Source organism: Micromys minutus (assembly GCF_963924665.1).
Source record: "Micromys minutus genome assembly, chromosome: 22".
Taxonomy (NCBI): Eukaryota; Metazoa; Chordata; class Mammalia; order Rodentia; family Muridae; genus Micromys; species Micromys minutus.
Genome location: NC_137957.1, coordinates 46,150,321 through 46,215,336, shown reverse-complemented (window position 1 = coordinate 46,215,336; position 65,016 = coordinate 46,150,321). Strand labels below are relative to the sequence as shown.

Genomic DNA, 65,016 nt, shown 5'->3' with positions numbered 1-65,016 from the left:
AGGCCAAACAGTGGGGCTGGACACAGGGACGGTGGCCAAAAAAAGAGTGCTGAGTTTTTGCTACACATGTTTAAGAATGCAGAGAGTAATGTGAACTTAAGGGTTTAGATGCAGATTCTCTAGTCATTGAACACATCCAGGTGAACACGGCACCTAAGATGCGCCGGCGAACCTACAGAGCTCATGGCTAAATTAACCCATACATGAGCTCCCCCTGCCACAGTGAGATGATCCTCACTGAGAAGGAACAGACTGTTCCAAAGCCAGAAGAGGAGGTTGCACAGAAGAAAAAGATATCCCAGAAGAAACTGAAGAAGCAAAAGCTCATGGCACAGGAATAAATCCAACATAAAATAAATGCAGATAAATGTACAAAAGCATATTTATTTATTCTTTGATAACTTAATACAGGTATACAAAGTATTCTGATTTTATGCCCTCCAGCTCCCCATAGATTGCCCCAATATATCCCCATCCAAATTTCATGTCCTTTTAAGAAACCCAGTGAGTCAAATAAGTGTTGCCCATATAGACACAGGTATGGGGTCATCCAGACCCTGGGAAACATTCCCAACCAGCTATCAAGGGCCTCATTAAGGGGTGGGGCTTGGAGAGCACCTCCCCATCTATGCCCATATTTGGGCTAGCTTGGTCTTGTGCAGGTACCCATAGCTGCTGTGAGTTCATGAGCGCTAAGGCTGAGGCATGTCTGGTAGATAACATTTTTACAGCACTCTCCCCATCCTTTGGCTCTTACAGAAAGGGGTTTTGGTAATGTGACAATCGAAACGCTTATTGATCGCCTACTATGTGCCAGGAATCATTCTAGGCACTGGAGATGGACAAATGAGTTAAGTAACGTTTTTACTCGTGGAGCTCGGAGCTTAAATTTGTGAGAAGGAACAGATAAGAACAAAGACATGGTAGAGAAGAATAAATGCTAGAGAGAAAGTTTATACAGGACAAAGGGAGCTTTAAAAGTAGACAGTCAGGGCTGAAGAGATGGCTCAGAGGCTAAGAGCACTGTTTACTCTTCCAGAGGACCCGAGTTCAATTCCTGGCACCCACGTGGCAGCTCACAACTGTCTGTAGCTCCAGTTTCAGAGGACCTGATGCTCTCACACGGACATGCAGGCAGAACACCAACACACACACACACACACAAATCTTAAAAATACAAGTCAAAGAAGACAGTCAAGGAGATAAGGTTAACCAGGCAACAAGAAGGGAACCAGGAAACAAAAGGTCCCTAGGTAGTAAGATACATGGTACAGTGAAGATGCAGAGGCCAGTGTGGCTGCATGAAGTCCTAAGAGGGGTGGGGACAGAAGTGTGACACAATGTGACTTGCACTTTAATGGAGATATGTTGACTTTCGTCCTGAACACAGACAATGGGACGTCACATCTTTAAACAGAAAGGCCAGGTTGGGAGTTATTTCAGTTACCGAGGAGTAAGCAGCTTTGGCCACACCAGAATAGATGGGGGGAGGGGAGAAAGCAAAGTACCATGGGAAGGAAACACCACAAAGGCTTGCTAATACTCTGTGTGGAGGGATGGGTGCTCTAGGTCTTCGAAGGAGAATTATGAGTCTGTAAAGCTCTGGGGATCTGTGGCTTCGCTCCCGGGGGTTCATATCATCTCAGAACAGAGAAGAGACAGCTGACATTCCTGGGAGCTCTTTACACAGGCATTCTGGCCGGGATGTGGGAAACCAGGAAGAATACAGGCTTTCAGAACTCAACCTTATAATTTAGCCCGTGCAACACGAGGGTGTCTGGAGGCATCATGGACAAGCTGCTTGTCTGGGAGAGCCGTGCCTGGCTGCTCATCCACACTCCTCCCCCATTCTACACACTTTAGGAAGAAGGGGTGGAGGGAACGTCCCTTGGATGAATGCTGTGTTGCTACAGAAAGTCAGCAGGATGGAGATCTCTAGAAATCCCAGTGTCTGCAAGGTTTACTTCCATGATGGCTCTGGGCAGGTCCCCTCCCCCCATGGGCGTAACCAAACTCCTTACCTTAGAGAACACTAACTGCCTTTTAAAGTTAAACACATCATAGCCTGTGGTCTGGGAGCCACATACGGTGTGAGGAGCTCCCAGAAACGACGATGAAAGACAATCCTTGAAATCTGGACACAGGAGCTCTGTGAAGCTGTCTGTGAGGCTCTGTGAGGCTCCGTGAGGCTGCGCCTGTCCTCAGGGCCTCACACAAGGCATTAGCTACCCTTTCTTCACAGAGCCTTGCTGTGAAACCAGAATCACGTGGTGCCTCTCCTGCAGTCTCCACAGTGTGGTGAACCAACTCTCATCATCCCCGTTGGCTGATGAAGTCACTGAAATCCAGGGATCCCCAAGTTCATTTATTCCAGAGTTACGGTCTTGACCATTATATCTACTGGCTTTCCTGCAGCACGGTGTGTGATTGTGTGTGTGTGTCATATACGTGTGTGTATACGAGTGCTCAAGTCCGTGTGCTTTCACAGGAAGGCCAGAAGATATTTCAGGTATCCTGCCTTATCGTTCTTCACCTTATCTAAGGAGGCAAGCATCTCTCAGTGAACTCCCCCACTCCCCTGCCCAGTGGTGGCCGTCGTAGATGGGGTTATGCTCTCTTGCAGCCATGCCTGCCCTGCTACGTTGGTCCTGGGAATTGGAACTTACTGCCTTATGCTTGTGTAACAAATGCTCTTATCCACCGGGCCGCCTTCCCAGCTTCAGAATGGCCTTTAACATGGGTTCTGCGGACCAAATGCAGGCCGTGTGCTAGGAAGGCAAGCACTTTATGAACTGTCCCAGGGCTCGACAGGAGAAAAGCTGAGAAGCCTTCCATTCCCAACTCAGCCCTCACATGTAACTCCTAAAAGGAAGAAAGACATCTTAACATCGTTCATTATTTTCACTAACAAACGACTGTTTTCTCTAAGGAACAGATTAACGCCATCATAAAAATGGATTAATATCTTAACAAAAAGGAGCTTTAGAGATGTGCTTTACAGAGACGGTGGCCCTAAAATCCGGAGGGTGCGGGAGGGTTAGGTCCACTACTCGAGGTCACAGAATTTGATGGTAAAGCCGTGGCCTGAAGAGCAGACAGGGCTCTTGCCTTCCGGCCAGAGCTTGGCTGGGTTCCAGCACGCTGCCTGTCTTCTTAACACGGATGATGGAGGAGGTCTCCTCTCACACATTGGTCATCTTAATCACCTTGAACTTAGATGGTTTTTAAGTAAGGTAGTCCTGGACATCTTAGGACAATCATCAGCTAGCTGTCTCTCTGTCCTTCAGGCTGAGGAGTCCTGTGCCTCGTTGAATTAGGAGGATTCTGCCATAACTCCTGCCTCTCAGCCCATCGAGAGGTGTTCCTTTCTGTCTAGAGCAGATGATTTCACCAGAGCACACTCTGGCCTAAATTTAATTGACTCTGTGTCCCCCCCCCCACAATAGCAGGGACTCTCCTGATGGCTTTGCTACCTTCTTTCCTGGCCTTTGGTAGTCAGCAGCCATTCTGCCCAGCTCATCTCTATAGGGCACACACCCTTCCAGTTAAGACAGGTGTCTTGGGCTTACCCCACTTCCTGCTCAGAAATAGCCTTCCTGCTCTCCCACTATGCAAATCCGTTCTCCAAATTATTCCTCACTCTCTACCCTGTGGGCAGCTCAAGATTTGCTTTCCAAGTTCTCTTTACATTTATCTTAGGCGTTGGCCTTTTAAACATTAAAACATGCCCCCTCCCCCTCCCCTGTAACAAAGATCCCGTGATCACAGGCACATAGGTGCCCATTCAGAGGAAGGAGCCTCTAGCAGTGGACAGACATCTCTCTAGCACACAGTGGGCCTTCAGCAAAGTTTTGCCTTTGTAAGGTGCATATAGACTGTCTGTCTTCTTGCAAATACTTATCTCAAGATGGGTATCGAACACGTGACAGCCAAAGTATGTAAGTGGTATTTGAACATGTGAAGATTTCAGTTGTGTTTCTAATGTTTCCTCCTTTAAGCAGATTGAGAGGAAGTTACAGACAGAAGAAACAGCATCCCTTCTTCTGCCAGGCACACATTGGGACTGCAGGAGCCAGGTGCAGGGGGAAAGGGGGGAAGGAGAAAGGCCCATATCACCATTACCAACGGATCTGATCTGATAGTGGGTCCCAGTTTCCCTCTCAGTCATGAATGAAGGCCCACCCATGGGCTTCAGAAGCATCAGCAGAAGGTTCAAAACATGGCTCTGTGTGACCTTGAGGCATTCTGCTGGGACTGAGGCTCAGCCTGTGTCTTTCCTACAAAATGGGCAAACATAATCCCAACCTTTCAAGGCTTTTCCGAGGGTTTCAGAGCCTATACAAGCTGATAAGCTCGAGGCCTGGCATTGTTAAATCTCTTTTCACAAATGTGGAAGTGACAACCTCGACCTGCGTCCCTCCAAGTGTGGGTGCTGGTGGCTTCCCTACACTCAACCCAGAGCCTGCCAGGAACTAGATCTGTGCAAAGACTGTGTGATGCCCAAAAGAAAAGGGAACCAAGCGGATTGGGGGTGTTGCATACAGCTAGGCAAAGAGGGCCCGCGCGGTAACTAGGTTCCCTAGGACAAGTCTGTAGTTTGTACCCAAGGTACTTGGGTTCAGAGTCCTTGGAGCCTAAAAATCCTTGGGAAGAGACATGCCTGGCTGGCCCAGCTACAGGGCGGCCGTAGGGGAGGGGCGTTACCGGGTTAGCGGTGGGCAAGAAGGGTATCTGGTCCCCGTCCGGTCCCCACCTTCCAGAGCCGTTCTCTCCGCGCCCCCTTACGTTCACCCTCCGCCCATGTGGGGATCGCGCTCAGCACCGTGCTCAGGCAGGGGCACCCCCACCCCGCTGACTCTACTCGAGGGTAGCCCCAGCCTTTGGAGGCTCGGCCATCCGGGCAGCCGCGCCCAGCCTCGCCCTGCCGGGCCCCGCCCGCCCTCCGCGGGGTCGCGGCGAAGGGAGGAGGGGCGGCGGCCGGCTTGCGTGGCAGGCGCTCGGGCTGGGCTCGGCCTCCCATCCCGGGAGGCGGGGTCGGCGCCGCGGCGGCGGCGGCGGAGCCAGGCCCCCTCCTCCTTCCGCGGCCGGCCTCCTCCTTCGTCGCCCCACGTTCCCGGCCGCTCCGACGCCGCCGCGCCCGCGTGCCGCCCGCGCAGTCCCCGTGGGAGCCGGAGCCAGCGTCCCGGGCCGCGCGCCCCGCTCGCCCATCCCGCCGAGCCGCCGCCGCCGCCATGCCCTCGGCCAAACAAAGGGGCTCCAAGGGCGGCCACGGAGCCGCGAGCCCCTCGGACAAGGGCGCCCACCCGTCGGGCGGCGCGGATGACGTGGCGAAGAAGCCACCGCCGGCGCCACAGCAGCCGCAGCCGCCCGCGCCGCACCCGCCGCAGCACCCGCAGAACCAGGCGCACCGAGGCGGCCACCGCGGCCGGTCTTCGGCTGCCGCCGCCGCGTCCTCCGCGTCCTGCTCGCGCAGGCTTGGCCGGCTGCTCAACTTTCTCTTCTACCTCTCCCTGGTGGCCGCGGCCGCCTTCTCGGGCTGGTATGTCCATCACGTCCTGGAGGAGGTCCAGCAGGTCCGGCGTGGCCACCAGGACTTCTCCCGTCAGAGGGATGAGCTGGGCCAGGGCTTGCAGGGCGTCGAGCAGAAGGTGGGTACTCCAGCTTTGGCGGGGTCGAGACTCCACTCCTGCCCTCCCTGAAGGGGCCCTGGTCCTTTCCTGTCCAGGCCCCGTGGCAAGAGCTGGGACCCCAGCTCCCTAGTTGCTAGGGCGGTCCCAGACCCGCTTTGTTACTGGTCTCAGAGAGCGTTGGAGCGGACTCTGAGAATGGCCAGACCATCGGGGGAGGGTGGGCCAAGGGCCTGTCACAGGACATTAGCGGTGACCTGTAAGGAAGCCGGCAGGCTCTACGTAGCCCATTCTTTTTGCATTAGGAACTGCTGAGTGGGCAGAGTCGCTGAAAAGGAAGCTGGAAGGGAAATCGGCGCATCTCTGGAAGCCTTTGGTCAGGACTTCACCTTGGCTATGCCAGCGGGAGTTATCCGAGCCAGTTTTTAATAGACTCGGAGCTTTGCAGGGAAGGAAAAGCTAGTGAGCTTAGTCATTTGCTAAGTTCAGATGAAATGGTGTTTATCTTTAGGTCCCCTGTCCTTAGCTGGACCAACGAGCCCATGTGGGCCTTTGAAGTAGCCTACTCCAGCTTTAGGGGAAACACAAGGCCAGAAGTATTAGGTCACATTTATATGGTGTGTAGATGGCTTGCTTACTCAGGTATTTTATTTCCTAACCGAAGAGTTAACTAGAGGGAGGAAGAGCTGGCTGACAGATTTGACTCCATTTTCCAGACCAGAATATTGAGGTTTAGAGACACAAAGTGAGCTGACACAGACCCCAGCTGGCTTGAGTTGTAGATTGTATAAGAAAGTGTGGGCCATTTGTGACAGAGGCTTCCCCAGCTAGCTGTTTGAGGGATGGCAAACTGCTCAGTTTCCACCCTTCTAGCCGAAGGGTAGCCCCCTTCCCTCCTAGGCCTTCTCCATCCTCCACCCACATCCTTGTTCAATGAAACATGGTTGTTGGACAGAAACAAAAAATCCCGCCACTTCTGAGCCCGGAACCACGGCCTCCTTTTCCCAGCATGCAACTTGCCCTGCCAAGTCGCTACTTTTTGTTGAGTGTGCAGCACTAGGAATTTCCTCTCAAGACTGGAAGAGCAACTGGAGTGAGTCAGCCTGTGAAGTGGTGTAGGCCAAGGGAGGTGACTTATCTGGGGGAATCAAGTAGGCGATTCTTCTCTGCCTGCTTCATGTCAGACCATCCTAAGAACATAGACACCCCACGGAAATCTAATCACTAGCGGGGCTCCTCTCTTCCAGCAACTCACTTGCTAATCAGTCATAATATTTTTTGAAGTCTGGTAGTTGCATGGCTGTGTGTGGGCCCTGTGGGGACTGTGGAGGAGAAAAAAGTACAGATCTAGCTTGTAAAACAGCTCCCTAAGTAGGTTTCAGTGGTGGGTAATTTATGCACACTTTGGGAAGAAGGGGCTTGTGACATTTCCCTGGGTTTGCATGTGGGTAGTTAGGACAGGGCCAGCCATTAGAACAATCAAGAGAAGGAATGTCTCCATACAGGAAAGGGGACAATCTCGAACATACCTGAAGGACAGAAGGTAGCCAGCCTAACAGTGACAGAATGACATGAAGGAAATACAGGGGAAGTTGGAAACTGAGGCCCAAAGTGGATGGATCCAGGCTGAAGAACTTGGGTGTTAGTTCCTGTGTTGCCTTTCGGTCTCTCTGTTGGTTTTACCCCTTTACAGCTATATGCAAATCACGTTTCTCTTTGAGCCTGTTTCTCAGTCTCCAAGCTAGAGGAAGGTACAAGATTTGTAAGAACTGGGGTTGAGGGCATTGGGGGTAGATGGGGATAGCTCAGTTGGTGACTGTGTAAAGAGCTGGGCCTGCTAGTCCACACTTGAAATCCCAGTGTTGGGGAGGCAGAGGCATAGGCCGGACCGTATCTCTGGACTTTGCTAGCCAGCCGGTCTAGCCAAATCGGCTCCAGCTCCAATAAGAGACCTTGTGTCAGACCAATAAGTAAATGGGGAGAGAGTCCATGTCTGGTCTTCACAGGTATGTACGTGACAGCCCTGTTGACTGTCACCGATTAGTAGTAGCCCTGGCCTATCCATTGTTCCCCCAGCAAGGCTCCACACTACACAATACATCCACACAAACGTGCACCGTATACACCCGAGCACAAGCTTTGCAAGAAGCCTCATGACTTTAAAGCTGCCGAAATAGTGACCACCCTTGCAAAGATTTAATGATGTTACCAAGTCCAGGGCTTCATTAACAGGGGGAGGGCCCTGGATCAGCCCCTCTTGCCCTGTTCCATCGTCCCAAGGCTGCTTAAGGCAGTAGCAGGAGTAGCCGAAGCTGGTAGGGGCAGCTTGTGAGAGGACCAGTGATTTGTAGGTCTCTACGCTTTCTTGTCTCTCATCTCTGTTCTGAGAAGAGGAGCTAAGGCTTCCTTTAGGTGGTTGGCAACCTCTTCTCTGGGCGTCCTTTAGATGACTTCAGGTCCTGAAATGAGGCATTCTGGGATTTTGATGCTTGGCTCCACAACTCTGTGGAAATGCCCCATTGACTACCAGCCAGTAATCACCCAGCCTGTCCATCCTTATTCCGGCAAGGCTCCAGGAAGGCCGGGATCGGGCTGGGGTCATTATTCCATATCTGGCATTCACGTACCACACAGCGGACATCCCCCACATACCAGGAGGACAGACATCCATCGCGTATTAATTGTTATGAGCTCTCTGTGCATGAAGATGAACAACCTTCCACGCCCTCAGAAGGGGAGACGCTGGGCTCCTTTGGGGATTGGTAATAGTTTCTGATGTGACTCACTTCCCAGCCATTTGTAAAAGGCCAGCCTGGGACTCAATAGGAGTCAGGCCAGGCTTTATCAGGCCTTGCTCTGAATTCCTCTATTCTTCGTCCATTGAGAAAACACTGTGCCATGTTGCAGGTGCCGGGCTCACCCACTCACGCTTCTATTTTCAGTGCTGTGCTTAGAACAGGCATTGTGACCTACTAACCTAGTTTTAGAGGTCACCTCTCTCTAGTGCCTTCTCAGCGTATTCTTTGATGGCTCAGGTTGTATCTGGCCGGTGAGGGAAACTGTCTACTTTCTGGAGGCCCTGAGAACCCCATTCTCATCTACCTGGGAACTTGGGAAGTGAATAGGCTTCTGAGTTCCTAGAGCAGTCAGTGGGCACGTGCTGTGGCATCCTGTCTACGTCCCTGCTCTTCACTTCTCCTCTGGCGTTGAGTGGAAGATGCTGCTCAGAATCCCCGGTCCTCTGAGGGACTGAGGACATAACTCAACCCTGGTGAAGGCAGTAGCTGATGTCCATTGAGCAGCCATCAAGCGTTAGGCACAGTTCAGCACTTGATTTGTTTGAACTCCTTCAGTTCTCACAGAGTATTGGTGAGTCAGGTACTATTTTTTCCTACCTTGTAGCTCAAGGAACCAAGACACAGACAGTATGTAACTCATCCAGGACCAAACAGCAATGAAGCATTAAGCTAGATTTGCCTACCCAGTTTGGCTTCAGAGCCTTGTTCTTTAATCTGTTTCTCTCTCTCTCTCTCTCTCTCTCTCCCTCCCCCCCCCCTCTCTCTGGTAGTGTTGTTTTGTTTTTTCACGTTTTTGCTTTCTTTTTTTCAAGATAGCATTCCATGTAATCCAGGCCAGCCTCAGACTCACTGTGTAGCCTAGGATGACTTTGAACTTCTGATCCTTCTACTTCTCCATCCTGAGTGTTGAGGTTACAGGAATATGCCACCAGACCCGACTTATGAAGTGCTTGGGCTCGAACCTGGGATCTTGTGAATTCGAGGCAAGCAGCCTATTTCATTCTCTTGTCCTGTTTTTAAATGGAGAGACCCCCTCCCTGCCACACAAACTTATTTAATGTGTTTGGGTGTTGTGCCTGCGTCTTTGCGTGTACATGCTTGGTACCTGAGGGACATCAGATCCTATGAAATTAGCGTCACAGACATTGCGAACAGCCGTGTGATTGCTGGGAATTGAACCTGAGGCTTCCGGAAGAGGAGTCAATTCTCTTGACCACTTAGGCATCTCTCCACCCCCGGAAAACTCCTACACTTAGTTTAATCTAGAATGGCTGTCTTCCTCCCTTTTTTGAATTATGTTTAATTGTTGACTGTTAGTGACATCATTTATCTCAGAGAGCACTCCACAGTGGCTTTAGCTGGTAACGACCTCATGGTGTCTTTTGCATATTCCAGAAATAGGTAGCGGAACCTAGGGACTTAGAGAGTCAAGGCTACACTGCTGGGATTCTTACTCTTCTTTCCTTTATTTATTGTCACCAAACGTTATAGGTGTCACATCCACACAGGTTCCTGATCAGCAGGGCTTCTGCGTAGCGTCAGCCCAGCGCGATTGGAGTTGCCCTGCCGAGCCGAGTCAAGAGTTTATGCCTAATGATTGGGTAGCTGCAGAAAGTCACAGTGTGTTCTCAAAGGCCACAGTGTCCCAAGAAATCACCTGGCCCACTGCTCCAGTTTTTAAATGAGGACACTGAAGTCCAGGAAGGACAGTGGCTTGCCAGAGACCACACACCTGGAAATGATCTCTTAGCTTTGTGCCTAGTGACTCCAGGTGTCTCAGGCTCTTTCCTAAGCAAGCGCTAGAAACCCAGCCCAAAACAGCAGAGGGAGGGAAGAAAGGAAGGGCTCTGATTGGCCCAACAGTTCAAGAGTAGACTCCCTCAGATGCAGCTGTATCCAGGGACTGAGTTAGGTCTTCAGAATGTGATCTTGCCTGTTTCAGCTCAGTCTCCTTGTGTGCGGTCTTGGTTGATGAATGGGTTGTTGGTCATGTGCTGGTCTGAGTAGCTCCAGGCCTCCCTCAACCTGTAGCCAGCAATCTCAGTGGGAAAAGGTGTTGGCCACCTATCAGTCTGCCTGGCATTTGTTTATCCATGGCTGAGAGAAGAGGGTTGACAGATGCATCTAGAGGACTGACGCTGACTGGTCAGGTGCGGGTAATGATGCTGGAGTACCTGGAGGGGCCCTGCAGCCGGTGATCACGTGACTACCTTTGGAAGGACAGTGCTGATCTGGAGGTCCCTGGTGCAGGAAAATAGTAGTGCTGTAGAACACACCTGTCTGTTCTCAGAGGCTAACGTCTGGATTTTGGCCATAGGTACAATCTCTGCAAGCCACATTTGCGACTTTCGAGTCCATCCTGAGAAGTTCCCAACATAAACAGGATCTCACGGAGAAGGCCGTGAAGGAAGGGGAGAGCGAGATCAACCGTATTAGCGAAGTTCTACAGAAGCTGCAGAATGAGATTCTCAAGGACCTGTCGGACGGGATCCACGTGGTGAAGGATGCCCGAGAGAGGGACTTCACATCCCTGGAGAACACGGTGGAGGAGCGCCTGACGGAGCTCACCAAGTCCATCAATGACAACATCGCCATCTTCACGGACGTACAGAAGAAGAGCCAGAAGGAGATAGGCGAGGTCAAGATGAAGGTTGCCTCCCTGGAAGAATCCAAGGGGGATCTCAGCCAGGACGTGAGAGTTCTGAAGGAAGCCGTGAAAGAGGTACAGGCCTCCGTGAAGTCTAGGGAGAGGGACATGGAAGCCCTGAAGAGTTCCCTTCAGGCCATGGAGTCTGATGTCTACACAGAGGTCCGGGAGCTAGTGAACCTGAAGCAGGAGCAAGAGGCATTCAAGCAGGCGGCCGACTCCGAGCGCCTGGCTCTGCAGGCCCTCACGGAGAAGCTTCTGCGGTCGGAAGAGTCCTCCTCTCGCCTCCCAGAGGACATCAGGAGGCTGGAGGCAGAGCTGCAGCAGCTGAAGGTGGGGGCTCGTGGCTCGGAGGAGGAGGAAGCCGCCATCTTCAAAGACTCGAAAGCCTTAGATGAGGTCCGGAGGCAGACGGAGAGCCTGGGTGCCAGGCTCCAGTACGTCGAGGACGGAGTGTATTCCATGCAGGTGGCTTCTGCTCGCCACACCGAGAGCCTAGACTCACTTCTGTCCAAGAGGCAAGACTATGAGCAACGCCTGGCTCTGCTGCAGGAGCACGTGGAAAGCCTGGGGTCCTCGTCTGACCTGGCCGGCACAGTGAGGGACCTCGGGGAGACCCAGCTGACGCTGTCCGGCGACTTGAAGGAGCTGAAGCAAAGCCTGGGTGAGCTGGCCCGCGCTGTGGAGTCGCTGCAAGAGCAAGTGCTGCGCAGCCAGGACCAAGCCGAGGGCTTGCCTCCTCAGGACTTCCTGGACAGACTCACCTCTCTGGACAACCTGAAATCCTCAGTGAGCCAAGTGGAGTCAGACTTGAGAATGCTCAGGACTGCCGTGGACAGTTTGGTTGCCTACTCCGTTAAAATCGAAACGAATGAGCATTCCTTGGAGTCGGCCAAGGGCCTGCTAGACGACCTTAGGAATGACCTGGATAGGTTGTTTGTGAAAGTTGAGAAGATCCATGAAAAGATCTGAATGAACTAGGTGTGTGGGCACAGTTTCTTACGACCAAAAAAAAAAAAAAAAAAAAAAAAAGAAAGAAAAAAAGAAAAAACAACAACAACAAAACAAAGAGCCCCATTGTTTTCTTCCAGGTGCCCCTCCCCCCTCGTGCCCCTCCCCCACAACATGGAAAGCAGCAGACACCCCGTGTGTGTGTGTGTGTGTGTGTGTGTGTGTGTGTGCGTGCGCGCGCGCCGCGCCGGGTTACTTTGTTACCACACACCTTTGGTTTCTTAAGTCCTGTTTCTGCTTTTGGTTTGCCTTCCTGAAGGCCCAGCCCTCTGCAGAAAAGGATGTGTCTCCTGCTAGGAAGACGGCAGCCGCTTTAACTGGGGATTTTCAGAAGGCAGATTAACCTGAAAAATATCCTGTCAGGCTGACAGGTTTATAGTAAAAGAGACAAACAACAAGGAATAGGTGCCCCCCCACCTTTTTAAATTGTCTTTAAGGAAAATTAATTTTTATTGTATTTTTTTATGCTCCTGGCCAGGGTTTTTATGAGCTGTCTCTTCCTTGTCTTCCATTTAGAACTGGTAAAAACTCCTAGACATCAGCTCTGAGTGGGTGAAAGAGGCTCCCCTCCCCCACCGTGCCTGAAAGTTACTTTCAGAGGCGTGGTCTGTCTGTCCTTCCCCCCCCCCACCACCAATCTAGTTATATGGTAACTATGCAAATTCAGTAGGTCCTGAAGGTGAGAACGAAGCACCCTGAGGCCCAGCGCCCTTCTGTTCCTGGTGACCCACCTGTGTCACCAGGCTAGGGGGGGTCACCAAGTAAGTTTGGGACCCTAGAGGGGGAAGTTCTACCGGTTCTGATGGGAGATGTAGGCCAGGTTTTTGGTTTTACTGGTTTTGTTTTATCACAGTACTTCTGTCAGTGGGGATCACGTGGGTTTCTGTAATTGTTCTCACTGTACCCCCCCCCCCCCCCGTCCTTTGAGATGTATTGTCTTTAATGGCTGCCTTGCCCCCACCCCTCAATCTCCCCCAAAAAGAAAGGAAAGAAAAAAAAAAAAAAGAAAAAGCTGAAAAGAAAAGCAAGGTTTGTTAGTTAACTGTGAAATGAACTGTATGGCTTATTTACAGTATTTTTAATTCTTAATAAACACTTGAGCTTTGTTATGACCTTCAAGTCAACTGATTCTGAGAACTTAGTGATGATGTATTTTATCAGCATAAAGTATTCGGGATTAGAAAATTGGTAACTTTTCCATTTCAAGACTTTTTTTTTTAACAATGTAACATTTAAAAGAATTTTATTTCCTTTTGGGACAGGGGTTAGTGCATGTGATGGCTCAGGTGCAGAGGGCTCTAAGGGCAGGCACATGCTTTTGTTGGTTTATTATTGGTTCTATTGGTTCCTAGAAGTTGCCTAAGATCCCAGCCTGACTACCTAGTAGGGTCATCCTCAGGGTGCACCTCTGCCTTGAGAACTTCTGAGATGCCTGATGCCTACCTGGGCATTTCCTGCGCATCCAATGAGACAGATACTGCGTGTTGTATACCTGCGTGTAGGCCTGGGCCGAGAACTTTGTAAGCACCATTTTCCGGTCCAGAAGGGCAGCGGGCTGAGAATCGTGGATCAGGAATCATGAGATGAGACTTGAACCCTCCTATAGAAACTTTGAATTCAGACCTGGGGATTCCACCCCGCCTTTGACCATTTAGTTCCCAGATAAGACACACACACACAACCTTTATATTTACAGTCAGCCTTAAACAGCACCAAGAGCTGGGTGGTTATCTGCCTTTACTACTGAAGTCTACTTTCCTGCAGATTATCCAAGGTATTACTTACTATGTTTTATCTGGGATGCTCTTAACTTCAGTCAGCCGGCCCTCAGGGCCTGTTTGTATGACTCACCTAACCCATGGTAGCTTCTTTTCCTTCACCTTCTCTTCATGGTCCCTCTGACCCCAAACCCCAAAAACCTAAACTCTGCCTATGTCTCTTCTACCCGCTATTAGCTAGTGGCATCTTTATTTACCAACCGAAAATAACTTGGGGGGGGGGGTATGTTCACTTGGGTCTACATGCAGATTCCAAGTCTGGGGCAGGGGCATGCTTAGCATTACAGCAGACAGGATGACCAAACCTCAATACCCACTTCCAGCTCTTACTGTCCTCTGCCATCTGGACAGTGCAGGTCTCCATTGGCCTGCTTCAGAACCCGCAGAAGCAGGGAAGTGGTCTCCAACTCATGAACTAGAGGGGACCAAGATATATACTGGTTCGTGTGTCATTTATACCTGTGTTTCTAGCTGGCTGGTGATTCATTCATTCATCCATCCATCCATCCATCCATCCATCCATCCATCCATCCATCCACCTATTCAACACGTATTGGCCCCACCATCAGACATTGTGCCATCATCAAAGCAAAGGCCTGGGATAGGATCGTGATCCTGGGCCCTACAGCCCAGTTGAGATAATTACCTAAACTGCTGTCCTGTGGAGCTGCAGGTGCTACACCTAGAAAAGACTGTTGGTGGAGGTGTAGTAACCAGCTCTGCTGGGGTTGTACTAGAGATGGTTGGAAGAGGTTTACAAAGCCCCGTGAGGAGAGGTGGGAGTCTTCAGGAAATGTTAATTAGTTTATTCATTGGATCAGGGTAGCTATGGGATGCTGAAGATATAGGTTAAACTGCAGATCCAGCAATAGAATAGACTGGAATGAAGGCAGGGCTCTGAGCGTGGAGGCTGTCCACCTGCTGGTGCTGATGGAGAGGCTGGTGGTGGCATGGTCTTTCTCACGTGGCGGTTGTGAGGTTGTGAGGCAGGCAGACAGAGTTAGTGTGATATCTGGCACATACCCCAGAGCCCGTGCATTGCACGACCCAGCCAGAAATAACAAGATTGAAATAAGACGGGCATTGTGGCACATGACTGTAAATCCCAACACGTTGGAGACGGAGAGAGGAGAGAGGAGTTCCAAGCCAGTCTGGCTACAGAGCGAGATCCTGGTTGTGGAGCTGGGGGAAGTAACGCTTAAATGCTTCTGGGCACGTGCGTGGGTCTGGGGGTGTGATTCAAGCAAAGAATTGTATAGGGTGATGAAGTCCACTGTTGAGAGGAGCGCACGTCCACAAGTCAGCAGGAGACAGATCCCGGGCTTCAGAGTGGCCAAGACAGTGGGGAAGTTGAGAGCAATTCTAGCAGGAACAGAGGGCCGGGCGGGACACTGGTCCTCAGGATCACTTACTCTCCTCTTGCGTTTCTCCTATCTTGCCTTTAGGGGGCGCCGTGGAGTGGGGCTGAGGCTGGAAGATTTTTGTCTGGGACCAGGTCCTGGAGGGTTCTGTGAATCCGAACCTTACTTTCTATGGGAACCAAAAAAGGATTTTGGGCAGGGAGGAGTTACAATACTGAATTTTAAGCCACCCACTGCCTCGCAGGATTGAAGGAGAACAAGATGAGCAGGAAAAAGAGCAAACTCCGTTTGGTCTTCTGAAGGTTCAGACAAGGAGCCCGCAGGAGAGTTGCTCAGAAGAGGTTCCAGAGCCAAGTCACAGAGCATGCATAGGTTGGGGTGGGGGTGAAGAGGGCATGACTTTAAGATAATGGTCACTCCTGACAACTATTAGAGCGGCAGCTGGCATTTATGTTGCGCACACAGGGACACCCGGTCTGGAGCGCAGACAAGCGGCCTGTTTTCTGAGTGACTCATCCATATTTACTAGTGAGTTAAGGAAACAACTTGTCAGAGACGATGAAGGAGACTTGAAGGAGAGGGATGCGCAAAGGCATATCAGAGGTGGAAGAGCAAGGTAACTCGGGGGATGTTAATGGTAAGGATACCCGGAGAAAAAAGCAGGGGTCAGAGCAGCTTGGTTTTAATCATCAAATCTTTCAGGGAACAATTTGAATTACAATTTCCCTCATCAAACTGCTAACTTATTCTCTTTCGTCACTGGGCTGTAACTCACATAGGAGTACTGCAATGGGTAAAAGCCCCTCGAGACAGAAAATAGGCTGTTCCAGGTGACTTCCCTTGAGGTCTACATCATTCTGGAGTGGCAACCCAGGAGACTGATGTCTTGGGGGAACTTGGCAGATTTCCTCCCTGTGGTCTCACTTCTTAAAACCTCCTTTGCTGCAGAAGCGCCAGCCCCTGGTGGCATCTCCCTCACTCCCTCACTGCCTAGCATCTTCAGATGTCTGGATCTGGTCCTGCTGTCACGGCGAGCCCATCCTTTATTTTCTCCGGGTCCCATTTTCTTCATCTGCAAACGGTAACACAGTTCAGACCAGTGGAGGAATCTCCCATTGTAAACACGTGTCAGTGTCACCAGGAAACCATGTTAACACAGATGACAGACCTGGAGAGATGGTTCAGTCAATAGACAGGTTGCTGCCCATGCATGAGGACCTGGATCCCCCCGGCACCCACATAAAAAAAGCTGGGCGCGGCAGCATGTGCCTGTCCCCGAGGCTCACCAGCTGAGTATTTGGGCTCCGGGTTTATGAGAGACCCTGTCTCAAAGAATAAGGTGAGAGGAATTGACGACACCGGGCATGCACCTGTTGATACATGTGAGCACGGGTATGTGCGTGTTCTCTCTCCCTCTCTCTCTCTCTCTCACACACACACACACACACGTTTTAGTTGCTAGACTCGGAGATTCTGGTTTGTCTTTATAAGGTAGGGTAGAGAGAAAGGGGTACAGAGGGATAAGAATCACAAATCTCCATTTCTTTTCTTTTACTGGTTATTTTATTTATTCACATTTCAAACGTTATCCCCTTTGCAGGTTTCCCCTCTGCAAGCCCCCATCCCATCCCCCTGTTCCCTGCTTCTATGAGGGAGCTCCTCCCCACTCCCACCTCGTCACCATAGCATTTCCCTACCTTGGGGCATCGAGTCTCCACAGGACCAAGACCCGCCTCACCCACTGATGCCAGACAATGCCATCCTCTGCTACCTGTGCAGCTGGAGCCGTGGGTCTCCATGTGTACTCTTCGGTTGGCGGTTTAGTCCCTGGGAGCTCTGGGGGCAGGTCTGGTTGGTTGATATTGTTCATCTTATGGGGTTGCAGACCCCCTCAGCTCTTCAGTCCTTCCCCTAACACCTGAGAACCCAGCTATACCACTCCTGGGCATATGCCCCAAAGATGCTCCAACATATAACAAGGACACACGTGATACGTTTACACAACGGAGTACTTAACTGTTAAAAACAATGTCTTCCTGAAATTCCCAGGCAAATGGGTGCAACTAGAAAATATCATCCTTAGTGTGATAACTCAGTCACAAAAGAACTCACATGGTATGCACTCACTGATAAATGGATATTAGCCAGAAAAAAAGAAAAAAAGAAGGAAAGCTTGGAATATCCATGATACATGGTTACTACAGACCTACTTAGGAGGAGGAACAAAATAATCTCGGAAAGTGGAGGGAGGGACCTGAGAGGGAGAGAGAAGGGGAAGGAAAAGGAGGGCAGAATCAGGTATGGGAGGAGACAGGGAGAAGTACAGAGACTCAGGAAATCGAACAGAGGTGCGTAGCAGTGGGGGGTGGGGACCTGGGGGTAGCCACCAGAAAGTCCCAGATGCCAGGAAAGCAGGTTGGCATCAGCTGAAATACCCCACAGAGGGGAGACAGAACCTGAAGAGACCATATCTAAAGGTTAGTCACAGCCCCCTGCTGAAGGATGGGGTCACCACCCATCTCAAAAAGATTAACACAGAATTGTTCCTGGCTACAGGAAATGCAAAACAAAGAGTGGGGCAGGGACTGAAGGAAAGGCCACCCAGAGACTGCCCGACCTGGGGATCCATCCCATCCGCAGACACCAAACCCAGACACTATGGCTGATGCCAAGAACTGCTTGCTGACAGGAGCTTGGTATAGCTGTCTCCTGAGAGGCTCTGCCAGAGCCTGACCAATACAGATGTGGATGCTCACAGGTCTCCATTTCCAATCGGTCTCTGTCATCTGCTCAAACGATTATTGCGAGGGAAAAATTAAAAGGATCTGTGCTAAGCTTCGGGCTACTGAGTTGGATCCGCTCACCCCGGCTTTTTCTCTACCATGCGGAATGTGAGCTGTCCTCTCCCAGCTGTCTTCCCGCCAACCGGGAACTTTGCTCACATTCCCCACAGCCCAGTAAAACCATGACTCAATAATCAATACTTTATCAATCATATTTATATGTTATATTCTCAGTCCACAATCCATCCACACAATAAGCTTACAACCGGTTGACAAAGATATAAACCGCCCACCTAGATAAGACAAATTGACCTTTGGAAATGCTTAAAAATATTCATATCTACCTATCGCCAATTAAGACCACCTGGATCTAGATCCTCCTTCCCCAGCTCCATATTGATTCTCCTCAGCTCCGCCTCCTCTCCTCTCCCTTTGTTCAACTTTTCCCCGCCTACCTTTCCTTCTTATCCCATGATAGGCTGGACCCACCTTGCTGCATAATGACATCATCCTACAACTGATACCTTGGGGGCTCTTAGTTTGAGAAGCACTGGACCAGATGATTCCTAAGTTACAAATCTGAGGACAAAACTAAACTTGTATGGTGCTAGGCATTTATTTCCACCTATATGGAATGAGTATGGAAGGAGGCAGCTATAGGCTAAAAGATATAAAATTTATAGTTAATAAGTCCCCACACAGCATTTTTTTACAAGACTTATGCTGACTAAACATACCAAGCCAACATACACAGTGTGAAGTCATTCCCTGTTCTTTTTAGAGATTTATTAATACTTTTATGTATACGAATCATTTGCCTACATACATTTATGGAGACTACACAGGCACCAGGTGCCAATAGGAGTCAAAAGAAGGCTTTGTTTGGATAACTGGGATCTGAAGTCATGCATGACTGTAAGCTGCTATGTCCAGGCTGGGAATGGAACCTGGGTCCTCAGCAAGAGCAACATGTGCCCTTAACTGCTAAGCCGTCTCTCCAGCCCTTTTTATGCCTATGCACCTGTACTATTTGCTATCTGCATAGTATTACTTCCCAAATCTCTGTGCAGGCCAGACCTCTGAGACACTGATCTGGTTTTCTACTAATATCCAGAGGCTATTATTAATTATTAACATTAATTATAATTATTAATACCTCTGGGGAAGCACAGAGGTTCCTTTCCATTTATCTCCCTTGCTTGCAGATCCAAGTTCTCATCCCCCACATGTAAATGGGGAAGCAGGAATCCTCTCAACACTTAAGCCAATGCTTAGGAGTTACAAGATTCCCACCTCCTCCCTTCCTGTGCTGGGTAGTTTTATGCCAACTGGACACAAACTAGAATCATCAGGGAGGAGGGAGACTCATTTGAGAAAATATCTCCATAAGATAAGGCTGTAGGCAAATCTGTAGGGCATTTTCTTAGTGATTGATGGGGGAAGGCCTAACTCAATTGTGGCTGTGCAAGCAAGCCATAAAGAGCAAGTCAGGAAGCAGCACCCCTCCATGTCCTCTGCATCAGCTCCTGCCTCCAGGTTCCTGCCCTGTGTGAGTTCCTGCCCTCACTACTTTTGATGATGAACAGTGAGTGGAATAGACCCTTTCCTCCCTGTGTTGCTTTTGACCATGGTGTTTAATCACAGCAATGCTAACCCTAACTAGGATACGCTCCCTTTCCACATGCTAGGGTTGACAGCCCAATATACCATCATCTTTTTCCCAGTCTACTCTTTACAACGCATCCAGGTGAGACCTAATCGTCAGCAACTTGGTTCATGGCTCATTGTGATGGTTTGTATATGCTCGGTCCAGGGAGTGGCATTATTAGAAGGTGTGGCCTTGTTGGAGTAGGTGTGTCACTGTGGGTGTGGGCTTTAATACCCTCACCCTAGCTGCCTGGAAGCTAGTATCTGCTAGCTGCCTTTAGATGAAGATGTAGAACTCTCAGCTCTGCCTACACCATGCCTGCCTGGATGCTGCCACACTCCCATCTTGATGACAGTTGACTGAACCTCTGAACCAGTAAGCCAGCCCAATTAAATGTTGTCCTTTATAAGAGTTGCCTTGGTCATGGTGTCTGGTCACAGCAGTAAAAACCTAACTAAGACATTCATGATACCGGGGAACACCAATCTGCCCCACATGGAGGAGACATTCAGGGATAGACAACAAAACAGATGGGTTCCTGCCTTCACTGTAATCCTGGTCCAGTGGGGAAACAGGTAATGGCTGGATAGAAATGAAGACAGGTGTGTGTGATGCAGGGACATATGCAGCCGCCTCACGGCCCTCCCTGTCTTTGGCTTGTCTTTGGGGACTCCCCCATAGATCATGAACACAGCCTTCCCCAAGTGTATGTCTGTCTGTGCCCCTTCCCCACTAAATCTTCTATGCCTCTGGCCACATGCATTAACCAGGCTCCTGTGGGGCTTAAGGGCAAGTCTCCCTCTACCCGGCTTCTGCCCTCAGCCTGCTCTTGGGGAATCTTAGCTTGAGGCTGTTTTCCTGCACCCCTGTTGTGACACCTCCAGCCTATTCCTCCTTTTTTCCTATCAGACTGCTCCACCCCTGAACTTGAACCCTAAGCTGACTTAAATGCTCTCTACCTAGGATCCCACACTCCAGGCTGCCGGTCCCTTTGTGTTACAATGGCTTGCATGGCTGCTTTCTTGCTCAGTGGCACCCTCCATGTTTGGGTCTTTCATCTCTGCATCTGCAGAGAAGTTACCGTGCTTGGCTCTGGGAATACCAAGGAACTAACACTTCCTGAGTACTGATTGTGCGCAGTCATCCTTCTAAGGCTTTACAACAGCCACACAGGAAGGTGCTGTGTTTAGCAACTCACCCTGCCCCGTTTGTGATAGATGAAGGCTCCAAAGCAGATAAGTAATTTGTTTAAAACAGTTCCTAATCTTAGTAAATGGTAAAACAAGCCCTCCTACCATGTTGTATTATAAAAACAGAAGACTGAAAACAGAAGGCTACACATTCATGTATTCAGCACATACATCAATGTCTAATTGCGTCATGCTAAAAGAAAGAACACTTATATTTACTTAGATCTCTGTGTGTCTGTGTGCGTATGACACACGTTCAGGTGCCTTCAGAGGTCAGAATAAGGTGTTAGATTCCCTGGAGTTGGAGTAATGGATGGTTATGATCTGTCCAATACGGGTGCTGGGAACAAAACCTGGGTCCTCTGCAAGTGCAGCAAGTGCTCATAACAGCCACCATCTCTCCAGCCCTCAATTCCCTCCTTGATCCTTCTTTATGTGAGGCAAGTTTCCTAGTTGAAAGATGCGTGTCTGCATGGAGGGACCCATGGCTCCAGCTGCACATGTAGCAGAGGATGGTCTTGTTGGGCATCAATGGGAGGAGAGCCCTTGGTCCTGCCAAGGACTTGATGCAGTGTAGGGGAATGTCAGGGCGGGGATGCGGGAGGGGGTGGGTGAACACCCTCACAGAAGTAGGGGGAGGGGTGATGGGATAAGGAATATGGAGGGGAATCTGGGAAAGGAGATAACATTCAAAATGTAAATAAAATATATCCCCCCCGAAAGATGTGTGTGTGTGTGTGTGTGTGTGTGTGTGTGTGTGTGTGTGTGTGTTTGTGCGAGTGCGCTGGCGAACAGCATCTTACAATGCAGCCTCGGGCTGCTCTTGAACTAATAGTTCAATAGCCCCTTATACCAGTCCCGGAGGGGCTGCAATCATGATGAATCAATTTGAATAATTCTGATAGGAACAGACCATGCAACAAATGAGCCTGGCACAGTTAAAATTAAAGAGGCTCAATTTTACAACCTCCCTTTTTTCCAGATGGGGAGACAGCCTCAGAGAGAGGAAGTTGCTCACCTAAACCAACTGGTTCAGGAGACGGGGTCTCGTTCCTCCTCCCTGGTTACTTGTTTTGGCCCCGTGCCAACCTCAGATTGGAAATGCCTGGCAGCAACCTAAGGATCAGAACAGCTGCAAAAGGTGTGGCACTTCCTCCGGGCTGTGTAAGGCGAGCATGTTGGTTCCTGACACCCTGCCCTGAGCAAGACCCATTGGGCAATGGGCCTGTGGTAAGAGCGGGGCCACCTGTGTGGGGGACGTGGTCATGTTCTGTGGAAATTGATGGTTGCACATCGGGTGCAGCTCCTCCTGTATTAGGACATGCGCTCTCATGGAGTCGCTCTTAGAAACACCAGTATTTAGAACTTTCCAACCTCTCATTTTCTTGGTTGGCTCTCATGGGGAGGGGAGATCCAAAGTGGAATTACAAGGTCAGGATGGAGGACACTGGATAAGGGTGCTGCTCTGCCAGGCCGTGCTGCTCTGGGTAACTCGCACCCTTTCTGGACTTCCGTCAGTTTTTATCTAAGAGAGAGAGAAGAGGCGGAAAGGGGGAGGGAGAGGGAGAGGGAGGACATCCACAGTCTTTCTTTCTCAGCTCTAACTCTCCTTGACTTTGTAGCCTGCCCTGATTATTCTTGGGGAGATTCCTGAGGGTATCAGGAGGACCAGAGAGGAGGGATGGAGGGCTGGGGAGGATGGAGGAGGGCTGGGGAGGAAAAGGAGAGGGGTAGAGATTGGCCGTATCCCTAGGGGGCTGAGTGGCTTTTGTCTGAACCAATGCTCTGTTCCCACTAGAAACTGACACACAGTACCCTCTTACTGTGAAGTGGGTGAAGTCCCCTCACCTTGGGATGGTTCCGGATACAGCAGGAAAAAAAACAAACCTAAGGCTGCTCAAGCTCTTGGCTTGTTTTCTGTTAGGGCGGGTATGTGACTCTGCATCAGGGGAGAATGTGGCGCCATCTCGTGTCTGAATCTGGGATCACAGGAACGGTATGATTTAAACTCTGGAGTCAGCTCGGGCACCATTACAGACAGCCCAAGTCTACTATTTAAAAGAGACCTACACATGCGCTTTTCTGCGACATAAACACCTTTACAACACATGTACACACTCCCTCCATTGGTTCCCAGTGATAAAGGGGTCTACTCATCTGAATCTTTCTTCTTCCCACATCTATCTATTCTGGAAGGTCAGGCAGAGAAACCTTTAGATGGCGAAGCACAAATGGGGATAACCTCCCGCATCATGAATGTGTTAAATGTCGCACCCTGGGTGGGACACATTTATTCCCCTGCGCTGCCCAGGGGACTGGCTGGGGAAATGGGTTCTCTCTGATAAAAATCTGTTTCCTAAATGCACCTAGGATACAAACCTGCAGGCTCATCCATCCCGTGTACCCCATATAGGTAGTTAAGAAATTGGGTTCTGAATTCAAACTCCAGCCACGCCCCCACCAACCTGTCTGTCAGTAGGAACACTTCCTGTATTCCGTGCCTTGGTCTCCCCACTTAACAAATGGCTGTGAAGCCGGTAACACCTTCTCACTTCATAGTGTTGGTGTAAGGTTTGAAGTACTTTCTAAATCTCCTCACTTGGGATCTAATAACGTACTCAGTAAATAGTGTTACCGATTGGCCACGGTTAGGGAGCTGGGAATACAAAGCTTGTAAAAAAACGACCTGCCTGCCGCTTAGAGTTTTGAAACTGCCCACTCGAGGCCTCTAGAGTCTCATAGTTCACGCTCACTCCCCCTCACCGACTTCTTAACCCATTTAGGTCTCTGGCTCCTGAAGGCACTTGGAGTGTTTTGATCCTTGCAGCTTCTGAGATGAATACATGGAAACTGTTACCCCGAGGAATGAAAACTTTGAGCTTTGTGGGACTCTTTTAAGGCCTGTGATGTCACAGTCTTGTACATCAAAGTGCTTTGGGTTTTCTTGTTGCGCAGTTCTTTGTCCTGCCAAGGTTGGGGTGGGGTGCCTACTAGCTTAAAGTGCAGGCACAGTCCTCCCTCAGCCCAGCCGGGCCTCTGTGTTCTTTCTCCCCAGCTTCCAAATTGTTTTCCTTCTCATACTTCAGTGGGGGAACCCGGGGCTCCAGTAAGCAAAACGTGCAGGAGGGAGAGAAGTCTGCAAAGAGACAGCTTGGAGCAAAACGCTTAAAGGGAAGCCTATGTCAGGCAAGACTCTTTAAAAATCAAATGCCTCCCCGTGGCTGTTTCCACGTGTCTCCAGGAGAGGGCAGTGTGGTGCAGAGGACAGGGCGGAACGAGGAGGCTGGCCTTGAAGGTTCCAGATAGATGATCCTGCTGGGAAATCTTTGTGGCCAACAAGATACGAGGCTTGGCACCGATTTGCCTCATAATCTCTTCTAGTGGAGCATTCTGTGATCCTGACAGGAGAGAACAAAGCAGACCCAAGGAAATAAGAAACAAGACCGGGCAGTAGGCATGGCTGGGAAATTTATTTGTGGGGCTCAAATTTCTTTAAGTGACCGCAACAGAGGGGAAAAAATCTTAATGGGGTACCCCAGAATCACATAGTTGATGTAGGGCTATCAAAGGCACCCCATTTGTTGAGAGTTGGCATGAGGGTGTGACCTGGCCTTTCTTGGGGTGAATGCTTAATCCCAAAGATACTGTGGAACAGTGGCGGTTCCCAATCTCTGCAGTTTCTAACAGTAGGGGTGGTTTGATGCTGAGCCCATTGTGGCTTTGGGGTGTCCTTTGGCAGAGATGGAAAGTGAAGTCAGCAGTCCAGGCTTAGCCTAGACAGCCCCAGCGTATGCTTGGCTTTGCTTGGGAAACCCTCATTAAATTTGTTCTTGAACAATTTCATACATGTATGTAAGCTGTTCTCTTTTCCGCTGCCTTTTCCTCTCTTCTCTTCCTATTCTTTTTCCTACTTTCATGCAATTTTGCTTTGTTTTGTGACCTGCTGAGTTTAACCAGGGTGATGTGTGGCTATACTGAAGTCTACCGGGCCCATCAGTGGGGACACACCTGAGCACACCTGAAGTCAGTGACTTTGTGTCTTAGTTAGGGTCTCTGTTACTGTGCAGAGACACCATCGAAACTCTTATAAAGGGAAACATTTGATTTGGGACTGGCTTACAGGTTCAGAGGTTTAGTCCATTGTAGTCATGGTGGGAAGCATGGTGGTGTGTGGGCAGACATCCTGGAGGGGTAGCTGAGAGTTCTACATCTGGATTAGCAGACAGAAAGGAGGGAAGGAGGGAGGGAGGGAGGGAGGGAGAGAGAGAGAGAGAGAGAGAGAGACTGGGCTTGGCTTGACCATTTGAAATCTCAAAGCCCACCACCAATGATACACTTCCTCCACCAAGGCCACACCTACTCCAACAAAGCCACGCCCATCCCAACAAGGCCACGCCCACCCCAACAAAGCCACACCCACCCCAACAGGCCACCGTTCCTAATAGCCCTTCGTAACACCCCCACAGCCCTACTGCCTACTTTCTGACCCTTATATTTTTCTCTCCCTCTCTTCCTTAATGCTCCCTGAGTCCAGAGTAAGGTTGAGCATTTAGCCGTCACATTATTATTATTATTATTATTATTATTATTATTATTATTATTATTATTAAGGCCTTCTGAGTGCTGGGATTAAAGGCGTGCACCACCCTGCTCTTCTATCACATTATTCTTTGGGTCTTGCACATCCATGGATTTCTTCATTCACTGCCATTCATCACAAAGAGAACCTCTCAGTAAGATCGAGAGTAGCATTTGTCTATGGATATAAAGAGAATATTTAGGTGGCAGCATAGTATCATTAATTTAGCTAAACAGCAGCAGTGGGATCCTCTACTCGGGCCTAAGACCGTTATGACTGGGCTCATATGACCACAAGTGAACTTTCTCTGACAGAGCAGGTCACCAAATCCAATGGGAGAGCAGTTGGTTACCCTCATAACAGCCATGCTGTTATTGTACCGGTGGGCACATCTTATGGGTTCTGATGGTGTGTCAGGTTCATTCCCCCTGCATCCTGGGTGCTTTCCCCTTCAGCACTGTGACCAATAGGCAGCAACGGGGGACCTTAGCTTAAAGTATCCGTATATTGCAATCAAAATGTGTGGTGTCTTCAGCAACAAGGCTTGGGTAACCAAGAGGAATGACAAGAACCTGTATTATTTCGGGAATCTTTGGGGCCTTCTTGAGCTAACAGCTCACAGGGAGGCCCACCGTCTGATACTGGGATTTTTGCTTAATACCTATGGAGTTTGGAAACAGCATTGTCCAACCCTATAGGTTATCTCTCTTCCCCTTGACCTGCCTCTTCCTCCTCCTCTCCCTCTTCTTCCTTCTCTTTATCTCCCTCTGTCTTGGTCTCACATTTTTAACTTATATTTTTCATTGCCTACGAAGTAATACGTTTCCATATGGGATTTTTATATACTCTTCACTTGGGTTAACCTTCCTTCCTTGCCTCCCCTATAGCCTGACCATGCTCAAACTCCACCTCCCTGCAATTCCTTCCCTGTGTTTTCAATGTGTGGGCGTTTTGCCTGCAAGCATATTTGTTCACTACACGCATGGGCTTTCCCTATGCTCTGCTCCCCTGCCCACCCCCATATCTCCCATTACAATGATCCTATTCTTCTCCCCTGTCTTAGAGTCATTTATGGGACAGGATCAAGAACAGTGTCTTAAAAGAGCATTGAAGGTTTCACTTGCCACTGAGAGTCACACAGGCCGGTAGCTCCAAACACAAGCATTCCCTGTTGTCTTCTTAGTGCTACAAGACTCAGAACACCACAAATCCAGGGCCAAACATATGAAGTTGGGGCAAGGAAGGCATGTTTAGGACTCTCCTACCTTTGATTCTCACTTTCCTACTCAGTTGGACTTGTACTGAAGCTATTGGAGATGAGACAGTCCAGTGTTTAGGAACATAGGCTTGGGGGCATATGAGTTGGGTGTGTGATTTGGGACAAGTTACATAGACTTGTCATTGTCTTGGTTCCTCACTTGTAAAATGACGAACATTCTAAGCAGAGCCTACCTTATTGTGTATTGTGGAGATTTGTCTAGGTAGAGCTTGAAAACACTACGAGTCCACGGTGATGACTTATTGACTATAAACACTCTTGACTCTGTCACAGAGACTCATGTGTACTGAGAAAACAATTCCAGGAGAAAGTACATTAGAGTTGTGTTGTCTCCTGTTTCTACCAAGGTAGGATAAAGGGCAGGATTTATCACCTGCTTGAAACAGCTCAGTAGTTAGGATAGAGTAAGAAAAATTTCAAAAGTAGGTTGTTACCACTATCTTAATCTCACTATAATAAGTGTGAGAATGGGTTCAGTTTTTTTAAAATTTTTATTTATTTATTTACTTTATATTCTGACTATAGTTTCCCCTCCCTTTTCTCCTCTCGGTTCTCCCCCTCCCTTCCCTTCCACTTTCCTATCTCTTTAGCAAAGGGGAGGCCTCAGTCAAGTTGCAATAAGACAAGGCACATCTTCTCCTGTTGAGGCTCGAAGAGGCCGCCCAGTAGGAAGAAAGGGTCCCAAGGCAGGCAATGGGTCAGGGGCAGCCTCTGTTTCTGCTGTTAGGAGTCCCACATGAAGACCCAGCCACTCAACCGTTACATATGTGCAGAGGGACTATGTCAGTTCCACGAATGCTCTCTGGTTGGCAGCCCAGTCTCTGTGAGGCCCTAGGGGCCCAGGTTGGCTGATTTTGTAGGCTTTAGTCTGGTATCCTTGACCCCTCTGGCTCCTACTAACCTTCCCCCCCCAAAAAAAAAACAGGATTCCCAAGCGAAACTGACTGTCCGGCTATGGTCTCTGCATCTGGTTCCATCAGTTGCTGGGTGGAGCCTCTCAGATGACAGTTACGCTGGGCTCCCGTCTGCAGGCATAGCAGAATGTCATTAACAGTGCCACGGGTGGGCTCTCAGGGTATGGATCTCCAGCTGAGTCAGCCATTGGTGTCTCCTGCATCTGTTTCTGCTCCATCTTTACCCCTGCACTTGCTGTAGGCAGAGAAAATCGTAGGTGGAGGGTTTCGTGGCTTGGTTTGTGTCCCAATCCCTTCTTTGGAAGTTTTGTCTGGTTACAGGAGATGGCCCATTGAGGACATGGCTATCCCTCACTGCTAGGAGTCTTAGTTAAGGTTACTCCCCATAAGATTCCTGGGATTTTCCATTGCCTTGGGTTTCTAGCTCATTCCAGATATACCCCCCCCCATTCCAGCTGTCTCTCCTAGTATTCTTTCTGTCCTACCCTAACCTGATTCCCCCTGTTCCCATCCCCACCCCTCCCTGTCCAGTCCCCTTCCCTCAACCCCTCATCCACTCATGATGTCTATTCTGTGTCCCCTTCTCAGTGAGATTCATGAGTCCCCCTTGAACCCTCCCTTCTTTGGGTCTGTGGATTATAGCAGAGTTATCCTGTACATTATGGTTAATACCCATTTATCAGTGAGTATGTACCATGATGTCTTTCTGGGTCTGGGTTACCTCACAAAGGATGACCCATTTGCCCGAACATTTCATAACGTCCCCATTTTTAATAATTCAGTAATATTGCACTGTGCAGAGGTACTACATTTTCCATTCTTAGGCTGAGGGACGTCTAGGCTGTTTCCAGTTTCTGGCTATTATAAATAAAGCTGCTATGAGCATAGTGGAGCATGTGTCCCTGTGGGATGGTGGGTCATCTTTGGGGTATTTGCCCAGGAGCGGTATAGCTGGTTCTTGTGGTTGATCTATTCCCAATTTTCTGAGAAACCACCACATTAATTTCCAGAGTAGCTGTACAAGTTAGCACTCCCACCAGCAGTGGAGGAGTGTTCTCCATGCTTCACCTCCTCACCAGCATGAGCTGTCACTGGAGGTTTTGATCTTAGCCATTCTGACACAAACAAAATAGAAACAGAATTTCAAAGTCTGAGGAAGTCAAGGCTTGGGGAAGTTTATGTAATTCAGTAAGGTCACTTAGCTCGTTAGGGATAAAGATCCGGACATCTCCTTTTTTCCCCCTGTTTATATTTTGTTGTTGTTTGTTGAGACAGAATCTTTATATGTTAGACATCCCTCCTGGAACACCCTCCTTCCTGTTTCCTGGGTTCCTTCATTTGTTTATTATTTAATGTATTTTTTTATTTTGGTTTTCTGAGACAGGGTTTCTTTATGTAGCTCTAGTTGTCCTGGGACTCACTCTGTAGACCAGGTTGGCTTCATACTCAGAGGTCTGCCCCTGCCTCAGCTTTCTGAGTGCTGGAATTAAAGGCATGCACCACCACTGCCCAGCCTTTTCCGAGTGCTGAGATTAAAGGCACATGTCACTCTTGGACGGGCTGTTCTGAAGGCTCTGTGACACTGATAAATAATCCACTCACTAGGGAGATGGAGACACCTGCTGGCCCTTCTTCCAGGTTCAATCCAACCTACCTCAAGTGTGTAGCTCTCTCTCATTGCTGAGGGGGCGTCATTTAAAATAACCTCCAGTACCTACCTCAAAGGCGTCGCCTCTGCAGGTTTCCTCTTCACCTATCAGACTCTTCTGTTCTCAGCTCCCCTCTCTGCTACCAAGATGGTTTCCCAAAGTAATCTGTATTCCCAAAGACCTGGGATCTTCCCTCCTTCTCTCTTTTTAATATTTTATTAATTCTTTTAGAATTTCCTATAATGTACTTTAATCATATTCTACTCTTCAACTCCTCCCCAGTCAGCTTTGTGATCTTATTTATTTATTTACTTATTTATTTATTTGCTTCACTTCCTTTCCACAGCCCCCCCCCCCCCCGCTTTTCCCAGTTCCCTCTTCCCACCACTCCTCCCCTTCACTTATCAGAAGTGGGAGGTCTCCCCTGGGTATTACACTGGTTCCTCAAGTCATAGCAGCACTAGGCACACCCCCTCTCACCAAGGCCAGACAAAGCAGCCCAGTTAGGGAACAGGACCCACAGGCAGGCAACAGTCTGGGTAAGCCGCCGTTCCAGTTGTTGGGGGACCTACATGAAGACCAAGCTGCACATCTGCTACATGTGTGTGTGTGGGGAGGGCTAGGGTCCAGCCCTTGTATTTTTTTTTTTTTTTTTTTTTTTTTTTTTTTTTTTTTTTTGGTTGGTAGTTTAATCTCTGGAAGCCCAATGGATCAAGTCTTGTTTGGAAAGCCTGTACTCCTCAAAATTGGAAAATCCTCATCTCTCTTCTTACCCTCCTGCTCCAGGTGCCTTCACCTCTCTGTCTCCTCTGTTCCTATCTGGCTTACTTCTTAGACCACACCCCTTGAAGTCCTCTTCCAGCAGACCCTGGAAGTCCTCTTCCATCAGACCTTGGAAATCCTCTTCCATCAGACCTTGGAAGTCCTCTTCCATCAGACCTTGGAAGTCCTCTTCCATCAGACCTGAGGGTTTGGCCCTGGCTGTGCGCTCTTTTTCTTGCTGTTCTGTGTAGAATACCACTAAGACTGACACATGGAGCAAGCCTTTGAAATTCACTGTGCTTCGTGTGAGCTTAATATTTATTCTGCAAAAACCTTCTTATGCAGATAGAACAGATAGCCTTCCTTTCTGTCCACATCCCATGTCAAAACCTTCCTCCCAATCCCTGTCCACAGCCGGTGACAAAATTCCATTGGCAAGTGTTTCCTGAGAACTGTCCCTGGACTATGAGCAACTTCTCTTGCTTGGGCTCTTGCCCCCTAAACAGTGGTCTTGCTTACCCCAGACTGAGATGCATGCAGAACCATGGTGGGTTTTAACAAGGCAAATCTTATGCCATGCCCTTGCCTAAAACCCCAGTGGGTCATAGTGCTTACAGCACGGGGGAGTGAAGTGCTTGACGACAATCTCATAGAAGGCTGGAAGGGGGAGGAGTCTGCTGTGAGGTTCTAATGTGAGGAGCATCGTATGTTTGAACGTAGCCTGTGAGTTAAAGATGTTTCTGACTAGGTGGGCATCATAGCACACACCGTTAATCTCAGGACTCCAGAGGCAGAAGCAGGTGGATCACTGAGTCTGAGGCTAGCATCGTCTACATAGTGAGTCCTAGGCCATCTGCTGAGAGAGAGAGAGAGAGAGAGAGAGAGAGAGAGAGAGAGAGAGAGAGAGAGAGAGAAGCAAAATGCTTTTCATACACATTGAAACCCCAGCATGTGGGTGGTGTTATCCCTGTGTAATTGGCCCTGGGTTGTATAAGAAAAAGGTTGAAAAAGCCATGGGGAGCAAGCAAGCCAGCAAGAAGCATTCCTCCATGACCTCTGTATGAGCTCCTGCCTCCAGGTTCCTGTCCCTGTCCTGACTTTTCTATGGTGGACTGCAATTGTAAGGTGAAGTAAACTTGTCCCTCACAATTGTTGTTGTGCTGTTTTAAGACAGCAATAGAAGCAGAACGAGGTGGCTCAAGCCTGTAATCAGACACTCAGGGCGGGGTCTTCAGAACAGCACCTCTAGTGGTGACATGAGCCTCTCATGACAGTACACAGGATTCAGGGGACAGCCAGACAGTGGTGGCACACTAATTACCTAGTTAGGGGTGGAGGTTTCTGTTTTGTTGTTGTTGAGACAGAATCTTGATATGATAGACCTGGTGTATTTTCCTGTCTCTTGAGTTAGTTTGTTTTTGTTTGTTTATTTACTTATTATTTTTTTGTGAGTTTTTTTTTCCTGACTATACTGGAACTCACTCTAAAGACCAGGCTGGCCTTGAACTAGAGATCCTCCTGCCTCTGCCTCCTGAGTGCTGGGATCAAAGCTGTGCTCCACTACCTATCTTTAATCCCAGCAGAGTCAGGAGGCAGAAACAGGCAGATCACTGTGAGTTCCATGCTAGCCTGGTCTACAGGGAGTTCCAGGACAGCCAGGGCAGTTATACAGAGAAACCCTGTCTTAGGGTCTTATTACATGCTGTGAACAGGCACCATGACCAAGGCAACTCTCACAAGAATGATATTTAACTGGGGCTGGTTTACAGGTTCAGAGGTTCAGTCTATTATCATCAAGGCATCATCCAGGCAGGCATGATGCAGGCAGAGCTGAGAGTTCTACATCTTCATTGGAAGGAAAACAGAAGACTGACTCCCACGTATCCAGGAGGAGGGTCTCAAAACCCTCCTCCACAGTGTCACACTTCCTCCAGCAAGACCACACTTACTATATATAACAAGGCCACACCTCCTAATAGTGCCACTCTTTGGGCCAAGCATATTCCAACCACCACAAACCCTGATCAGAGAAAACATAACATCAAACAAGACAGCAATAGAAACTTAACTAAGATATATCCTTTACAGAAAGCCATGAGCACTGTGCTCTCTGTACCCCTTCCTTTTCTCTTTCTTCCTCTCAGTTGAGCAGCACCTGTACCGTTTCTCCGACACAGCCCTGTCCTGCTCCTCTTCCTGCGTCATCTATTCCTGGCTTCCCATCACCTGGAGTGATGCTGAGGTCTGGAATCTTTCCCTGGTTGTACAACGCTGCTGGTTTTCCTAGATGGGGTCTGTTGAGCCTGTACCAGGAGGTCCCATATGATCCCTGGCTGCTCAAGAACCTTTAGCTTCTACCCTTTATGTTTCCACTCCCTGCCACTCAAACCCTGCCCGAGGCAGGTCCTGCAGAGTGAAACACAGGCCAAGAAACTTCTCTCTTCTGACTCCCATCAAACAGGGAGACTGTTTTCTCTTTCTGTCTGATGTCTCCAGGGTCTCAGGAGAGAGATAATCTTGAACTACAGTAAGCATATAAAATATTGACCTCTTGAGATATGCTGAGACTTCATGCAAGTTTGTGCATGCGTGTGCATGCATGTGTACTTGTGTGTGTGTGCATGTGTGTATGCATCTTACTTGCGTGTGTGTGTGTGTGTGTGTGTGTGCATGTGTGTGTGCATACTTATATGTGTGTATCTTTTTCTTAGCTACACATTTAAAAAACAATATTAGGACCAATGATATGGCCCAGAGGGTGCTTATGACACACCCGGTAACCTGTGTTTGACCCTGGAACCTTCAAGGTAGAAGATAAGAACTTAATGTCACTGACTTGTCCTCTGACTTCTACAAGTTATGATCACTGAGTCCCCCACCAATAAATAAATACATAAATAAATATAATTTTACAAAAAGTAATATGGAGCTGGGTGTGGTGGCACACACCTGTAATCCTAGCCTTTGGGAGGCTGAGGCAGGAGGATCTTGAGCCAAGTCCATCCTGGGTTATATAGCAAGAGCGTATCTCAAAGGAGCTCCTAAAACCTCCCCTACCACCAACCGAAACCAGAGCAACAAAGAAAATAGTTAAATGTGGTTTTATTGAGAATGGCTTCCATTCCCCGATTGGTCTCCTCCTTCCTCTGAGGCTCCTTCTCTTTGTTCTTCAGAACCTCCCCTCCCTCCTCTTCACACCAGGATCTCCTGTCTTCATGATCACTGCGTTTGGTCTGTGCTTTAATAGCACATGCTGGTCTTATGAAGAACCCAGCGCCTAGTTTGTTTCCATCAGGTGGAGCTCATTAAGACCTGCCTTAGCTCTCCTTCCTGCCTGCATGCTTGCCATGGCCACCCCGGACCCACCACCAGGTTGGGTGGAAACAGAAGGCTGCCTTTAGCAGGTGTGCCTCTGCCCTCCCCTGTGGCAGCCAGAAATATTGCTCCCGGTGCTAGGAGAGGGCTCCTGCCACAGCACAATGTTTAGGGGTATTTGTTGTTGTTGTTGTGTGAAAAGTTGGAGACCAGTGGCTGGAGACTATGGGTGTGGGTTCTGAAAAGCTATGTCTTTCTTTTGTGCCTGTTTCAAGAGACTTTCCTTACTGTGAAGGCAAATTGCACTGTTTGTGGTAGCACGGAGGGTAATTACAGAGGAGGGGGAAAGACGTAGGCCACGAATGGGAGGAGGCTATTGTTTTTTTTTTTTTTTTTTTTTTTTTGGTTGTTTGGTATTTTTAGTAGTCTTCATGCTAAAGGCAAGATAATCTCAAGGATGTTAACATTCCTGCAGATGAGCCTCTTCTGTACCAAGCTGAAATAAAATCTTTCGGCTCTTACTAAGGTGCAAAACATACTGTTTGTTGGCAGGATAATAAATTCCTTGACCTTTAGGTTCTGGGTCTCCCAGGGGGAGGCTGTGACTGTCAGCGTCTGTGATGTATGGCTCTAGTCGAATGAAGGGTTAGGATGCCATGATCCCTGGGGAATGAAACCCTTCTGACCTCAGCTAGAACATGGGACTTCCTGCCCTTAAATACCAGCAGGGCCCATAAGGCCTGCGTGTATGCATGTGTGTATGTCGGGGGTGGTTTGGAGTCAAGTGAGATTTTTCTGTTGTTGTTTAGATAGGGTCATTTTAGCCGAGGTTGGCCTCAAAAGCAGCTGAGGATGGCCTTGAACTTTGAATTCCATTGAATTCACCTTCTCCCTGCTTAGCTTACACATGGTTTATGTGTAAACCAGGGCTTCCTCTGTGCTAAGCAAGCACTCTATCAACTGGGTTATCGTTTCAAGGTCAGGCTGGGGTTCAGAGTTACCCCTCTGAGCTCTTGTGTGCCTTTTATGTCACAGGGGAACCCACACGTTACCACCGGCAGCAGCAAGACAGACTTCCCAGGTCCTCTCTCCACTGCTGGGCCTTCCAGTGCCCAGACACTTCATGCCCCTGAAACTGCCCATGCCACCTCCCCTCAGACAGTGCTTCTAATAGATCCATGGGGCTGTTCAGCATTGTGTCTGGCCCAGAGAAAGAGGTAAGAGGCTAACATAGCCTCCTCTTGTATTTTCATATATATTTTTTCATTTATGTGAAATATACATACATATATGTATACATACTTGCATACACACATATATGTATATGTGTATATACATACACATACACACACATATATGTTTAGGACATATGTAGCCATAGCTACCTTGGAACTCTATATGTAGACCAAGCTGCCCTTGAACTCACAGAGAACTCTCTGCCTGCCTTCCAGATGTTGTGATCAAGGACATGTGGCACTATGCCTGAACCAGGCCCAATATTTAAGGCAGTTTAACAACCAATTTCCTTGGCTTTTGTTACTAATTACCACGTAGTTAATGTCCCCCCCCCCCCCTGGAAAGTTCTGGAAGCCGTAGACAAGGAAGCAGGAGGAGAGGAAAGACTTGCTGAAGCAGAAAAGACAGTCACTGCTGAGATGGGATTTAAATTCTGGGTCAGGACCCTCTGTCCTGCTGTGTTAGGATTTGAGGGTAAGCTCTGGTGGCTGGCTGGGATCCCTGTCATGTAAATCTTGGGTTTGTGTAGTGGAAGCAATGAGATGGGCTTGCGCCCACAGGGTGTTGGAAGGACTGACTCAAATCTTGCAGAACCTATACATTCAGCTCTACTTTGTGGAAAGATAATGATCAAAGGCTTTGCAAAGCAATTCCCAGAATAGTGTGTAGTAAGCACAGTGATGAGCTGGGATAAGGGAGAGGAAATAGTTTAGGGGTGACAGTCGTCTACAGGTTGCACAATGTCTGACTTCAAAGACCATGTCCTGAGTGATTGTAGCACAAGAGAAAAATTTGTCCGTGTTCTGTATACTCTAATAAAAGGAAGTTTGCAGTTTAGCTTAATTTAACTGCGAGGTTGAGTTAATAATACTCTGAGGGTATGCCACAGAGTCAGGCAGCATCAAGGACAAAGATGGCGTCCTGAAGGAAAGCCAACCATTGAGACCCCTGCAGGACGAGTCTTGGTCATAAAGCTGGGACAAAAGAGGATGCTAGAGGGACCACCCCCTTTCCTGTGCAGAGGTCATAGGTGTCAGATGAACTGATCTATGGTTCAGTCCCCAGCATCCTGCCTATGGCCACAGATCCTCCATATTAACACGATTCCTGCCTTTACAACACCTTTCCTTAAACTGGGTCTGCCCTGGTCTTGCTTCCTTCCATAGTGTTTGCATGTACGATATAGCCTTGCCTAGAATGTGTTGTCTGCCTCTTCCAACAAACTCTAGTTCTTCAGCCCAGACATCCCACACGCCATTTTAGGCTGTCTCCCTGACTACCCGAACAAAATCCCTCTAGAGCTTCTCATCTACACTGACTGCTCTGTCCAACAACACTGCGGTTTGTGTTTCTTTGAATTCACAATTTGTCTTATCCGTCTACTTTTACCCCTAAGAGCCTAGTCATTGTCACCGATCCTGGTCTGACTATTCACAACCTTGTCTCCCAGTGCCTGGTGCGTAGCACGACCTGAACAGACATTTGTTGTGTGGGCAAGCATTCATTAGGATGAGTGGAGAGGAGACTTTAGGGCTCACAGTGGGGAGAAGAGCATCTGCCAAGGCTTGTGTTTTTGGGAGAACAGGGGTGGTGAGGTCATCATCATGGGATGTGGCCGTGGTAGCAATGGAGATATATGAACCTGCGTCCTGGAGGCTTTCCACAGAGATCTCTCCTCTGGCCAGGTGTGTGGGTTCAGGTGAAGGGGAGAGAAGCTGGCGAGGGATGCAGAGGAGCTTTTGGTGGAAGAGCAGGTCTCTTCCCCAAGCGGCAGTGATACAGCTCTCATGACAGAAGCTCTCAGACGATGGAGTAATTCCTGCGCACCTTTATTCCTTCTGGATAGGATTCTTATATATCATTGGGGGTGGGTCAGGGTCTGACAGCAGGTCAGTCCTATCGGCTTTACCCAAAAGCTTGGGAAGACCTCATCTACATATGGGAGGGCGTGGTCCTGCTTCTGGTGACTGATGGCTGCAAACCTCTCTACTGGGGGGTGTGGGTGAGGGGAGCCTGGCCTCCCGGGAGTTTAGGGAAGTGCCAACCATCCCTTAGGGTCACCAGGGTTTCGACCTTATCTTGACCAGGAACCAGGATACCCTTCACAGCCCGCCACCCCACAGAGGTACAACAGAGGAGATGCTGCGGAAGGTAGGGTGGGCTCACATGGACTCTTGGATGGTAAGAGCCTGTACAGGATTGTGAACAAGGAATGAGGTGTCCCTCTGACTTTCCTGGTTTCTGGACCATTTGCTTGAGTGTGAAGAATGACTTAGCCTTGGATGGGGATGTAATTCAGTCAGTAGTGTGCTTGCCTACCATGCATGAAGCCCTGAGTTCAGTTCCCAACACTGCAGAAACCAGTTGTGCCGGCCTCAGACCTATAGTCCCAGTACTCGGGGGAAGCCGGCAGGAAGATCAGAAGTTCAAGTCTGGTTATAGAACAAGCTCAGGGCTAACCTTGCAGGAAGATCAGAAGTTCAAGTCTGGTTATAGAACAAGCTCAGGGCTAACCTTGGAAACAAGAGCCTCTGTTTCAAATAAAAGAATCAGAGCAGGTTTAAGCAGGGTGGGGTTACAGGCAGGAGAGCGTTACATTGTCCGAATAAAGGAGCAAGGCCTGGGATAATTTTTTCCCCCTTGGGGATGTTGCCCATGATTTAGATGATGGCTCTGTGTCTTATGTTTTTATTTGCTTGGTTTCTTGAGACAGGGTCACATACTTTCCCCAGGGTGGCTTTGAACTCCTCAGGTAGCCCAGGGTGACCTTGAACTTATAATCCATATTTAGTGTTTGGTACATGTTTACATTTATCAGTTTCACATGTGCCCCATCCTGTTTTCAGCGAGTGTTGTCAGTACCTCCCTGTAGTCTATTCTGAGTTGTCCCAAGGCTCGAATCATGGAAAGAGACAACTGCAGGCTGACTGTTGGGTGTCAACGACCAGGGACAGTGTCAGCCAATAGCTGAGGATAATTGCAGAGAGCTCCTTACATCTCTGGAGCTGGGAACTCCGGGGCATATTCTCTGACGTGCCCGGTGAGATGAAGTCCCCATTGCCCACATTGGGAGGCTGATGGTCGAAGAACCTTCCCATGGCGACTTCTTCCCTTGTTTGCTTTTCTTAAGCTTCCTTTCCGGTGTTTCTGGAATCAACCATGAAACAAGTGACGTCCATTCAAACCCTTGTCTCAAGGTCTGTTTCTGGGGGATGGTGGCCTTGGAGACTGCCTTAGCCCATGTGGGCTTCTGGAACAGAACAGCATACCCTAGGATGCTTGCAAATGACAGAGACGTATTTCTCAGCTCTGGAGGCTGAGGGCCCAAGACGAAGTGTTGACACATTTAGTGTCTGGCCCCGGTTCCCGGATGGAAGCTTCCTGCTGTGACTTCCCTGTGGTGCAAGGGAGAGGAACCTTCTTTCTAAGGTCACAGCATGTCACTGCACTTAATGGCCTTCCCAGGAGTCTGCCTCCTGATGCTGTCACCTTGGGGGTTAGGATCTTGACAGCAAATCTGGGGAGGGAACTAACACCTGTAGGGGAGTCTGCACCACACACCATTCCTCAAATACATTGTACACCGTGCATGAGGATTTTATTAGTCGTCTGCGGCTTGTTCTTGCCCTAGGCTTTCAGAGTGTCACTCTGGTGTGTGTGTGTGTGTGTGTGTGTGTGTGTGTGTGTGTGTGTGTGTGCCCTTGCCTACATGTGTGTGGTGGCCACCGTTGGTTAATGTTGGAATGTCTTCCTCCACCCCTTGTCTATCTTCAGCAGCCATCCCCTACCCCCACTCCAAGACAGGGTCTCACCGTGTAGACCGGGCTGTTCTGCTTACAGCTATCGGTCGGTGTCAGCCTCTGCCTCTTGAATACTGGGATTCAAGGCATATAGCACCATACGCTTTATATTTTGAAATAGGACCTGTCACTAAACCTGGGGTGGGTATTTTGGGCCGAATGTTGGGCCAGCAAACCATAGAGATCCATTCACCTTCCTCAGTCTCACCAGCACCGGGCTTACAGATGTGTGTAACCATGACTGACTCGTGTGTGGATGCTGAGGATTTGAGCTCAGTCCTTACATTTTACTGATTGACTCATCTCTCCAGCCCCTGACTTTGCCCTGCCCCCCCCTTAAATTTTATTTCACGTATTCACTGTACGTGGTGCCGTGTTTTCTTTTCCTTTCTTTTATTTTGAGACAGTCTCATGTAGCCCAGGATAGCCTGGAACTTGCTAATTAGTAAAGGCTGGCCTCCAACTTGTAATCTTTCTGCTTCAACACATTAAGTGTTGGGCTTATAAGCAAATGACACACACCTGGCTCCACTTAGCCTTTCATTACTCTTTGGAAGAGTTTGGTATGCAGCAGGTACTTCGCATATACATACTAAACACATGAATATTGGACCAGAAACTACTTCATAACCAGAAATCTAGGCACGATCCAGTTGGATAGATGTTCATTGCAAATGACCAGTAGAGCCTTGTTGGGCGTCCTGGCATTAGCCCTGCCTGGGACAGTAAATACACAAGTTGAAAATCTGAGCATCTGCTCAACGGCAGATCAAATACATCCTGGGAGGAGGTATTGCCAAAGCTAACATCTCTACTGGTGTTGCTGTAATTTGCAGAAGGAAGGGGAAACACTTACCTCCAGAGCATTTAATCTTGTGCCAGGTCCCAGGCTAGGCCATTTATGGCTATTACTCAGCTCAGCATCACGGCCTCTGCTGTTTTATATCAAAATAAACCCAGATTGCACGCTCCGAGCCTTTTTCCTCTGGGCCTCTCTTTGCTGCCTGTGTGCCCACTTTAGTGCTGCACCTGGCTGGTGAGAAGGCATCAGGAGAAGCCATGGTTGATTCAAACCAGGCTGGGAAGCATGAGTGATCTGCCATGTGGTCCCATCGGGACAAGACCTCCAACAGAACCGTAAGGGGCCGTGTGGCCAGTGCCCGACAGGCCTCTTTCGACATCTGGATTTCTTCTTCACCTTTCTCCATCACAGCGATCAGTGGTAGTAATGCAGGGCCTTTCACCAAAGCTGACAGGTTAGCCAGAGAAGGGGTGGGTGCTGTAGATAAAGACCCCCGGGAAGCTGTTTTGCTTGTAACTCATTATTATTTTAATGAGAACGCTGCCGTCTGATTTGTGTGAAATCTGACTCCTTTTAAGACCAGGTCTCTGAGATGGGCTTGGAAAATAACAGTGCCTGAGTTGCACTCTTGGGCTCCCACCACACGGGGTGTCAGCCCAGAGCCTCTGCAGAACTTGGATTCTGTCAGCCTCTTAAAAGGTGGTGAAGGTTGTTTTTGGCACCAAGAATGAATAAAGCCCTCAGAATCTGGAAGCGAGACACCCCCACCCCTTGAGCAAGATGGCTTCCTTTCTGTATTTCTGTCCCAGCATCTCAGGGCTTTAGAGCTGAAAAGAAATGGGTTGCTTCTTTTGTGAATCAGTGAATTCTGGAGCATCTGATCAGCAGGCACTGAGTCAGGAGTTAGGGATGCAGCAGTGAGCAGAGATGTCCTTCTTGTTCTTTATTCAGTCATTTGGCGATTGCTTCATTCACAAGGTCAGCTCTTGGGATGCATGAAGAGAAGGTAGGGTGCACAGTAAGACCTGGTTTGTCTTCTGACTTACAGGTTAAGAGCATGCCCGAGAGTCTGAGAAGCATGGGTTCTCTAGGAGTTGGGTGATCTTGGACAAGTCAAGTGGACTGTTTGCTTATCAGATGGTCACCACATCCCCCGCTGTTGCTATAGGATGGCCTTAAATGTCGAGTCTTTAGAACAGTATCTAGTAAGTGCTCAATAAATGGTTGGTGGTACAGACCTGAGACTATTGAAGTCGGGGATTTCATGGGTCAGATCTCATAATGTATACAACGGAGGGTGTGTGATGCGTTATGGGAACAGAACAACACGTTCTTCTGGTGGAACATGCTTCTCGGGAGTGAGGTGTCAGCCCTCAGCAAAAGAAAACAAGATGAACAGAGACGTGGATGTCTGCGGACTGGTCCAAGGTAAAGGTTAGAACAATGTAGACTTGGAGTTAGCCAGACCCAAATTCAAATCCTGGTTCTGTCCTCTCTGCTCTCAATGGCTCTTCGTTAAGTAACTGAGCCTCTTTGGATCCCTGCAGTCGGGTAATCCTCACACCTAACATACACACAGCCACGTTTCCCAAGCTCTGCCATCTGGGCCAAAGAATTTCTCTCCTTGAGTTATCACCAACTCTGTCCACTCGAAAATTCAAGGCTGTGTTCACATCGTTGCTAACCAGTCTGCTCTTCCCTCTGGCTCCTGTGGGCTGCCTGAGCTATGGTGTCAGGCCAGGGGTAGCCTCTCACACTACCTCAGCCTGTCTTGTGCTGCTATAACGGAATACCACAGGCTAGACAATTTATAAAGAAAAAAATATTGTCTACAGTTCTGGAGACTGGGAAACTCAAGATCAGTACCATTACCTGGAAAGACCTCTGTCCTGTGATCTTCTGTGGCAGCAGAGAAGAGAGTAAAATGGTGGAGTAGAACTTACAGCAAAAATCCCCGATGCTCATGAGGCCCGAGACCTCTTGGCCCGATCTCCCCTGTTGCCCCTCCCCCCTAGCACTGTTGACTGGGGAATAGTGTGGAGCACAGACTTTTCCCCAGGGGCACACCCAAACCAGAGCGAAGGTCTCAGTTATTCCAACACCTCTTCAGGCTAATTGTCAGGGCCGTCCCTGGTCCCTGATCTCAGGCACCGTTGGGGTAGACAGCAGCCCAAACGCAGAACTGTTCTGCTCCTCGGTGATCTGTTGGCTCTTTGAAAGTCTTACTGTTTGTTCCTGTGTCTCTCAGTGATGTGTGTATTCAGGAATGTGTGTGTATGTATGTGTGTATGTATGTATGTATGTATGTATGTATGTATGTATGTATGTATGTACCATGTGTCTTTGGGACGTCTGGGAAAGCCCAATCTGTTCATTGTCAGAGTCTCAGGCCCTGAGGAAACCATTATAACTTGCTGTCTGCATGCTAAATGGAAAAATGAAGGCCATATCTTGGTTGTAGGTTATTGAAAATGTGTAATATTTCCTTCCGGAGTTCTGTCCATCAGTGGTTTGGGATGTGTGAGCTGCAGACGTCTGATACATCCCATGGTGCAGATTGAGCTGTTCCAAAGCTAAATGGCTTAAACCCGCATTCTGATATACTTCACAGGTTTTCATGTCGCAATCTAGACTTAAGGGGCTGGAGGAGGTCTGCTGACAATGCCGGAGCTGTATGTGGTGTGGACTAGAATCAGTGGGTGGCATTCATCTGACAGCTGGAGTCTGATCTCGAGCTTCCAAGAGACTGAGCCAAAATTCCTGGAAGGAGGCTGTGTCTGCAAAACCCAGTTGACTGGTTAGAACCACGATGATGTGTAGAGGTGGGAATGTTGCAGGTCTGGGGGCTGATATTCTTATCTAGCGCTAACCCCCCTGAATCCTCCATCCTCACCACCCGTGTCAGAACCTACATCCTGTGACTAATACTTAAAAACCTTCCGACCATTAGCTCCCACCAGCACCGAAGCTGAGAATGTCGTCAGATAGCATCTGCGGACCGCAGGAGAGACTCCCCCTCCCCCATCCTGCTCCGGCTCTCTCTTCTGTAAAACTACAAAACCCCGTAAACTGCTTCTGAATTGAACATATAATTTGAGGTGACCTAAATCGCTCTCTCCCTGGGCCATGATCATTCAAAATGTCTTCAGAACAACCTCTCTCTTGTTCCCTTTTAAGGTGAAAATTTTTTTTCCCTTTCATCAACAACACCAAAGGAGTACATACAAATTTAGATCCAGAACTGGCATTATGTGACTTTTTTCTTACTGTATTTGTCAAAACAGTCGCAGGCCCATTTGGCCTCAGGGGAGGTAAGCTGTCTCACCTCTTAATGAGGAAGTGCTTGAGACTGTCCACAATTCTTCATACCAGCTTGAGAGTCTCCCTCCCTTAAGCTGGCTTACCTCTGGTCTTTTATGCAAACAAACTTCTTGCAGGCTAGCCCCATTGATCTGTTAGACAAGCCACATGCATTAAAACATTAGCTTGAACATCCTTGGTCATCCCCACTCCTTACCCTTTATCAACAGGACAGTGCAAGGACCAAACATGACAAGATGGGTCAAATCCTCCTGACAGTGAGATTGCTAGGAGAGTGACAACTCCAGTCCCCCCCCCCCACTTCCTTCTTCACAAAACCGCAGTGAATTCACTAAGAATTCAGAGACAGATGGGCTCATTTGTTCAGAAGCCATCAGAAAGTTTTGGGGGTGGTGGTTTAAAAGAATAACTAATATTTACCTGGGCCCTTTCTTATGACACACCGTCAGTGACCTTTATGACCCACCTTGCGGTGGGTACCTGACATGTATGTCTCGGTTACTTTCTTATTGGTGAGGTTGGCATGGTTATGTCTCCATTTTTCAGATGGGAAAACTGAGGCTCGTGAATAGTAAATATTTATCTGCAATCACCCAGTTATGATAGGATTGAAGTTTGTACCAGACACTAATTTCAGACTCTGTTAAGTCTTATTTTTCTTGTTGCTCTGATTACTCTACAAAATCAGTTTAAGGAAGAGACGGTGTGTTTGACTCTGAACTTGAGGTGCAGATCGTCATGGTTGGGAAAGCATCATGGTGGCAGAAATGGTGAGATGGTTGTTCACATGGCGCCTCTGGTAAGGAAGCAGGGGTGGAGCAGAGAGAGAAGGAGGGAGGGAGGGACAGGGGGGCTGGCGTACAGCTCACCTTTTCTTTTTCTTCCTTCCTTCGATCTGGGACCCCAGTGTGTGATTTCATGTCTCCTTTCCCTAGTTTAACCTCTCTGGAATCATCTCCACAGGCACAGAGGCTTGATAACTAGGGAACTCTAAACTCCTGCCGAGTCAACAAGATGACCATCACACACACTCCAAGCTGCCACAAATCAGCTGTCTCCTGCTGTATCCGGAATGACTACCAAATTTGCTCTGTTAAAGGGATTCAGAGCAGCAAGGCTGGGCGCCCTGAGTGCCGCCTTCTGCTTCAGGCTTTTCAGAAGATTTAAGGAGCAGTGTTGGCTCAGCCTGTCCGAGTGGGTTTGATGGGATGATAGAGTTCTTTAGTTGGATCTAGAAACCCGAGGAGAAAGTTAAAGGTGAATAGAGGCAAGAAGAAGGCCAGGCTGATAGGAAAAGCCATCAGAGTGCCTGCCTTGCAAGTATGGGGGCCTGCTATCCATTCTCCCAGAAGCTGTGTCAAGGAAAAAAAAAATCTGGGCATGGTGGTCATAGGTAGAGGTCATAGCTAGAGGCAGGTGGGTCCCTGGGGCTAGCTTCAAGACAACAAAAGAACCTACATCAAAAAAAAAATACATCTAAGGAATGTCAACAGGGGTTGTTCTCTGCCTTCTACACACACAAGCACATGAACACACATTCATAACCACGCAAATGTATACACACACACAAACACACAAAAGCATCTGAATGCACATATAAACACACACAGATACTTATCAATGGGTTAACCTATTGTTGGGGACATGACTGTGTAGCTTGTATTGAGGTGTATGGGAAGCCTTAGATGAAGAACATAAGCTACTAGGAGTGCACCTAGCATGGTATGTGTTATCCTTGGTCTCCTCCTCTCTCTGCTTCTCGGCTGCTACAATACAAGTAACTTTCACGCCTCAACACGTACCACGATGGTCTTCTGCTTCATCTAGTGACAGGGCTGAGTGAGCATCAACTGAAGCCTCTGAATTCATGCGTCAAACCAGATCTCTTCTTGTAAAGGTGAGCTTCTCAGGAGTCGGGCCAGTCCCCATGGCAAAACGCAGAGTAAGGGCTCGCTGGTGGCTTGTTGAGCTAAGTGTTTACAATGCAAGCCTGACAACTCGAGTGTGATTCCTGGAGCCCACATAAAGATGGAGGAGTGAACAGACTCCACACAGCTGTCTTCTGACCGGGGCACACTCCAGCATCATATGCACACAAAAGGATAACGAATAATAAATATGCAAAGGTCGGGTAAGTACACTCCACATTTCTAATCATGATCATCGTAATGTATCATTATTCTGGACAGATCTTAAACTGCTCTCCATAGGAATTTGTAGTCCGTGATTTTAAAGTCGGCTATGGCTCCGGATATCCATACTGTTGGATATCTTCTGTGCTGTGGACCTTTTTATTTTCTGTTTCCTTTTGTGGAACAGGAAGGATAAGGCATGGGATAGTGTCTGCTCTTTGGAAATTCAGTCTTCATTAAGGCTCCCAAAAGACACTTGATCCCTTTCCTTAGGACAGTGCAGCACAGGGTGATGGGGGTGACTCCAGGCACCCTCCCAGGAGGCCCTTGGCATTCTGAATTAGAGATTTCTTGGGTGACAGGATATTAAATTTGACTTTTGGTATTTTGACCAAGTACCCAAAGATTGAGAACACCTGTCTAGCACATGCTAAGAAATTGTGCATTTTTTTTTGTTTTAATTTTTAAAATTCTTATGTATACAGAGAACCAGGAGGCTGACTGGGTAAGGCAGAGGGGTGAGTAGGGTTGTTAAGAAAAAGGGCCAGAGCCAGGCATGGGTTTCTTTTCTTCCTCATGAGGAGGGACACGCCATTCACCAATTCTCAACTTAGATGAGCCAGGCCTTTAAGAATCCCTGGGATTGAAGGAACGTCGGGACTGGTGCAGATCTCGTGCTGGATCACCTAAAGAGAGAGGTTTCCTGCAGCCACCATCTTTCTGTGGCAGACCTGATAAGAGATGCTGGGGTTCTCCTAGGGCTTCAGCCCTGAGCTGTTGAAAAACATGTTGGGGTTTGATTAAGCGTCTTCATGAGTGGCGGGAAGAGGGCATTTGAAACTATTTGTGTTTAGAGTGTGTAGATTTTATGAGACACGGTTACTAGTTTGCCCTGCGCTGCTATACCTGAGACTGAATGGCCCAGGAATGCAACAGACTACTACAGAACGGGTCATTTCCCCCTCCCATTCATTCTTCCCTTCTTCCTTCTCCTTCTCCTTCTTTCTCTAGTTTGGGACTATCACATCATGCGCCCTGATTGCTCTCACCTCCCTGTCCTTCCATGTTCACTCCCCTTCCTCATGACCTCCCCAACCCCGAGAAAAGGAAGAAGGAAAGAAAAACCCTCCATTTTGTGTTGTCCACATACTCACTGGAGCATGGTCAAACTCCTAGTGGCCAGCCCCACGTGGCGAGTCTTTCTCCACCTGCACCCCTGGCAGAAGCCATCAACCATGGAGAGCTGCGCGGGGTTGGGGTCTCTGGGGTGGGGACACAGCAGGGCTCACAAGCATCAATATGGCTTTAGGAAGCCCAGCCAATGGACACCCATATGGCCTTCAGTGATAACTCAGGCCACAGGCACTCACGTGCCCCCGGCCATATCAAGATCACTGATCTTATCAAAGCCCCCAGCGGCTGGCTGCATGGACCACTAGCATCATATACCACTCACATCAACATTTTTATCCACCTTCTTCCCGGCATCATAGCCCAAGGACACCACCAAGGCATCCGTTGGGCACAAACCACATATGTCCATATGGATCTTTGGCTTTGCAGCTTGGACCACAGACACCAAATGACCTCCAGTAGCATCATGGAACATGGTGGTCCTTTCAGGTTTTGTTTCTGATTCCAAAATGGCACCTGGAATGCTGCATCTTCTCAGGGAGGATGCTTGGTCCACATGATAGAAGGTGGGACAGGCAAAGGGGTTGAATTTACCCCGTAATTACGACACCAGTTCCATCTGTGTGGGTACAAGCCTCATGGTTACGTCACCTTGGCACCCTAGCTCCTAAGGCCTAATTTTGGAGGTGGGCACATTCAAACCATAAGCAATGAAGTTGAAGTCCAGTCGGGAAAAGGGCTCCAAAGAGCTCCAGGAAGTTTTATCAAAAAGGGAAACTTCACAGCAAGTTTTATCAAAGAGGGAAGCTAAGGTCTTAGTTGTTGGTGTTCCTGCTCAGATGATGTTATAACCCCAGGAACCACACAGCTCTGAGGTGGGACAATGTCCCAAAGGAAGGGCATCCTGAAACACGGAGCCCAGTGACCACACGGCTCTGAGAGGAAGCCTCCTCAGCCGAGGCATTGCAGCCCTTAGCGAGGATATCGGTGGTGAATGGGAGTGCTACATTGTAACAGGTCCCCTTGCTGCTTCTCTTCTTCAGCACCGCAGCACTCCGGGGTGCTACATTGTAACAGGTCCCCTTGCTGCTTCTCTTCTTCAGCACCTCAGCACTCGGGGGTGCTACATTGTAACAGGTCCCCTTAGCTGCTTCTCTTCTTCAGCACCGCAGCACTCGGGGGTGCTACATTGTAACAGGTCCCCTTAGCTGCTTCTCTTCTTCAGCACCGCAGCACTCGGGGGAACATATCCCCAGCTGAGCTCAGGAGCTGGAGAACCAACCTGTTCCACTTCCTCTCTACCCTTCTTCGCTTCATTGCTTCTTGGCTTCTTCCCATGAGGGAGTCATATGAGGCAGCAAATATCACAGAAGAGATTTGCTGGGAGGGAAGAATCCAGGGCGTGGAGAAAGGAATATGAGGCTTGAAGCCTCTGTTCCCTGCAGAAGATAGCAAGGCGGATCATATAGGATTTCTTAGTGGGAGGAGCTCTCCAGGGCCGAGTTTTCCTGGGTGAGGATTGGTGGGATTTCAAGACCCGAGCCTGGGGGAGCTCAGGGATTGATGAATTTTCTTACTTAGGGATAAAGTGGTTTTTGTTTTTGTTTTTGGTTTTTTTTTTTTTTTTTTCTGTGGGAAGGGGCCTGGGCACTCTTCCTGCCTCAGGGCTGGGAATGACAGTTACAGCTGTTAGAATATGACTGTTAGGGCCATTAGGGAAATCTGGGGATGGGCCCTGGCTGCTGGAGATCTTCAGGCAGGGGCTTGGCCAAGGCTGACAGAGTATATGGTTTCTAAAGTTTACAAAGGGAGTCAGTTCATGGCAAGAAAGACTGCTCCTTGAGTCAGGGCGAATGAATAACCAGCATTCCCCTCTTTTTTGTTTACTATTGACAAAATCAGGGGTCATAAAGGGAGGTGATGTTATCATTAGACCACTTTCTGCTGATTGGAGGTGTTGAGTTCCTTGGGGGCAAGTTTGATCTTTGCCATCCTGATATAATCAAATGTCACAGGCCTCTGGCATCAGAGATAAGGGCTGGTAATCTTGGCATGACGCCCGATTAAATGTCTGGTTAGAAATCTTTTGGATCTGTTTTTGAAGAAACTGAGACAAGATGTCTATGAGGCAAGGTGAGATTAGCAGGGTTAGGGAAAAAGAGGAGGAGGGGGCAGTAGCCAATTCCATATTGGACTGTTAATGATCCACTGGCCAGAGGCTTCAAGCCATCGAGAGTGAGAGCGAAAGAGACAGAATCAGAAAATGAGAGAGACAGAGACAGAGAGAGAGACAGAGAGAGAGAGAGAGAGAGAGAGACAGAGAGAGCCGTTTGATACCACAAAGTCTACCCCACATGACACACTTCCTCAAACCAGGTGACACCTCCTAATCCTTCTAATCGTTTGAGAGAATTCCACTCCCTGGTGGCTATGCATTCAAATATACGAGCCTGTTCTTACTTAGACCACCACAGTGACCCCAACACAGAGTGACTAAGAAAGACAATGGATTCAGATGTCAGATGGAGGAGGAATAGCCTCCATGGAATTGTAAGAGGACAGTCCCTTTACTAACAGACTGTGGAGAGGACACCCTCATGCCCTCACGGTGTCGTCAGTCGGCTGAGAGCCTTTTCCCTCTATTTGAATAGAAAGCCACAGGGTACATTTTTAAAATGACATCAACTCCAAGCACAGGGCGGGGTGGTGGTGGTTGGGACCTTCTGATCTTTCTGTTATAACTCTAGGGTTCATGTACCCACAAACCAGCTCTCAAAACTCATGCCTCAGCCCTAGGGGATCCCTAGCTGCTAGGAACTCTTGGTGACTTTTGAAACTCCTCCTGTGGCCAGACCCAGGAGCTCCTCCCAGTGTTGGCAACCTGTCTCCTGCAATTACAGACCTCAGCCATCTTTTGCCTTCTCAGCCTCTCACTGGGTCAGGCCACAGCTCTTCAGGGTTTGCTTTCTCCTCACAGGCTTGGCTCCCAGCCGTTCTACAGATGTCTTTAGATGGCAGCCCAGTGAGTTGTCTGTTCTTCATGTAGATCACATATCACTTATGGAATAGATGTTGGCATTTTGTCTAGGCTTTCCCCTACAGTTACCTGGCAACAGCCAGGTGTGCCTGGCTCACTACAAAAGGGGCTGCTAAGGGTCACCAAAAGTTGCCCCAGCCAAAGCAAACTCTCCAGAAACAGTCATGATTTGAGGCATTGACCACAATTGTGATGGTTCTTGTGAGGGGGTGGGGGGTGGGACAAGAGGTTTTAGCATGCCGACATCTTTGGGATATCACTCACATTCTGCAACCTCTCCACTGGCAGCTCGATCAGAGTCTTTCTGAGCAAAGGCGAGGTTTTCCGAACAGCCACACACGTCTACATAACAGCTTGGGGAACCGCCGAGAAACGGGCTGAGGGAGTGACTGCTTTGATTGACAGCTCCCAGGAATCCCATCCACAGAGATGGCAGGTTGAAGGGGAGGAGATGGTTGTTACTGGCTGTTAACTTGATGGGATCTTCGACACTTGAGGAATGTCCATGAGAGAGTTTCTAGCTCAAGTCTACTTGAGGTGAGAAGACTCACCCTAAATTGAGACAGTACCTGAGTTCTAATCCTGGACTGAATGAAAAGAAAAGGTTGGAGGCCAGTATTCACTGCCCTCTGCTTTTGACGGTGACTAGCTGCCTTGTGTGCCTGCTGCGGTGCCTGCCCAGCTGCCTTGTGTGCCTGCTGCGGTGCCTGCCCAGCTGCCTTCCTTGTGTGCCTGCTGCGGTGCCTGCCCAGCCATGATGGACTCTTACCCGCAAACCAAACTGTGAGCCAAAATAAATCTTCCATGCCATGAGTCGTCTTGGTCAGGTATTTCCCAACAGTGGGAAGATAACCAGGTAAGGATGCTGCTCTGGGATAGGCCTTAGAGAGCGGCAGCAATTCTGCTCACAGCCCTACTCAATTTGGGGACTCAGTACAGTCTAGCCTTCTGCTAAACACAACTAGTCACCCAGTTTCGTTCTTGGAAAATTGCAGCTTCGGCTAGATGTGGGCAAGGGCCTGACAGCTGTCGGTCAGGCAGGCCATTGCTCATGCCTGAGACCTGCATACAGGTGTCAAACTGATGTCTTTGTTACTTCCACTCCTCCTCACTTCTTTTCTTGAGACAGAGTCTCTCTCTATAGCCTGGGCTGTCCTGGAGTTCTCCTTGTGTAGACATGGCTGGCCTCGAACTCAGAGATTTATCTGCCTGCTTCTGCCTCCCAACTGCTGGGTTTAAATGTGTGTACCACCATACCCAGTTTACCCCCCCCCCACTTTCCCCCACCCCCACCTCCAGTATCTTTTCCTGAACCTGGAGTTTACTGATTGGCTAAGTTGACTGGCCAATGAGCTTCAAGGATCTACTTGTCTCTGATTGCCCCAGCACTGGTGTTGCAGTAACTGTGCTCAGTGATTATATGAGGGCTGGGAATCTGACTCCTGTCCTCATGCTTGGAAGACTGCAGTCTAAACCATCTCCCCAGACCCAGCTTTAATTGTCCAACAGAAACAAAACAAAACAACATTAAGTGGTGCTTGATACAAAAATCTGGCATGAAATAAACATTCCACCCCCACCCCCACCCTTTTTCTAACAATGCTTAATCCTCAGATAAATGAATACCCTTAGGGGAGATGGGTTCTCTCAGTTTGTCTCTTAGGAGGAAACATTTACACAAGTGGCGCCACTGAGAATTACAACAACCACAGTAAAATCCTCTCTCTCTCATTCATTCATTCATTCATTCATTCATTCATTCTGTCTGTCTGTCTGCCTCTCTCTCTCTCTCTCTCTCTCTCTCTCTTTTCCTCCCCCCCCCCCCGTGTGTGTGTGTGTGTGTGGCTTCTTCATTCTTTCTCATCCATCTTCATCCTTTTCCTCCTCTTCTTCCTATTCCTCCTCCCCCTTCCTGCTCTTTGGGCCCATGGCCCTGCCTTTAGAGAAACCTAAACAAACACGTGTGTGGTAGAAAAGGCAAAAATGCAAAGTTGCATTTTTTTTTTTTTTTGTTTTTTTACTATATCCTATGACCCTGAAGGAGAGGGAAGACTTTTCCACTGGATAAAGAGACTGCAGATTTAAAGTTGGATATGGTGATGCACACCTGTAACCCCTCTCAGGAGATGGAAACAGAAGAATCAAAAGTTTTTGGTTGGTCTGTAATACACAGAGTGACCCTATAAAACAACAGCAGCAACAACCACCGCCACCAAAGGCTGGGAATTTAAACACTACCTTAGCATGTGGAAGAGCTTGGAATACATCCTTAACACAACACCACACACACACACACATTGTGATAGTTTTGATATGCTTAGCCCACTGAGTGGCACTATTAGGAGGTGTGACCCTGTTGGAGTAGATATGTCTCTGTGGAGTGTGCTTAAGACCCTCATCCTAGCTGATTTGAAGCCAGTATTCTGCTAGCAGCCTTCAGATGAAGATGTAGAACTTACAGCTCCTCCAGTCCCACACATGCCCGGATGCTGCCATGTTTCTTGATGATAATGGACTGAACCTCTGAACCTGTAAGCCAGTCCCCAATTAAAGTTGTCCTTAAAGGAACCAGATAAGGATGCCTCCTCAGAGGCTCTGCCAGAGTCATACAGATACAGAGGAGGATGCTTGCAGCTAACCATCAAACTGAACACCGGAACCCCAATGGAGGTGCTAAAGAAAGGACTGAAGGAGATGAAAGGGGTTGCAACCTCATGGGAAGAACATATCAACTAACCAAACCCTCCACAACTCCCATAGACTAAAACACCAACCATTGAGAGATCTATGGCTCCAGGTGCATATGTAGCAGAGGACAGCATTGTCTGGCATCAATGTGAGAAGAGACCTTTGGTCCAGTGAAACAGGTTTTCCCAATGTAGGGAAAGCCAAGGCACTGAAGTGGAGAGGGTGATTAGGAGCAAGTGCTCCTTTGTGGAGACAAGTAGGGGGGAGGGGGTATGGGAGCTGGGTGGGGGAAGGAGATAACATTTCAAATGTCAATACAGAGAGTAATAAAAAAAATAAAGTTGCCCTTATAAGAGTCGCCTTGGTCATGGTGTTTGTTCACAGCAGCAAAACCCTAACTCTCTCTCTCTCTCTCTCTCTCTCTCTCTCTCTCTCTCACACACACACACACACACACACACACACACACACACACACACACATACACACACACACACACACACACCCAGGAGTGATGAGAGTACTTACAGAAGCATCCAGGACCACTATGATGTCCAGGGCTCAAGAGGGCAGAACAGCTTTGAAGAGGACGATTGCCTGAGCTGCTCCCAATTGATTCAGAAGCTTAGTAACATTTTTTTCTCCAGAACATTCTTGTTTCTGCTTGCCTGTGAGTTCTGTCAGAGGAAGAAAACAGGTTGGTCTTGTGTTCTGTGGAGTTGCTGGTGCTGAGCACAGTGTGTAACTCATGGAACATGCTCATGTGTAACTCGTGGAACATACTCAGTGTGTAACTCATGGAACATACTCAGTGTGTAACTCATGGAACATGCTCATGTGTAACTCATGGAACATGCTCATGTGTAACTCACGGAACATCTCACTGTGTAACTTGTGAAACATGCTCAGTGTGTAACTCATGGAACATGATCAGTGTGTAACTCATGGAACATGCTCATGTATAACTCATGGAACATGATCAGTGTGTAACTCATGGAACATGCTCATGTGTAACTCATGGAACATGCTCATGTGTAACTCATGGAACATACTCAGTGTGTAACTCATGGAACATGATCAGTGTGTAACTCAGGGAACATGATCAGTGTGTAACTCATGGAACATGATCAGTGTGTAACTCATGGAACATGCTCATGTGTAACTCATGGAACATACTCAGTGTGTAACTCATGGAACACGCTCAGTGTGTAACTCATGGAACACGCTCAGTGAGTCTTGACCTCATCTCAGTGATCCGAAGGCTGAGGTAAGAACTGGGTAAAGGTGTTGGCAAGTCTGGTGACTCAGACAAATGGACCCGGCATTGCCCTGTTGGGGCTCCCAGTGAGGGACGGATTGCGCAGTAGAGTACCATGCTCTAAGCCCTGGGGTCCTGCCTCTGTTGCTGATCCTTGAACACGACATTTGAATTTTTGAGGCTTCAGGTATCCTGGTTGGGATGATGAAGAGATAATTAGATTGTTTAAATGGATTCCAAACAAAGCCCCGCATGGGACTCATATCAGGGAGCAATGAAGGCACAAACGACTGGGCTTCGGGTGTCTTCACCAGGCTCCAGGATTAGTTTTTCAAGCTTCTGGGATAAATTGTATGTACAAGTATGCCACCCATTTTCTATCACTGTGAAAAAAATACCCAATAAAACAATTTAACAGGGCTGGAGGGATGGCTCAGAGGTTAAGAGCACTGGCTGCTCTTCCCGAGGTCTTGAGTTCAGTTTCCAGCAACCCCATGGTGGCTCACAACCCTCTGTAATGAGATCTGGTGCCCTCTTCTGGCCTGCAGGCAGAATGCTGTATGCATAATAAAGAAAAGAAATCTAAAACAACAGCAAAGCAGCAGCAGCAGCAGCAACAACAACAACAACAAAAGCAACTTAGCAGAAAGAAAGATTTTCTTTTGGCTCATGGGTCCACAGGTTTCCATGCATGTCAACTGGCATCATGGCTCTGGGCCACAGGTGAAGAATATCCCGGTGGAAGACTGTGGTGGAATGAAGCTGGTCACTTCATGTTGTGGTAAATATTAAAAAGTCATCTGCTACTACCAGTCCTACTAGGTCTCTCTCTGTGGGAGCCACTCTATTGTGAAGCTTTGCACCAGGGCTCTTTCTCTACCACTTGGTCCCCACACCACCCTCTCTCAGCTTTCTCTCTTTTAGTCTGCAACTCTGGCTACCGGTTCCTTCATGGAGCCGCAGGCCACCACACTGAAACCACTCACCCTGGCTGCTCCTCTACCAGCCAAGAACTTAGCTCACATTCTCCACAGCCTGGTACAAACATGACTCATATCCGTTAACTTATCAAACAGGTTTATGTGTTAAAATCCCAATCCACAAACCCTCTAAACAATAAGCTTACAACAAAGACATAAACTGCCCTTCTATATGAGATAAATAGGCCCATTAGAACCCTTAGAAACAATCATAACAACCTCATCAAGCTAGAGATGTGCTGAGAGAAACATACATGTTGGTTTCCATCCTCTCCTCTGTCAATCTCCCTGCTACTGCCTCCTCTTCTCCTCCTCCATCCTCTGTCCCCACCTACCTCTCCACTGTCCAATTATGTATCGCCTTAATCACCCACAACCTCATACTGCCCAGGAAGCATACCTGCCAGGAACGCAAGCCTGCAAGTGGGACTTTTGCTTCTCCGGACTCTGTTCCATCTGAGACCCTAGCCCATGTGATGATGTCACCCACATATGTTCTTCTCCATTAGGTTGCTGTCCTTAACGCCGACTGGCTTTGGACAGGTCCTCTCATTTATACTCTAAGTAGGCCTTACTTTTCATTATCCAAAGAATGAGACTATCATTCAATGACTAGGAGCTGTGGAAGTGGTTACCCGATCACCTAAGAGCATTCTGATGTCTGGGGATCAGGAAGACAGGGCTGTAAATGAAGATACTGATGAGAAAGTAAGATGCTCTTAGGTAAATCCAGCTCGTTCACAAACTCACTATCTCCCAAGCGAACCCAGCTGATACAGTTAATCATGGCAACAAGTGAGGGGAATAGCCTCTGGGTAGGTAACTTGTAAATTCAGCTCTAGCCTGCAGGGCCCAAATCATGTTCCTTATCTGGTTTAAAAAAATGGTGGCAGAGAGGAAGACCTAAACTGCTGCTTCATAGGATGACACCACAAACTCCAGAGAAGATCTGGATTCTTGACATCAACCATAATGATAGACATTTGTCACTAGCGTAAAGAACTGTCAGCTTTAATACGGATTTTAAGCTCACAGATGGAACCACAGACCTTCTGTTTTGCTGTCCCATGTTTCTAGCTGAGGGTACGCTCTTTCTCCCTCGAGTGTGTTTGTAATTATTTCCCCTTTGAACTGTTTTCTTATCCGGTCCCACCCCCACCCCATGCTTGCAAGCTTTCCCCTCTACTGGAATCGCGGACATTGCTCACTAATTTTCTAGTCTTTGAGGCAGCATTTCATCAACGCTGGCTCCCATGTCTCTGAAATGAAGTCTTGGATGCCACCAGTATTTGAGGAGAGCTCTCTGTGAGTTGCAGAGCAACTCAAGCAAGGACCTGGGGGGGGGTCTCCACGCTTCTGTGGTCAAGGCCATGGACAGAGGGATGCTGTTACTGGGATTGCTGACCTTGGTCATGCTTAGCTTCCTGGCTCGGCTTCCTGGCTGGTTTTCATTGCATCTTGGCTTGGCCAAAGCCAAACAGTTTGTGCTGGGCCAGCAGTTGTGAAATCTCCAGCAAATTTGAGTGGTATTGTTTATCTATTTTTAGAAGTGTGTGTCCTTGAGACTACCAAGAATGGGGTGGGGGGTGGGGGTGCCTGTGGTATTTCACTGCCTCTCTCAGGGCTTGCCATCAGAGGACTGACCTCATTTTTATTCACCCTCGCTGACTGACTACAGAGCCATGTCTGAGCTTCTCCCAGAATCATCTCAGATGCTTTCCCCTGTGTGCTCACACAATTAAGCTACAGACACACCAATTTCTCTCCCGGCAGAAACTGATCCTGGCCCCAGGCACTGCACCAGTACATTTCCCTGTTGCCACAAAGAAGATGCCCTCAGACCAGTGTATCCCGATTTACCTGCAGGATGCCACTTCCCATAAGCCGTTAGGCAAGGGGGAAATTCAAACTGGTGTCAGTTGATTCTCATCTGACATAAAGCAACTAGTTGGAAATGTGGTTTGTATTCCCTACTTCTCTTTTCAACTGCCCTTTTCTTTATACCATTATGAGACGTGGTCATTACTGTTCACACATAGTTTCATGGAGCTGGCATTAGCTGGCACATCATAAAGATCATTATGTCCCAGGACCATGGTGGGGACACCCACCGACTGGCCTGAATGAATTATCGGTCAGCTACTTGAGAAGGAGGAATTATTCACCTTTGAGTTTCTTTCTTTTCCTTTTTTCTTTTGCTCAGGATTTGGAGATGGTAAATGTTCCGTCATGTCTGTGAATGAATGAGTCTCTGTATCGTTGGCTTCAGAGTAAGCAGACACGGTCCCCAGGGGTTACAGGACAAAGTGTACCGTCCAAACTGATAGTTACTGTCTGAGTCTTACTGTCTGATTCTGGAGAAAAGAATGTATGGAAACAGACCCTACCATGAAGCTATATCCCCGGCCCCCGGGGAATCCCTTCAACCATCAAATCAGACCTTGCTCTTATGCCCTCCTGCTATTTCAACCACTTCTTTGTCTCAATCAGGCAGTTTAGCTTTGTAACATAGTATCAGGCAATGACATGGGTCATTGACTCCTAAAAGTGCACCTGCCACCTCTTTTGGTGGGGTGGGGGTAGGAGGTAAGAGTCTTAACAGACCCAAGAAAGAACATAAGAATGAAACTCATTTAGCAAACCCACCGTAAAATGGATCACGGTTTTCATAGATTTTCTTTTTACTGCCAACATATTGTGAAGTAAGAATAAAGGCTCTCCCTGGTTCCTGCTTTCAGGACTGGGTCCTCTAGCTAATTGGGCTGTGCTTTGTTCAGATTTAATTTGGTGTTTTTTTTTCTTTATATTTGATATACCACCTGTGTGCCACATAATCTGGTTTTTATTCCCTCTCCGAGACACACCTGGATTATCAGGTGATATGGCTTTAGTTATAAACGTTGGTTTACTGAGGTTGGGAGATACTGATTATGAGGGTGGACCAGATGTCCAAGCAGGTGGTTGGTCTGTTCCTCAAGATATTTCAAACACTGGGAATAGGAGGCCTACTTAAATGCACAAGGAGACTGACCGTGTGGCCTTTTGACAAAGCAGCCACAGCTGAGCCCTCAGAAACCTGGCTGGTGTTGAGTGCAGCTGCCGTGACTTGCTTGTATTCTGCACAACGTTCACCTCCACGCTTGAACCCAGCCTTCCCATGGCTTCTGGGATGAAAGCAGGCATTCTTTCTATGACCCACAGGCCTGGGCAACTTAACTCCTGCCTGCCTCGCTGGCTTCATCTTATTTCTTATAGGAGCAGCAAATATCTAATCCTGGGCTAAGCTTGGTTAACCTCTTCCCTTTTCTAGTATTGAGAGGAGGTCCCATTATTACCCCTCCCAAGGGACAAAGACTTGCCATCACGTGTCTAGGGGCATATGACTGAGTGGGGACCAGCACACCCAGGCAGCCAATCCCTCAGAGACCTTGTTTTTCAGCCTGCCTTCAAATCCTGAGGTTCCCTCCCTGCATAGGACCTGGGTACTGCTGCTCATCACCCCAGAGTCCTTTATCTTTCAGCTCTGCCTCAAATGCAGCATCCTCAGGGAGACCTGCTGGCATCCAAACTTCCCGATCCTAGAGTGAGGCGATTTTGAGTAGTATCCTCCAACAGGAGCGACTGTGACAAAGGAACACTGCCCTTGTGCTGTGCAGTGGGGAAACTACCAGGTATTCTTGTCACCCTTGGCTTGGGGGGACATAGAGTGGCACTATTAATTTTGCTTAATTTTTTAATTTATTATAGATTAAATCAACACAGCTGTGGAGTGTTCACCCCTGGGAGCACTTTTTTGGGAGGGTAGACAAGATGATCGCTGCTGTCTTAGTCAGGGTTTCTATTCCTGCACAAACATCATGACCAAGAAGCAAGTTGGGGAGGAAAAGGTTTATTCAGCTCACACTTCCATATCGCTGTTCATCACCAAAGGAAGTCAGGACTGGAACCCAAGCAGGTCAGGAAGCAGGAGCTGACGCAGAGGCCATGGAGGGATGTTACTTACTGGCTTGCTCTCCTTGGCTTGCTCAGCCTGTTTTCTTATAACCCAGGTCTACCAGCCCAGAGATGGCACCACCCACAATGGGCTGGGCCCTCCTCCCTTGATCACTAGCTGAGAAAATGCCTTCCAGCTGGATCTCATGGAGGCACTTCCTCACCTGAGGCTCCTTTCTCTGAGATAACTCCAGCTTGTGTCAAGTTGATCCCAAACCAGCCGGTACACTGTCCAACCCACTCTTCATCCCTTCCTCTGTGCCTGCTTCAAACTCACTGAGGAAGCTATTTCAACTTTCTCCATCAGAGAACACCATGGACAGAGACCATCTGAAACCTCAGCAGCATGGTCGTTGGTGTCACAGCTCTGTGAGCCCAGCTCTAAAAGTCCTGAGTTCTGAGGCCCTCAGCTTCCCCATGGGGGGGACAATGTGAGATCTTCTACCTCAGAGGGTTGCTCTGCATAATAAAGGAGGGTTGAGCTGGTGGCACCAAAGGCAAAGCTTGCTTTGCAAACAGGGAAGACCAGAGTTCGATCCCAGAACAAGGGGGTCTAAGGAGATGGCGGGCATGCTTGCAACCGGGAGCTGGAAGGTGGGAATGGGGGATCCCTGGGGCTGATGGCCCTGTGGCCTCTGGAGCTGATGGCCCTGTGGCCTCGCTTACTCGCTGAGTTCCAGGCCAGGATTCTGTCTTAAAAAAAACAAGGTGAATAGCTCCCACAGTGTGATGGGGGTGGGGGGGTGGGGGGTTGTCCTGTGACGTCTGCCATCACACATACACACACACACACACACACACACACACACACACACACACACAACTGGTTGTAGTGATGGTGGAAAATTCTCAAGAGCCTTCCATACCTCATAGCAGTTTCCCACATTCTTTTTCACTCAGCCCTCCCCATACCCTGAGGGCCAAGATGAGAGAGCACTGAGTTGGTAGAGACCCCCTTGAGCTCGGCAGCTCCCCCCTCCCCACTGCTTGCATTTGTGTGTAGACTCTCAGCTTGGGCTCCGCAGCTGCCGCTCTTCCTGTCTGCAGTCACTGCCTGACCAGCTGCAAGGAGATGTGTGATGTGAGGGACAGCTCTGACAGCCTCAGTCTTTGTGGGGCCCAGGGGGCTGAGCAGGGTGGAACAGACAGACCCCTCCTCCACAGTAGCCCAGAGGCCCAGAAGCCTGGGGTAAGCAGAGTGCCAGGTGTCCATGAATGGGCTCTGGTGACCCCACTGTGCCCTTTGACCTTCCACGGACATAATGGGTCACATGAGCCTGTTCGGCTTGGCGAGGTGAGACTCCTGGCTATAGTCAAGGCAGCCTACACTCAGACTCCATAGAGACTGACTCTGAGGCCAGAGGGGAGAGTGAAGAGGGTTGGGAGGGGGGAGGCAAGGAGAAGCTTTGTGGGTGAGGCGTCATCAGTGTCTGGAATGCCGACAGCCAACATCTAGTAAGTGTCTAGAATGTGCTGGGTACTAATTACATCCTCCAAAATTACCTTTATGATTTAATCCTGTTTGACAGGTCAGACGAAGAACGTAGAGGAACAGAGAGGTTAGGTAACTTGCTTCTCATCACACAGGAAGTGGAAAGGCCAGAATTCCTACTCAGACAGTTGGACTTTCTCATAGCAGTCTTCATGAACTGATTCGGTCTGATTGTTTTGTTGAGGAAGGACTGATTGTCAATTCCTGGGCCCTCGGGTACACCCTGTGCCATTCCTAGTTGACATGTGAGAATTCAGAGAGGGGTGAAGACTAGTTCAAGGAGCCTGCAATCTGCAGACAGACTTCATCCAGCAACTGACGGGAGCAGATGCCAACTCCCACAACCAGTAGATGGCGCTCTGGGAGTCAGGTGGAGGATGGGAAGGGAGGATCCGAGGAACCAGAGGGGTCAGGGACACATCAGGAGAACGAACCCTACAGAATCAACTGACTGGTACTCCGGGGCTCGAAGAGATCCGGAGCCTGAAGGTATCTGACCTAGGTCCTCCGCATACACGCTAGGTTGTGTAGTTCAGTGAGCTGACACGGCCGTGCTAAAGCATGTAGGGTGTTCTCAACCAGAGACTGCTCTGAATATTCCTAACTAGGAACAGCTTCTGAGGTATGTTAGATGTGTTAGATTTTTCAAGAGCTAACGGGCCCTGCTTGGCAAAGCCACGTAGAAAAAGCTACGGGAGCAGAGAGATGCGGACTTCTTTCTGTAGGATTTCTCAGCACCTTAAGCTCTTGGGTCATCAAACTCCATCTCCAGTCATGTGTCTTGCCATGTGTTGTCTTAGGATGAATAATTCTGATCCTTTTAAAGGGTAGACTTTAAAAAAACAACACTTCAATTTAATGAATTTAAAGTTATTTGGAATCTTTTGCAACATGTTGAATGGAAACCAGTAAGATAACGTATGTGTGTTTTTGTGTGTGTGTGTGTGTGTGTGTGTGTATGTGTGTGTGTGTATGTGTTTGTGTGTGTGTATGTGTTTGTGTGTGTATTTGTGTGTGTATTTGTGTGTGTGTATGTGTTTGTGTATTTGTATGTGTGTGTGTGTGTGTGTATGTACCTGCACACGTGTGGGACATAGGAGGCATCATGGAGGATAAAGCCAGTATTTATAGAGTGAGTTCTCACTGTGCACAGATTGTATCAGCCATGTGACCATAGTTACTTATTGATAAGTCAAGTGTCACTTTGTTGACCAGGGAAACTGAGTCTTGGAGAGTTCAGATATCCAAGGCAGCCAGGGTGACTCCCAGGCTAGTGTTCATGCAAGGATGGATGGAGCCTGGGGCCCAGGGATACTGGAAAACAAGACGTAAGAGGAAGGGCAGGAGAAGCTTCTGTGTGGGACAGAGGAGGTTCATCTGGCTGGAGCGCTCCGTTGGGAGAGATGCTCCAGTAAAAAAGGGTCAAGTGTTTAAAGACACACGAACCAATAACATGTCAGCCAGCATCTAGATTAGGACATAGAAATGGGGACCACAGGAGGGAGCTGGCTCTGGGGACCACAGGAGGGAGCTGGCTCTGCGGACCACAGGAGGGAACTGGCTCTCTTCAGCTCTTGGCAAAGCTATCAACCTTCCACGTGTTCACTCTGGGTATATTGTGATTTTTTTCTGCTATATTTTATTTTATTTTTCTAATTTCCGAAAAATGACTTTCTCGGAAACAGACTTTCATTTCACACAGGGCTTTCAGTGACTTTATATTGTCATTTATGATGACCGTCGTAATTTGCGACAGTTCATTCCATTTTAGAAATAAAATCTTTTGGGGGCTGCAAAAAGCATGGTGTGTCTCTGAGACTTTCCCAGGAAAGAAGGAAGGGAATTCAGGAGGCTTAAGAGAAGGAAAAATGGGAATTGGGCCGGAAGTTAAAACCTCTGCGCTCTGGACCCAACAGAGTAAAGATGGGAGGCGCTGCCTGGCTGACCGTGATCGTGCTTCTTAACCTCTGGGTACCAATTCTCTTGTTTGTTCAATGAGAGTGGTTGTAAGCCAGGATGCCTTCAAGGCTGTTCCCTAATGGCCCACCTCCCTGACTGCATCACAAACCCAACTGCAGCCTCAGCTTCCCGCGTCTGTATGAACTGGATAGCCTCCTCACACGGTGATGACGTAGACTTTCTGCCTCATGCTGGGGTGATGCCTGGTGGGTCGTTACCACTGAACAACCCCAGACCTCCAGGTGTTACCAGATTGGGGGTGTGGACATCTCTGATGTCCTGAACACTTCCTGTTTGCTTCTGTGCCTGTTTCAAGGACAAAGTCTCATGTTGACCAGACTGGCCTCAGACTTTATACGTAGCTGAAGTTGGCCCTAAAATCCTGATCCTCATGCCCTCCCCACCCCAAAATGTCTGAATTAGTGGTGTGACCTTTAGACTGTATCTCAATTCACCCTTCTCACCACTTGTTTTGTTTCAGCTTCCTCTGGGCCTGAGGCTGCCTAGAGCCGTCTCCTTCCTAGTCCCGGAGTGTCTCTGTTGACTCCACAGGACAGGAGGGACACACAGGAATACTTTAGAGAGAACCAACCTGCCTGCCCACCCTCTTTTGTCTCCCTGTGTGCCTCCTGTATGCTCACCACCATGGATGCTACCCAGCACTGTGGGTAAGCATGGGCATGCTGGAGTGGCAGCTCTGGTCATAGAAATAGCTACCACACGGTTTAAGGGCAGTCGGGACCTACACTGTGGGCGCACTGCGTTGGAGGAGGAGTCCCATCCCCAGTGGAGCACGGTAGGAATGGGAATGATCTTGCTACTCAGAGTGGCACTTTGAAACTTACCTCTCAAATCTGAAATTTCTCTTTTTAGTATTTTTAGACTGACCTTGACCTTCGTAATGGAACAACAACCACTACCACCACCACCACCACCACAACAACAACAAAACAGAGAAACAGTGAGGTGCTATAATTTGGGTTTCCAAGTCTCCCCGAAGGTGGGAGGCTTTTAGGTCCCTGGGAAGATGTACTGGAAGGGGATATGGAAACCCTGAACTCTTTTTTTCTTTTTTTTTTTTTTCCCAGAAGAACGGCATTCCTCCATCACTTGCTCTCACCATGATGGATAACACCTTCCTGCCTCAAAGCCATAGGGTCAAGCCGTTATGGAATAAAACCTCTGAAAACAGGGTCTCAAACCTTTCCAGCCTCTACGTTATCCTCGCAGGGATTTTGCTTCGGCGACAGGAAGTGGGCTAATGCAGGAGGATGAGGCAGTCAGGTGCTGCAGCCACCTGGTGCAGCAGGAGGATGAGACAGTCAGGTGCTGCAGCCACCTGGTGCAGCAGGAGGATGAGACAGTCAGGTGCTGCAGCCACCTGGTCCAGCAGGAGGATGAGACAGTCAGGTGCTGCAGCCACCTGGTGCAGCAGGAGGATGAAACAGTCAGGTGCTGCAGCCACCTGGCCAGTTCACTCCATTTCTTTGCACTTTCATGGAGGTGTCTAGTACACACCACAAAATGAATGCAGGCATCCATGATTGGAAGAGAGATAACTAAAGACACCAAACAAGAAGACCTGAGGTCATGGCAGTAGGTCACAAACTCCAGGACCAGGCTGGTCCAAACAACTGGACCTCCCCCCTCAGAAGCTGACTAGACTCAAGGCAATAGGTACCAGCCTGTGGAAGGGGCACACTGTCATTTTCTTCTGATCAGTAGATCTCATTTCATGCCCCGGGGCTGCCATTTTGACATTCTGTCATGCTTTAAATAGAAATGGGTTACATACTGTGCTCTGAAGAGCAGCTCTGCTCATCTGTAAATCATGTAAAGCACACACATGTGAGAGCATGTGTGCACACACAGATACACACACACACACACACACACACACTGACTCACAGGCACACACACACACACACACTGACTCACAGGCACACACACATAGCCACAGGATATACATCCCCCAAATTCTCAGTGTGGCAGACACTGCTCTGATGATAGATAATTCATTTGACTGAAAGTGATACTAAAGTTGACAACATAGGAAAAGAAAAAGGCACAAATAATTTAACCTTGAGCTACTTTTAACACTTTGTCTAACTTGTTTCAAATATTTTTTATACAAATGAAAATAATAAAACTGAAGGTTGGGTTAGCTACATGGCTCAGTGCGTAAAGGCGATTTCTACCAAGTCTAATGGTCTTCTCTGATCCTCAGGACCTATGTGGTGGAAAGAGAACTGACTCTTGTTGATTTGTCTTCTAATTTCCATATGCAGGCTGTGGCATGTGTATGCTTTCTCCCCTTCCCCCACACACACTCACACACACACACAGTCACACACACATACACACACACTCACACACACACTCACACACACACTCACACACACTCACACACACTCACACACACATATACACACACTCCCACACACACACTCACACACACACTCACACACACACACATATACACAACACTCCCACACACACACTCCCACACACACACAGTCACACACACACACTCACACACACACACACTCACACACACTCACACACACATATACACACACTCACACACACACTCACACACACTCACACACACTCACACACATATACACACACACTCCCACACACACACAGTCACACACACACACTCACACACACATACACACACACACACTCACACACACACAATGCAAGCACATGCATACACAACACCCATTTTCACACAAATATACACAATTAATAAAAATGTAAAATGCAAATTAGAAAACCAGAACAAAACAAGCCTGAGAAGTGAATCTGGGTCTCCCCCTCCCAGCTCACTCTACCTCCCTCTTCCCTTTCCTGTGCCGATCACTTCACAGCCATGGGACCTAGCAACCAACAAATGCTCTCCACCCTGTCTTTATACCTGACAGTGTTATTTTAAAAATCACGTACCATGAAAGAATGAAATAAGTGAAGCTTCTCAGTTACCAGCAGGCACAGCTGAATTCTAACAGTTGTCACACTGCGCAAGCAAGGTGATAGCCTCATGGCGGGAGCAGCCAGCAGCCCTGAACCTTCGCCCTTGTTAGCAAGGACTTCTGTCTCATGCTCAGTTTTCATCCCATATTTTTTTCCCTGAAAGTCTGTCTCCCTGGGAGCAACACTTCCCACCGCAGAAGGTGATTTGTTTTGGAAATGTCTGAGTAAGAACAGCCCTGCAATTCTTGATTTTCAGAGTCTGGAAGAACATATACCGTTTGGTTGTGTTTCCAACAGATGCGTTAAGAGGCAAGATAGTCACTCGTAAGTTATTTCTTTCTCGGTGATCATCCCAAATGCCACCGACTACCATTCTCCAGGAAGAAAAAGTGAGTGAAAAGGGAATCAAGAAACAGACCAGTCATGTTTGAAACCCACATTCCGTGCTTTGGAAGCATTGGCAAGCTCAGCTCCCAGTTACTACGTCTCAAGGACTTCTGGCATTTGGGGGCATCTGGGTAGGATGGTTCCTTTCTGTGGGAGTTTCAACTTCTAAATCTCATGTTCGCAGCAAAGCTGTGAGAAGCTCTGGGAACGTGATGATAGTGCAGTGTGGCTCAGAGAGTCTGTTCACAGAGGATTTCAGCAGCTCACCCAATAAGGTGAGGAGCAGGCTATCCTTTTTATTGGATAGAAGAAGTGAGTAGAGCATTCAGGGATATGGTGGCTGGTGGGGTCACCTGCCTGGACAGTGACTCCATCTTCTCTCCAGCTGAGGGATTTATCCATCTGTGCTCTTTCTGCAGGGAAGCAGGCTGACTGAGGCTGAAATACTGCTCCAAAAATCTTAATTCTTCTATAGAA

At 48.5% G+C, this 65,016-nt stretch overlaps 1 protein-coding gene and 1 pseudogene across 2 annotated transcripts in view; both read left to right on the top strand.

The window, feature by feature from the left end:
• The window catches only part of LOC308434945 (large ribosomal subunit protein uL22-like), a 552-nt pseudogene extending 211 nt beyond the window's left edge, over nucleotides 1–341 (top strand). The window contains exon 1 of the transcript in view: nucleotides 1–341. This exon is cut by the window's left edge and continues 211 nt beyond it. The product of the transcript in view is annotated as a large ribosomal subunit protein uL22-like (transcript).
• A 4,781-nt stretch (nucleotides 342–5,122) lies between these two features.
• CKAP4 (cytoskeleton associated protein 4) lies at nucleotides 5,123–13,124 on the top strand. Its single transcript, XM_080935539.1, has 2 exons — nucleotides 5,123–5,648; nucleotides 10,743–13,124. The coding sequence occupies exons 1-2, from the start codon at nucleotides 5,232–5,234 to the stop codon at nucleotides 12,042–12,044; spliced, it is 1,719 nt and encodes a 572-aa protein (XP_080791665.1). The 5' UTR covers nucleotides 5,123–5,231; the 3' UTR covers nucleotides 12,045–13,124.
• The last annotated feature ends 51,892 nt before the right edge of the window (nucleotides 13,125–65,016 follow it).

Excerpts from the sequence above, each read along its gene's own strand:
- CKAP4 (XM_080935539.1), top strand. The coding sequence starts at position 5,232 with ATGCCCTCGGCCAAACAAAGGGGCTCCAAGGGCGGCCACGGAGCCGCG. Across the intron at positions 5,649-10,742 it reads TGCAGGGCGTCGAGCAGAAG|GTACAATCTCTGCAAGCCAC; the intron begins GTGGGTACTCCA and ends TTTTGGCCATAG.